The sequence below is a fragment of the Acipenser ruthenus genome, chromosome 6, assembly GCF_902713425.1.
Source record: "Acipenser ruthenus chromosome 6, fAciRut3.2 maternal haplotype, whole genome shotgun sequence".
In the NCBI taxonomy this organism is placed as follows: Eukaryota; Metazoa; Chordata; class Actinopteri; order Acipenseriformes; family Acipenseridae; genus Acipenser; species Acipenser ruthenus.
Genome location: NC_081194.1, coordinates 51,887,673 through 51,943,767, shown reverse-complemented (window position 1 = coordinate 51,943,767; position 56,095 = coordinate 51,887,673). Strand labels below are relative to the sequence as shown.

At 37.7% G+C, this 56,095-nt stretch overlaps 1 protein-coding gene across 2 annotated transcripts; it reads right to left on the bottom strand.

Annotated features, from left to right (window-relative positions):
• Positions 1–7,166: 7,166 nt before the first annotated feature.
• On the bottom strand, positions 7,167–53,719 carry LOC117411580 (B-cell lymphoma/leukemia 11A-like). Of its 2 annotated transcripts, none has more exons than XM_034019231.3 (3): positions 53,357–53,719; positions 48,469–48,798; positions 7,167–12,317 (listed from the first exon to the last, which is right to left on the bottom strand). In XM_034019231.3, exons 1-3 carry the CDS (start codon positions 53,409–53,411, stop codon positions 10,276–10,278), a joined length of 2,427 nt encoding a protein of 808 aa, XP_033875122.3. In that variant the 5' UTR covers positions 53,412–53,719; the 3' UTR covers positions 7,167–10,275. The 2 variants fall into 2 exon arrangements, with proteins under 2 accessions (XP_033875122.3, XP_058881469.1); XM_059025486.1 differs by lacking the exon at positions 53,357–53,719 and adding an exon at positions 52,980–53,276.
• Positions 53,720–56,095: the final 2,376 nt, after the last annotated feature.

Here is a 56,095-nt window from a genome sequence, read left to right as displayed (position 1 = left end):
GAGCTGTCAATAGGCCCCTCTAGGGAGTGACGTCCTCGGTCCTGCCTCCCGAGGGAACAAACAGTCACTCCACGGAGCTCACTTCCTCTTTTGCTTTTCACTCAGGTAGGTAAGTATACTAAAATCTCCAGTTGATGTGATTGAGTCATCTGTGTGAAGAGCTCTCAACTCAGCATCTGTAAACTGAGCTATAAACATTGCGTTGTTGTTTGTGTTTTTTCTCCAGCTATTGCAGAAAAAAAAAGAGAGACGCGTGATTTCCTCCACTGGGACCCAGCTCTGCCGTGCCCCGCTGTTGAGTCGACTCCGCCAGATTGTCTCGGCACACCCGCTTGGTGCGCTTGGCCAATAAATAAATAAATAAATAAATAAATAAATAAATAAATAATAAACATTTCACAGTTCTCCTGCCTGGTGAGGTAACTGTTCTACCCCACAGCTTGCTGTTGTGTGTGTTTTTTTCTTTACTGCTCTTCCAGTTAAAAGAAATTTTAAGTGGTACATTCTCTCTACTCTACCGCAGCTTCGGCGCCCTCAGTGCTTAGATGCTCCGTGCCTCGGTGCTTCGGTGCCCCTGGTGCCCTCAGTGCACATGCCCTTTGGTGTTTCAGTGCCCTTGGTGCATCACAGCCTTGGTGCTTCGGTGCCCTCGTGCTTAGACGCTCCGTGCCTCAGTGCTTCGCCTCCCCTGGTGCCCTTGGTGCTCACCGCCCTCGGTGCCTCAGAGCCTCTGTGCTTCGGTGCCCTCAGTGCTTAGATGCTCCGTGCCTCGGTGCTTTAACCACCTGCACTCGGTGTCCCAATACTTCGGTGCACCAGTGCTGTATTCTCAGGTTGCTCAGTGCTTTGGTGCCTTTCAGAGCCTCGGTGCACTTGGTGCCCTCGCTCCCTCTATGTTTTGGCTCCCTGGTGCCTTAGAGCCTACCTGCACTCAGTGTCCTCAGTGCTTCTGCACCCTTGGTGCCTGAGTGCTTCAATATTTGGTCAGCTTCAGTGCCCTCGCTGCTTAGGCGCCTGTATACCCCAGTGCTCCATTCGTTAATGCTCTCCGGTGTTACAGCGCCCTCTGGGCCATAGAGACATTAAGCATGGCTAAATTCCATGCTTGCATGTCCTGCAAAGTGAAGCTTCCTCTGTGTCCGGTGCCTGGGCATTCAGCAGGCCTCCTCTGCCCTTGGAGATGAGATGTTCTGCACTATTTGTGCAGTGTTCCAGCCGCGGGTTCTATGCTGGAGACTTAATAAGTTTTATTGGCGCAACACGGCTAGCACGGCTGAGCCGTCCGTGGCGCTGGGAGCCCCTCCCTGCCCCTCTCTCTCCCTCCTCAATCTGTTCCTGAGCTCTTCGCAGAGCATTCCCTGCATTCAGTCTCCTACATGGAGTGCTAAGCAGGCCAAGCACTCGAGACAGGCACAGGATATTACAGACTTGAAAAACCAAATGGCCCAAGTCCTTGAGTATTTGGCCAGGCAGCAGGCTCAAGCCTCTGCCCCAGCTCAGCTGATAACACCGGCCCTGGAGCTGACCCCGCCTGCACCAATGGTCACCCCGGATGTTCCAGAGCTGACGAGGACCAAGATGCGATTTTGATCGCGGCCTCATGGGAAAGTGGCTCCCTCCATCAGGAGGAGGAGGAGCTGACCTTTAAGATGAGCGCAAGCTCAGAGATAACCTCTGACGCTGGGGTTTCCCCTATCCCAAACTCGATACCTTAGAAGGTACCTTGAAAGGCAGTGCCTGAACAGCGGCGATTGGTTTTTAATATTCAGCCTCCTATCCCCCACCCCCAGCACTTTCCAGTGTTCCCGGACTTCTTAGAAGAAGTACGGTCCACTTGGAACCACCCAGCCTCGGCGCAGAGCGTGCTTAAACGGGTAGTCCCGCTTGCTTCCTCGGAAGGTGCGGGGGCACTGGGCTTGGCAGAATTTCAACGAGTGGACTCGACCATCGCAGCCTTGGTATGAGCCCCTCCTGTAGGGGGTCTACCTAAAGACCCTGCATGCCCTAATGGTCAATGCAGGGTAACGGAGACCCACTTAAAGAAAGCATATGCGGCAGAAATGCAAGTCACACGCCTGGCCAATACGGCAGGCCTCTTGATGGCGTCCCTACCTGAACCGGTGACTTCAGAGCTGCACCTGGTTTCGAGTACGCTGCTGCAGATCTCCGGCTTCCAAAGACACTCCCTGGGCCGCAGCCTGGCAAGCCTCATGGTAGCTTGCAGGCAGCTCTGGCTGTCCCAAGCGAGGGTCCCTGATGAGGACAAGTCAGCGTTGCTTGATACGCCAATATCCCCTGGCCATACTTTTGGACCAGCGGTAGAGGAATTGCTGCAGCGCTCCCACCGAGAACGCGAGATGTTTCGGCAGATAGCCTCAATGCTCCCCTCCCGTATTCTGGTACGGGAGAGAACGTATTCTGGTTCCGATCCCCACTGCCCCGCGTGATGACCCGAGGCACCGCCTTCAGGCTTCCACGGCAGCGATCTCGGAGGCAGTTCCAACGCCACCCCAGGCAGCCCCAACAATGGGCTCCACCTCAGCCTCAGCAGCCTCTGCAGAGCCCCTGAAGGCTTGTGGCCTCAGACCCAACCCTTCACACAACACCAGCTACGGTACTGACACACTTGCACCTCAGACAAGTGGGTGCTCGCCATCGTACACACCGGTTACGCGCTTCAGTTCTGTGCAGGTCCTCCTCTCTTTCAAGGTATCACCCTTACTTCAGTGAGCAACCCTCTCCAGGTCCCGGCCCTCAAACGAGACGTAGCTTCTTTACTTCTCAAACAAGCCATCCGCCTCTTAGAACCCACCTCCCAAGATGAGGGGTTCTACTCAAGGTATTTTTGGTGCCAAAGAAGGATGCCGGCTTTCGCTCCATTCTAGACCTGAGACACCTCAGGGGGTTCTTGAGGGAGAGGAGGTTCCAAATGGTCACACACTGTCACATTCTCGTGTCTGTCAGGCTGGGTGACTGGTTCACTACTGTGTACTTAATGGATGTGTATTTTCACGTCCTGCACACAGGAAATATCTTCACTTCTCTTTTCAGGGAAGCGTATTCGAGTTTTCCATGCTGCCATTCGGCCTCTCCTTAGCCCCCCGCAAGTGCATGGATGCCATCCTGGCCCCCTTGTGGCTGCAAGGGATCAGGGTGTTGAATTACCTGGACGACTCGTTGATCTGTTTCCAGTCACAGGAAGGAGCTGTGGCCCACACTCAACGATGACAAAAACCAATTAATTCCAGTGCAAAGTACGGTTTACCTGGGACTCCGGCTGGACTACCTCACAATGCGGGCCTGGCTGCCATTCAGAAGTGTCTATCCCTGTTTCAACAGGGATCGATAGTGCCTCTGGTGTTGTGTCAGAAGTTGCTGGGTCTGATGGTCGTGGCTTCATCAGCCCTACAGCTGGGGTTACTCCATATGCGCCCGCTTCAAGCGTGCAGTCTGGGCAGACAGAGGAGTCCGTACATACAAACCTCGCTTTCCTCCCAAAGTTGGTTACGGCTTTCCACTTAAATCAGTCAGTGGAACTAGAGGCTTTCCATCCCCCTCAGTTTTCTTCGGAGGAGGATCAGAAACTAAACTCCTTCTGCCCGATTCAGGCATTGAGATGTTATGTTAGCAGAACGAGAGCTCTGCGTCAGTCTGACCAGCTCTTCTTCTGTCATGGGGTAAGGACCCTGGGTCAAGCCCTCTCGAAGCAACAGCTGTCTCACTGGATTGGGGACACAGTTTTGACTGCATATACTAATGCCAGCCTACCCCCACCAGGGCAGGTGGCTGCGCACCCTACCCAAGAAGTGGCTACGTCATGGGCCCTCTTTAGAGGAGACTCATTGACTGATATATGTATGGCAGCTAGCTGGGCTACTAGTTGGGAAGTTATACTATGGAAAACTGAAATAAACAGACTAAAAAACAATAACATTTCAGCCGACTTTAAAATAATAGCTATTTGTATGCTTATTTATTGTTTTCTACGGCCAAAATTGCACCGTTTGGTCCAACACATCTAACTGTATCCTAACATTATTACATGAGAAAGGTTTTACGCTGTACAGTATGTATTTCATATTTGTTCAGTTCAGCAGTGTCTAGGTAAGTGAAGTTGATTTAAGCATTTCACTCTTTCCATTTAGAATAGTGCTTAAGTCATCATCCAGTAAAAGAGGATGACAGTTCTATTAAAATACGCACAAAGAATAGCTGTTACACAGTCTCATATACTTCATTTAGTTTTTTTTCACATCAGCCAAAGTGAGATTAAGACAATATAAACACGTCAGGTGTACAAGGCTTACATACTTCGATTAAAAATGGATGAATGGACAAACAAATCCTGAAGCACTTGCAGTCAGCACACCACTTTTATGTTGTGCACATGGCCACCTTTGAGCAACGTTAAGGGCAGATTATTAGGCTAACTATTGTTTTAGAAACGGATTGTAGATAGCATGCTTGCTACCCTCATCATTACATTTGCAGGGGAGGGAGGGGAGGAAGGGAAGGGGGGGCAAGTGTTGTTCATGCAGTAATGAGGTGTGTGTTAAAATGAAGGGAATTTAATGGGATTTAATGTAGCTGACAGTCAAGGTGGAGTAGCTTCATCAGTGGTATCCTCACACCATAAAACCTCCAATACGAGATGAGTGTGGATGCTTGCGGTTTGAAGAGGCTTTTTACATAACTATAAAAAGGTTGACCAGTGTCATATAAACACAGATGGGTAAGTGGCGTGAGCGATGACCATAAACTACATATATACACAGTCTGACTGAAATAGTTGTACTGCAAGTACGTACATTGTAAATGTCTATACAAAACATTTCAGAAATCACAGACACATACCCTATGATCGTTTTTCAAACCACCACACTTCACAAATTCAGCTTTTAAAACAGACAGAGGTTGGGAAACATTTTTTTTACTGGAATTGTTAGTAAGCATGGTAAATAATGTTAAAAATGTGAAATCGTTTCTTGAGGTGTTCTCTTTCATTTTATTTAGTTCACTCAAGAGCTGATTCCCCCATTTCAGTTTAAGCTGTGGCTGCAGTAGTCAAATTATAGACTACAAAGATAAACTACAGAATATGTAATTTTGTGAGAACAGATCGGACCGGCCTGGACAATCCAATTTGGGGGAGAAAAAATAAATACAATTTTTTTTTTTTTTTAAATGTCCTTCTCTGGAACACGTATCTTTTTGTTTTCTCGCAGGAACTCTTCTTAGAAAATATCTATTTTCATTGCTAATTAACAGAAATCCCAGTCTATATTAATAACACAAGTGTTCATTTGTAAACAAAATAGCATCTCTCAGTATATACTTGTATATAACTTTATTGCAGATGTAGTTATAGTTTTGTTGTAGCCGCACATTAAGGATATTATGAATAAAATGGCAATAAATATTGCCTGTGTAATACCTAAACTATATTACAAAAGTCACCTCTATTATCCAATAATGCCCTCAGACTTTTGTAACCCTCAGGCTCTAGTTCATGATCTGACAGTGAAAGCCGGGCACTGTTTGCATAATAGATACTGTATATGTATATATCAGCCTGTCCTATACAATGTATTGCTACTGTAATAGATATAATACAGAATTATAATATAATTTTCAAACTTGCATGTGCATGGTTCTTGCAGAGTAGTATAATTCACTTTTTCTCATTGTTAAATTAAAGACTTCTGTGTAGTTCAGATTTTCATATTTTTTTCTTCATTGCTAAGGGGACCTGAATAAAGAAAACCACAAAACCAGCTTACTTTCTTCGTGTTGCTAAATCATCAGAACAGGATCTGGTAAGCAGCACTTGACATTCGAGCCAAATAAGAAACCAGAGAGACAAGCCTTCCAATTTTAAAAGGCATTAGAGGCTTACTTTATTTTAGTTTACAACAGGATCTTAATAGCTGAGCAAGATTATATTACTTGAATATTGTTAAATAATAAAATTTAAAAAAATTATTGGGACAGTGGGTCATGCTTGTATAGATATATATATATTTTTTAATGTTATAGAACACAACGGTGGTTGACACATTATACTTTCTATATAAATCTGTTTCTGGTACTCGTAAACTTGTGAAGGCCTCAATGGTTCACAGTTTTATAACAATTAATTAATTTATCACAATGTTAGAAAAATTTCACTGACTTGTTTTATTATTTTCTTACATTGTTCAGGGTACAGCAGTTAACATTGTTAACAAGGAATTATGTACCAATGTGGTTATCCTAATAAAAGTTAATGTTTGAATATCCAATTGTGTTTCTAAATATTCACAAGTAATATGCATCATGCAAACTAAATAGATAAAACCAGATCATGCCAATACTGTGGGATATATATTTTTCTTTAAAATAAATTCATAAGGAATTTGCTTATCACAAACTGAGAAGTAAACAAACAGTTAATTCTGTATTTGTGACTGTAGCATTGGAACTAACAGCCTTAAATCAAAGCACTTTAAAAGTAGGACAAACAATGACTCTTTTGATCTTTTAACTAAAATATTTTGAATATGCCAGCCTGGCTCTGGAAATAAAATAAATAAAATGTATGTTTTAAATGCGATCTCTAATTTCATTTGTAATACTAATGAACCGACTGTTCATTCTGACTCAAATGAGTCCAGCAAATGCCTGTCCCATAGGTGCTGTACAACACAATAAAGTTTCTATAAAATGAAGGTTGCGACGATTTCATTGCTTCTGAAAGGTGCCAGACTGGAGGGGTTTTCAACAGAACAGGTATAAGCAGCTACAGCGTGACCTTCTCAATGCCAACAATGTGCCCCATCCCTGTCCTGGAGCCAAAACAACCCTCGGGCTGGACGAGAAGGGCGTTCAGTCTCCGTTGCTCTGTGTGGTTGACTGCCAACAAAAACATCAATTAGTGCCAACTGTAATTGTGATTTTGCAACAGGGACCCACTGAACAGAGAGAAAGACCACCAGGGTTTATTTTATTTGGATGGCCCAAAATTATTTTCCATGTGTAACAACTTTGACTTTAAAGCTAGTGACACAGTTTACCAAGCAGGATGGTATATAAGCAAGAAAAATAATGTAGCTATCAATGCACATGAAAGAACTTCATCTGCATGCCAAGGGAGTAGTGTTGAATAAGGACCCAGAGTCAGAGAGATGTATACTTTAATTTTTTTATTAATTTTTTCAATAAAGGGACAAAATGGGTGTGTGAACAGGATAATGCAGACAACTGCCAAAAAACACAGACAGTGGTTTCTCCAATAGAACTCAACATAGACCAGAAACAAATACAACAAAAAGAGCCAGGTTGTCATGACCTTTGGTCATCTTTAAAATAAAAAAAACAAAAACAAAAATAACCAAAAAAAAAAATCCATTTCAGTACGTCCGTTTTGAACAGAGCACATAAGTAATAATAAATAGCGACTCCCATAGTAAAAGATAAAGTTCAAGTTCAAGTTACAACAAACAGCTTTCATAACAGGAATAGAAAAGGCTGATAACAAAATATTCTGCATTGCCATTTACAAAAAAGTATTAACTCAACCGGTCTTTTCCTTTTTTTATTTTTGAAATATGCTTTGCATATGAAATTCTTTCCCAATCTAAATATAAAGCACCATTTAATTTTTGGCAATGAAAAAAAAACAACAACAACAACAAAAAAACCGCAAAAACTTTTTTTTTTTTTTTTTTTTTTTTTTTTTTACTGCATATGAATTTTGTTTTCTTTCATAAGATGCTGGAATGTAGTAGGGTGAGAGAAGTTAAGGGACAAAAAGCACACTACAGAACAAACCAACATTAGCTTGCAGTACTGCATACACTATGGCAGCAGGAGAGAAAAGAAATAAAGATATGTACAACCACCTGTTTCAGCTATTGGTGCGACATTCTGAGAGTACTCCTTTAAGAGACCATTAGATGGCTCCTTGTCTATACAATGCCACACTGGTTTTTATTTTTTGAAACATACAAATAATTTGCACTATATTATCCTGCCAAATTAAAAAAATATACCTGTGGCAGCCTGTGTTTTTCCACTACCAAAAAAGGTACATTGATACCTTTTATGAGAACAAGCAACAGTTAAAAATACAAGCCTCAATATAAATACTATAGTGCCTACACTAGGTGAACATTTAATTCAAATACCATTCTAGAAATAGAGAATAAAGTAGAGACCATAAATGTGTTTTAGCATAGGAATCAACATGAGTGTGCATTTTCCTATGTTTAAGTTTGTGTGTGTATGTGTGTGTATGTGTGTGTATATATATATATATATATATATATATATATATATATAAAATCCAATCCAAGTTTTATTTAACCTAAAGAGCCATAAATAGCCAAAGGCGAAGAATATCCACTGCCGTTGTTTTTTGTATTTTGTTGCTGTTTTTTTTTAATTGTGATCAAGTCTTGAACACCACCAAGACAATAAAGTAATTACATACAGTTCCCCTACAGATAATGAAGTGTTCTTTTAAAAAACTCTAATATTTATATTTAAAAAAAAAATCCTTGCACCATAAGTAGCAAGTACGATCATTAATTTACAGAAGGGTAGTTTTTTCCCCCCATTCACAGCACTGCTACATTGTGCCAAGTAGTTAGGCTTACTAGGCTAGGAAATGGCTGGCAACGTTGTCTCTCTCTCTCTCTGATGCTTAACAATGAGATCAGATTCATTTGTTAACATTATAGCAAGTTTTCCCTTAAGTGTATACCTGTAAACTGGGAAAATTGTACAGTGCACTTAATTGTCCTATATATGAGCAGTCTTATTTTATACTCAAGCCCTGTACCTCTGATTGAAGAAAAAGATACAGTCATCACAGGCAGAGTGTCAAGTGCTATTTGAATACCAACTGGGGTGGATGCTAGCTTAATAATAATAATAAGAAAAATGTCAACACAAATAGCACACAGTGTATGAAAAATGTAAAAAAAAAAAAAAAAATAGGGAGCACAGGCATATATATACTGCAGCTCTTGTGAATGAAATTATTTTTAGGATTTCAATGCGTATATAGGCAATTCATAGTTAATCATCACTACAAGGGCTGGCAAGTGAACTTTAAATGCTTCTTTCACAAAAAAAAGGTCTGGTGTCCCAACCTCCCCTTCAGTATCTGTAATTCAGTTTTGTTAAATTCTAATAAAAATTAAAATGCCCTGTTTAAGTAATACTGCTATATATATATATATATATATATATATATATATATATATATATATATATATATATATATATACACACACACACACACACACACACACAAGCTTAATTGGGAAATATCAATTGTGTAAATTACAGTACCAAATCCTATGGTACAAAAAGTACAAAAAAAAAAACCCACACCGTTTAGCATTTATAATGCTAGTAAACATATTCATAATAGAAATATGATAGGTAGCTAAATGATGATTAACTATAAATTTTTATTTACGTCATTAATTCATTCTCTTTTGTAGTCACAGTTGACCACAGCAGACAGGTGCTTGATGCAAGAACCTTAATTAGAATCGTAAAAGACCCACTTCCAGTATCTAGCTGAGACTCCACGCTTATAACAAATAGGAAGATTAACCAATGCAGTTTCAATAAATCCAAGGCACTCAGATTATTTTTTTAACCAAATGATAGTACAAATTTAATTTTAACTTTCTTTCATTTTTTTTTTATAAATTCAAGGCTGTCACTTTGCTTTTTTCCTTAAATAACCCAATTCATATTTTTAACCCCTTTTGGACAGAATATCTTTTACAAAGACATGTTAAGTGCGATTCCTAGCCTGTCCAGAGAGGGTTAAGCAAAAGGCTGTATTCCTCCATGTTACAAAACAAAACTGTACATGATATGTATTACAGAATGTATGCAGCATGGTATTTTTTTTTTATTTATTTTTTTTTTTTTAGTAAAAAATAACAAGGAAACAGCAACACATTTACTCAACAACTAACCAACCAGGGAAATGTTTTTTTTTTTAATTAGCCAAAACATACCATACATGCTGTCTAATAAAAAAAGAATACACAACATGTAAATTATTGCACAAGAGAAAGGCTTGAAGTTTGCGTAAATGCAATAGTATTGCCCTGATACAGATCATGCATTCAACGGTAAATTAAACGAGGTGTGCTGGTGACAAGCACGTTTTCTTACATCCTTAACTTCCATTGTTGCAATCACAAGGGACTACCAAAAAGGGAAATCTACAGGGAACACAATGGGGTGGTTGGGGTAATTGTTACATCTCTATTCAGTTTTTATATCATTATTCAAGGCGCGATCGCTGTGCCACTTTTTCATGTGTTTCTCCAGGGTACTGTACACACTAAAAGGCATATGACAGATTTCACATTTGTAAACGTCCTTTCCCACTTGGCCATGAGTTTTCATGTGCCGGGTAAGTTTGCTACTCTGGGCGCAGGCGTAATTACAGAGGTCACATTTGTACGGCCTCTCCCCTGTATGGCTCCTGCGGTGAACTGTAAGGTTACTGCAGTTTTTGAAAACTTTGCCACAGTACTCGCATGTGTCGCTGCGGCGGCCCTCCTTAGAGCTGGGCCTTCCGGGGCCACCGATGTGTGGCGTGCTTCCCCCACTCCCAGTACCACTTCGACCCGAGACCCCTCCGTCCATCTCGCCAGGAGGAGTAGAAAAGCGTAAACTGCCATTCTCGGAGGAGTGCTCCGAGGAAGAGGCAAAAGGCGATTGTCTGGGGTCTCCGAAGTTCAGAAAGGGGTCTTTCAGCTGCCTGGAGGCAGCGTAGCCAGCCAACCACTGGGAATAAACGTTCTCTGTGTTGGGGATGGCTGTGTTCGGCAGGTCAAAGTCCTTCTCCGTTTTAATGCGTTTAGAAAAAGGGCTCAGGGAGCTGGGGCTACCCAGCAGCAGCTTCTTGGACAGGCCCACTGAGGCCGACTCACTTGGAGAAGAGCCCCTGCCATTGATGGCAGAGCCATTGTCCATCCGGTCTGACTCCCCGACCACAGAGTCCTCATCACACATGTCTCTGTGGGCGTCGATCTCCGAAGACAGCAGCCTGCGCTTGTGTTGCTGGAAGGCATCGCTGTAGTGCTGCATGCTCGCTGCCATGCCCATGCCCTGCATGACCTCTGGCAGTGAGCGCGGGATCCCTTCCTCCCCCCTGCTGTTCTCGTGGTGGTGGGATGCTTCCATGCTGAGGCTGAAGTGGTAGTTGTTCCCTCCCCCCTCGTTCTCCATCAGCTCCTCCTCTTCTTCCTCTTCTTCCTCCTCCTCCTCCTCCTCCTCCTCCTCTTCCTCCTCCTCCTCCTCCCCGTTCTCAGGGATCATACAGCCGTGGTCATTCTCACTCTTGAACTTGGCAACCACCAACTTGAGGGCACTGCTGGCGTTGCCCACCAGATCGCTAGTACCTGGCTCAGGAGAACTGGCTGTGGACAGGCCATCGTCAGACTTGACCGTCATGGGCGAGGACTTGTGCATGTGGGTCTTCATGTGGCGCTTTAGCTTACTGGCCTGGGTGCAGGCGTGATCACACAAGTGGCACTTGTAAGGTTTTTCCCCTGTGTGACTCCGTCGGTGAACAATAAGATTGCTCTGGAACTTAAAAGTTTTGCCACAGAACTCACACGACTTGGCCTTTAAGGACATCTGCTGTTGTTGCTGGCCGGGAGTTGATGGGGTACCTGCTGGCGACTGCAAGGTTGGGAGTGGCGGAGTGGCCAAAAAGGGGGACTTTCCACCGGACTGGAATGGTGGTTGTAACAGCCTTTGCATAGGGCTGGGCCGGCTGGGCGACAGGGGCGGCGTGGACCCTGTGGTGTTTCCAGCCAGCTCCCGCAACCTCCGGGAAAAATCCATGGCTGGTGGATCAATTGCCATGGAGTTGAGCCTTAGCACCCTATCAAAGGCACTCGGGTGATGTGTCGCTATGTCCTCAGCACTCAGGTGCTGCTCCATGCGGTGAGGGTCCAGGTGGTGCCGGGGAGGGGGACTGAAGAGCGGGGGTGTGGGTGGGAAGCGGCCCTCCCGCATGTTAGGTGCTTCTCGTGAAGAAACAGAGCTGGGTATCCGCAGCAGATTAAAAGGACTGTTGTCGGCGAGGTGGATCCCGTGGAGAGGGGGCTGGGAGGTGCACTCGGCACCCAGTCCTGAAGGGATGCCCACGCGGGGGGTGAGGGGGCTGCCATGCTCACTCTCCAGGTAAATCCTGAACCCATGGGTGTTTTGTGCATGCTGGAGGAGGAACCACGCACTAGTGAATGGATGTTTACAGGTTGTGCAAGTATAACTGCTGGGCTCATCTTTGCCTGCAAAAGAGAAAGAAGAAAGACCAACATGAGTCTCCAGACCCAACTTGCTGCCTTTTTTTTCTTTGAATAACTCCAGTAGAGATATCAACTATTGCCATCTTTGATGGGTGTTTTATAGAACTTTCCAAGGTTGAAACTGCAGGACGATACATTGGCAGTAGATAAGTCTTTGCTGCAGGTTCCAGTTGCAATTTACAGCAATTAGCTGTAAATTGCATACAGTTTCGCTCCCTTTTTAACATATCTTTGTAATCCAGAAGGATCTATGTTTAATACTGTATATTATAATACCATATATGAAGAGTATTTGTCTAACACTGCCTAGAATTGGGTCTTTTGAGAAGTTATAGAAATACATACAGATAAACACATACCACATACACATTTTTAATCACTTACAGGTTTCAATATTTATCCTGTATGATGAATGCAACATGGGTACAGGAAATACTAATGTAGGCCTCACATATTGACTTCAACCATGCACTATATTCAGCGCTGCAAACAAAAATGTTATTTACCAACTGGATAATGTAAGTAAAGCACCAACTCACACACGACTGGAGCTGCAAACCAACACCAGGAAAGAAGCTATTACCAGGTGTCCTGCTGTATTTCAATCCAAACTTATGACCCAATTGAATAAGCTATCTAATGGATGAATAACTTGTCCTTTTTCTTATAGATGTTCAAGGCATGGCTTTTTAGTAAATTAGTGCCATTTCGGTCGAAAGTGTGTTTAATAATTTAACACAGTTCACCGTTTCTGTTTATTAAATCAATTATGCCTTTGTAAAAATAAAACAAAAACTAAAATGCTCTTGCTGAGTGCCAGCAAGAAAGAATGCATCGCAGTTAACTAGAATAAACAATGCTTACAATCGTGAAGGCAAAGGAACATTTAAAATGATAATTGAATGGTACTTCCAGGCTGACCTGTAATTTGGCTGACAATGCATTTGTAATCTCATTAAATGCACCCAACTCTTCCACAAACTCATTCACAAGATTAGCTAATAAACCTATCCAGAAATCAAGCTTTTAAACATTAAACAAATGAGAGGAAAATAAATAAAACTCTAAAAAAAAAAATACCACATTTTCAGATCTGAACAGAGATAAGCTTATTCACTTCATTCTCTCTAATGAGCACATCGTCAGATGTGTTGCTCCGCATACATAAGGGTGCAGAATACCACTACTGTGTCATGTGAACCCGGTTGTCTGTGAGTTTGAAAACTGCACGGCTATTCACATCTCTTCTTGCAATACATGCAGCACAATTACAATGCCAGTAAAATAAACTATACTTGCTAGCAAGTTGACTTCTTGAACGTGACATTTTTTTGACTTTTATTTTCAATATAGATGTTTACATAAACAGGCACTGTACAGAAAGCAGCAGATTTGTCTAACTTCCTTTACTTCCTTTAACTGAATAGCATATTGTATAAATTAAATTCCTTAAGAGAAAACTGATTAGACAGATACCTAACAAAATCTACTGGGTCAACCGGTTATGAAAAAGATGTTCAAATATTGGGCTTTTACAGACCCCCAGGAAACTTAACCCTACAATACAAAACTGGGATATAAACACAAAGTTATTTTACCTGTCACTTACAAAATGCTTTCAGTTTACAGTATATAGATATACAGTAATGTGCCAAAACACAGTTCTTGGTTTTTGTTACATTATGAATTGTGTGTCTAGGCAGTTTTACATTTGATGTTGCAGATCATTTGCATCTTGTAAGGCTCATGAGGATTTAAATTATTCATTATTATGTATTTGATAGGAATGCAACATAGCTTATACATAAATAAAATGTACTGCTAGATATCGGTAAGGAAATGATCAAAAAGCATGTTTTTTCTGTTTCTATAAAAAACTAAATCAGAAGAGACTCTACAGAACATGCTTTACCATGTTGAGGATACAACAGCCATAAAGTTCAGGCTCACAATTTATCATTCTTTAAAGCTGGAAGTAAGTAGTCACAATTTAGAAACTGTATTGTCCTTCTTTCACGAGGAATGTCAGGATTAAATTGACATGAAAATTTGAGTGGGAATATTCCAATAGTTCAATCTAGCCATGTAAACCAGCTTTCTGAACTTCAGCATGGTGGTGGTTCCCCCTCCCCCCACCGATGCAGAGTCTATTTGCATACCTCAACCTCCTTTCATCAATATCATGCCTAAACTTGAGGGATTTGTTTAAAAAAAAAAAAAAAAATACAAAAACACACACCAACTATGTGAATGGAAATGAACGGAAACTACAACATATGTCAGGCAGAGCCTGACAAATCAAGCATGTATAAAACTGTATGTCTTTGGAAAACTATTTATTTTGAATGCTGCTGTCAAAATAGTTAGAAGAAAAAGAACATAGCTTGTACTCGACCTATGTAACGTGTTATGTGATACACTGCCATTACGGATTCTGTTCTCGGTTGGTCCCTCTAAAACGGTTTGCGTCCAGCCTCCTCCGTTATACCTACAAGCCTACAAATCCATGGAATGGATATTTATTATTGAGCCGTGAGTATTTGCCTAAAACCTACAAGTTAGAATTATATTCTACAGCAATTTCAATTTGCGAATGCTATAAAACCAAGGGGATTGCTATCATATTAGAAACAGTCAGATTTACTGGAACACAATGGCATGCCAAGAGAATCGGATTTCATTTAGTGTATATGCAATGGATTTGAAGCTGCCCTTACATTAAATGTCTGTCCTACAGTATGCTGTAAACAATTTAGAAATAACCAGCGCCATATAAAACACTGAATTTCTCTCACCAGGCGCTACTTCTAGCTATACTTTGTACTTGAGGGGGTTCTGTCTAAAGTCTTCAATATACACCTAAACATTCAAGCAGACCATCCTGTACATTTAAAAATGGTTGCATCTTTCCATACTCCCCTTTTTAAATAGTATGGAATAAACATTAGAATCTCTGACTCATATCTATTTCCATTATTCTACAGTATTACACCATACATACACACACAATGTCAATCACAGGCAGACATGGAACCTAGCATGGCTAATTAAGTAAAATAATGTTGCATTCTTGTTTTTACAAACCCCCTCCCCTCCTCCTTTGTCATCCCAGATTTGTCATGACAATTTGGAGCAAAATCAAACAGCTGAAAAATATGTGCGGAATCAAAGCAGGAAAGAAAATCGAAAAAAAAAAGGAAAAAAAAGTAAATTATAGATCATTACAATCTGGAAAAATTACATTTAATTGGTGCCACCTGTACTGGACTTAACCTACTACATTTTTTCTATTATCATGCAAGAGGTATTTTTCTTTATTTTATAGACGTTCACAAAATGGGAGCTTGTATGGCAATAAATCAAAATGTATACAGCCCAAGCCACAGGATTCTTTGGTTTGAAAACTAAATAAATAATAAAAACAAATAACAACAACAACCTAGAGAGGATTTCCCCCCCTTCGTTAATAGTCAAATTAACTGCAGCTTTAAGTCTATCCTCCCTTTACAAAAAAAAAAAAAAATGCTTTTAAGCATACAGCAGTAGAAAGGTATTGACCATTTGTATTGGCTATTGATGAACACAGTTTTGAAGGACAGGTTAGTACAAAACCACATTTAAACTAGACCGAGTTCATTTGATTATACAGTGCCTGGCTTTCTGGAATATGTAATCATCTTTTTCAGATGACATTTTCAATATCCAACTAGACAAATAATTGCAGGAATAATTGATAGTCTAGTCAGGCTGAAGGATTATTGATTGGCACCGTACTCACCGAAACAAATGTTCATCTTTCAAACGTTACATGGGAAATACTTAAATCTAGCTTTTGCTGACAAACTGATAAAATTAGATTTAATGACAACACAAAGCAGGCATTCCGGTAAACTTGTTTTATTATTATTATACTGTGCATATTTTAGAAATATGCAATTTAATATTGTGGAACATATTAAGGTAGAACCTATTTGATAAGAGCATGTGGTGTTATTTTAATTTATTTTTTTGGCCCCTTTATTCAAAAGGCCAGATTTCTGAAAATGAACATTTCTTGATGCCTTGTTTGATTAACCTCTTTCCCTTTAATAAAAATCTTAGAAAATGTGGACCTATCTGACAGTGCCTTAGTAGTAAATAGTGATGTGGGTCTGTCCTTGTTAAAACACAGCCTTCTCATCTAGTCCTTAAAATAAATGTCCTAATGTACAAGATAATTTAAAATACCCAAAACTTACCACACTCTCACAGAACTGTTTAGTATTCATTAAAAAAAAAAAAAACTGAACCCCTACGAGCTGATTTAGTCTCATAGCGACAGTTAATTTCAGGAGTTTGTTAGATGTAATGATTATCTGCGGCTTGACACTAAGCATTTAAGGGAACTCGTCAAGCAGCTTCACTCCAATTTACAGATCCTCAGTTAATTAGAAGGCCCTCCAATTTTCTGCAAATGTGGGTCACTATCGACAGCTCAGGCATTTGATGCTTCCTGTGACAGTTGTTGGACCGACCTTCCCGAGTTGGCAAGGCTGCCCAGAATTTACAGTGCCGGGGAATTCAGTCATGGCTGCCAGCTTTCGCAGGAAGTCAGGAGCAAGGTTCTGTACTAAAACAAACACTGATGCCATCTGCATTAGCATACATCTAAAAATAACCACTTCTTTAACTATTATAAGTGGTTTTAAATATGAAGTATAAACAAGAACAAACATTTGAGTAAATGAATACGATGACACAAATATGTCACGCAGGCTTACAACACTTTTGAAGATATTTTTCAAACACATGGTAACTTACAATAGTTACAAAGCACATTTACAGTTTTCAAGTTTTCTCAAGGGATTAATTTGGCACTAAAATAAAGATAACTGTTAAGGTGCAAAGCTGTAAAGACACTTATAAATGTAAGCCTCCGCAGTCGAAAATGAGCAGCAGTTATTTATTTTTTTTTTCAAATGGAAAAGAAAACCCGCTGTTTCGGTTGCAATGCATCTGGTATAATAATGATGTTTGGTTCTATAATCCAATTAATGGCTTTAATGTACAGTAGGTTTTTGCTACCGGGATGTCACACTCTGTATAAGATTGGCAGCTTGTGCTTAAAAAATGACACTATAATAAGTAATAAAAGTGCTTTGGTTTGCTACATTTTAGAAATCCACAGACATATATATATATAATTAGTAGTGTGCACGGGGATAGGGGTCAAGGCTGGTAGGTGACGCAATCAAACATGAAGACACAAGCCCGATACCAGCTCCTGCAAGAGCCCAGCTGTTTTGTACATTGGTGTTATGCTTCAGAGCAGGAGGTCCCAGGTTTGCGTCCCACCTCCGCCTGTGAGAAACCACAATATTTATATATATATATATATATATATATATATATATATATATATATATATATATATATAGAGAGAGAGAGAGAGAGAGAGAGAGAGAGAGAGAGAGAGAGAGAGAGAGATAGCTATTCTATAAAGATAAATAGATAAAGTATGCACCACTGTAGGCGGAATATTTTATAAAAGGTACATAAAACAGATCAATAACTGAATGCAAGCAAGATATAAAGCATGTTAACTAGAGGCACACAGACAACAAGGATCATTTTCTGCTAATGTTGATTATTCTACTAAAGAACCAATGATCTATTACCAAACAAATTACTTATTTTTTCACACACAACAATGGACATCTAATGGTAGGTCTAAAGGCAGAATAATTCCAGAAAAAAAACAAAGACAGACAGGCAGACTAGTCTTTCTATGTGTAGACATCTGAATAGTTCTCAAAAGTTTTCACTGTCTCCTCCAATTGTGAAAAACAGCTCAATTCTTTTGTTTCGTCCTTGAAAATCAGGTTAAAATTCATCAGTTTTAGAGATAATAGTAATTGGGGTAATGGAACAATGCTATAACAAGATTACTGAATACAGGGGAAGAAAGGACATTGTCATGTAATATCATTTTGGAATTCTATCATTAGCTTATGCTTTTGGTGTTACATTTTTTTAAATATCACTTATACATTATATAGAGTTGTGAACTTTTCTTAAAAAAATGTATTTACATTTTAAAAAATTCAGAAAAATATAGTAAATTTGGATTTGTTGTCAATTTGAACCAGCACATTAGTGTTAAAATAAAATGTATCCAGGATGAGTCCACAAGGTATTAACCTTGTCTCTGTTTTTAAAAAATTCAGGCCATCCCAAAATCAGTATTCCATGCTGTAATATCACAGCTGCCCCTGTCCTCCAACGAAACAGTTTCTTCATTGTCCCGTACCAGACGCTTTGTTGTGTGCCGAGTGACTGACCACAAACAAAGGCTTGTTTGACCAACACTTGTTCCGAAACAAAACACGACGGAGGAAGTGCTGTAAAAAGAGGCTGAATTGATGTTCTGACAACTTCAAATCCAAACAGAGAAGCGTTCTCCTCAGAAACGCACATTAACGTCTAAACAATGGTGTCTAATGTCCCTATTAACTGCATACTTCACACGCCAAGCAAAACTATTCACTTGAAAGATATATTCTGATAACAAAGATGGCTGCTCTTAAGATAAGGGATGCCAGAAATTAACCTGCGCTTGCTGGCAAAAATGTTCTCTCACTTATTATTTTTCATTTCCCTGCACCCTGATAAGCAAAACGTGAAAAAGTAATATTATTATTATTATTATTATTATTATTATTATTATTATTATTATTATTATTAATAGAACAGAAGGTGCAAAAAAAAAAAAAAAAACAATTTAACTGGCAGCGTGTTTCATCCTTTTGGAGACTTCTGGTGTGAATTTCCAAGAAATAAAAGGGAGTACTTCAATTATGTACAGACAGCAATTTAAAAATTCTCACTATTTCGGTAGTACTTAGTTTCAGGTTGTGCGTGTTTCCATGTAGTTTTTTTAGCCCGACAAATTGTCGTTCCAAATGGAAATAACCTAATTAATATTAAAATACGGGAGGGTATATTTAAATGTTTGTGTTCCAATTTGTCCTTGCGCGACTGCTCATATCGTACAGCTTTCTTAAACTGCGTTTCCACAAAGTTTTTAGGTTGTGTTAAAACACTGAAAGTGCAACCTGCCTCATTTGGCGACCAACAAAATATTTTAAAAAAACCCAGACATATTACACAAATAATAATAAAAAACAACATGCCATAAGAAAGCGCTGTGTACTATCCTTGTACATGGATAGTAGCCTACACAGTTTTTTCTTATGGCATGTATTATTTGCTAAACCTTTTTGACTGCAATATTATATGTTAATATTATTATTAATTAGTCATTTAGCAGATGCTTTTATCCAAAGCGACAGTGACTAGAGGTGATCCATGCAACTGCTGCTGCAGTCACACGTTTCACCCGAAGGATATATACACGCGTACATATATACATGTACAAGTTTTCCTACAGAACCGTAACTTCAGCAAACCTTATATGATAGATGGTACTTAAGATGCCCCTTTCACAATGGCACTTCTACCCAGGTCCAGATCTGGGTTCCTGCGTAGTGTGAAACCACTTACCTGGGTTGTACCCGAGTTAACCCGGGACCCAGCAACCCACCTCAGGATGTGGGTTGACACTCTTTGACCCAGGTTGAGCAAGACAAAATGCATGACGACCGTTCGTAAGCCGACGAAATAACAAACAGCCATGCCTGCGTGAACCTTTCACTTCCGCAAGGAACGTTTTTGTTTATTCTGTTTAGCCACAGTTTTGTTGTTTGAGACACTATGAGCCCGATTGCAGCAGGGATGAAGAAACATTTGCTCTAATCAGAATTTGGGCCGACGGTTCAATCCAGAGAAGCTTGGATTGAAGCGTCTGTAACAAGCTGTTTCCAGGACATTGATACGCGTATTGTTTACTTGCATCTGTCACCCAGGTCAAGCCTTTATCAAAAGCAGTGTGAAATCACGTAAGCGACCCGCATGACATGGGGTCCGGGTAGTTTCCGACCCAGGTAGAGCATGCCAGTGTGAAAGGGGCTCTAGTGTACAATGGATTTCATCTCATTGCTAAGGGGGGACAGAACAATCTGGGCTAAAGCAATCAGCTATCCGATGACCAATAATGAAGACAACAAAAGTAAGTGTAATGAAGGGCTTCGTTAATTGTTTATGAATTTATTGCAAGGGGTTTTTCTTTTTGTTTGTAGTAGCTTCAGTATTTTATAACCTTGCTTATAAAACAACTTATGAGTTTATATGACTATAAATCACTTGAGTTTTTTTTTTTAAAACCACTGAATGAGGAGGTCTTTAAACGCCTCGTACTGTACGCTTTTTTTTCCCTATTTGGTCAAAGAAGCTTGCCAATAAAGGATTGCTTGGCGCAAGGTTACGTTACGTTTAGACGCACACCCATACCGTTTGGAATGTGCGTGCTAAATCACATAAATGGAGACAGAGTGACGACTTTCTAAGCTGTACAGAATCCCGGCCCTTGTCAAACCTGAGGTGGTAGAATAGTTTTAAAAAAAAGTCTTTGTATTCTCAATTGTCTCCCTGGTAAGCAGGGTCATTTGAAATCTGCGTACAATTCCGGTAAAATCTACTGAGGATGTGTGTCCTGTTGGGGTTTTTCTCACCATTGGGCATGTAATCCCCCCAATACACCTATCCTGACTGTATAGCAAATGCAATTAAGCACAAGGAGATTTAGACACACCGGACTCTCCATTATAATTACATTTGATCAAGGTGAACACTCATTTGGATTTAAGTTCTGGATTACATAAATCTACATTCCATTTCAACTCCTCTAGGCAGACAAGGTCTGTATTATTTTTTTATATAATATATACATGTTTTTAAAAGAATCAGCCCTGTTACTCGTTAAAAGAGTTTTATTTATTTTAGGAAGCATTTTCTAAAATGTTTAGTACAAAATATTTGGTATCTAATTACATAGCTTTGCTTGAAGTTCCCTGGTGTTTTGAGGTACCACAATCTAACATTGTTTTGAATTGTTAATACACTATACAGTACAACCAACCATTTGTTTAGTTGAATCTTTTACCTATTCTGCTACTATTGGTATCTAAATGAACAAGGTGACTCCAAGGTGACACACCATGAAAAACCTTTAACAGTTAAGTGGGAGGAGTGGGAGTTGGCTATAGGTATAAGAGCTGCTTCATAACGATCTACAATGAAGCTTAAGAAACCGATTAATTAGAATTATTGCAAAAATTTAATAAATAAGCAAATCTACAGTGCATATAAATGTATAGACAAGTCCATGTAATCACAAGTGGACTACAATAATAATAATAATAATAATAATAATAATAATAATAATAATAATAATAATAATAAATCAAAATGTCCAGCAAGCCAGAAGATTTAGTTGAACAAGACAAGTGCCCATGTATTTAAACATGAAGTCCCACTATTTCATGCTAATTTGATTTCCAATATTACACTGGCGTAAAGAAAATGAACCTTATGATTCAAAAACAGCAAGACGCCAATTGTTAGAATTAACATGTAGAAACTGAGACATTCTGTAGCAAGCTGCACCCTGTGTTTCAATACCTGCTGGCTGCAAGTCAACACACATCTGGTAAAATCATGACCATATAAAAAGTTACTAGTGGTGCCATGTCAATCGTATTCTGAACAACAGTCACAACTTTGCTGAAGGCTAAAGGATTGAATTTCAAAATACAAAATCCATAACTTAAAACCAAGTCAAGAAGACAAACGTTTCAGCTGGTACCTTAATCAGTGTACTGAACCATGCAATTCTAATTCCACTCTCAGTTGCAACCCTCTAGACTTTGTATATATACAAACAAGCAGACAGACTGACAGTACATGGCAAGATCATTTTAGTTACCACTCGGTCAGTGCAGTAAAAGGAAATCTTGTAGTCAGACAATATCATGGGGTGCCCATTTCCACAACACATCCTTACCAATTCTAGACATTCTCTGTCACACACCAACACACCATATCAAGGTCTCTGTCGAACAATATTTCTATGCATGGATTCAACTCTTAGTCTGTTCATTGAAAAAAAAGCAAAACATGTAGGCCTTATCTCGTAAACTTAATTCTAATAATACAGTAAGTGTCTACTGAACTGTATTTATGATTGTAATTCAATGCCTACACCTTTATATAATCAGTCATGCAGAATATTTTTTTTCTTTCTCCAGTGTAAGCTCTGTACATTTATTTATTGCAGTAGGCACAACTAACTACAATTAAATAGAGAACCACTTAAGACATAAGTTAATAGAGTTTAAATTGAGGGTTGTGTGTGGAGCCAACAAAATGGCACTTCAGAGGTGTTGTCATATTACACTTCTGTTCCTCAACAAAGAGATTTCAAAATAATAAAAAAAAAAAAACATTATTAATAAAAGGGAGGATTGGGAAGATTCAATGTAAGGTCCATCATCCTTGTGTAAAATAAAAAAAAACTGAGGTCTAGAATATCACTACAGAATAGCATAGTGAAGTTGGTTTCACAACTGATCTTTCACGATCCTGTGTAGGCTACAACCTACCTGCCCCCTGCCCCCTCCCACCCCCCCCACCCCCCCAAAAAAAACATAAATCTTCATTTTGTGAAACAATAAAACGGAATATATATACTTCAGATCATCTTACGAGATCTGTACAAGGTTTGTACATGAAAACAATGTATGTAAGACTGAAACAAGAAACATGCACATGCCAGACTTGTCCTCACATTCTAAGGGAACAATAACAGATTTATGGTGTGTTATACACAAATCTATTACAGCATCAGTAAAAACGAAAGCACCATAGTAAGAGCACAAGGCAAGGTTTTAGACACTGTCAAAACATTTTCCCATTTAAAGGACTGATATGAATTTTAAGGTTTCCTAACCGTTGTTTTTACAAAACAGCACTTAACTTTAGTTTTCTTTTCTGGTTTTTTTTTTTTTTGTATAATTTCATTTGAAGTAGGGCTAAACTCCTCTGCATTTTCCACATCTTAGGCAGTTTTCTAGGAGATTCTCATTCTATTCAATCCCACTCAGAATGCAACGCTGACAGAGTTCAGGGGTAACTATTCAACATATTAGCCCAGAGTCTCCATAAACTTGCAGTACTGCCTATACTTACTAAGAATATTTAAAGATAAACCCTGCATTTTTGGTTTAATGTGAATAAAACAACTTTAATATTTTTTTTCTTTTTTTAAATTCCTGAACCCCCCCCCCCCCAACCTTTTATATGTATTATAAAAACAAATCAGTGAGGTAAAGAATAGCTCAAGTGCTATAGGACAACCCAGAAACAACCTCTTCTCATACACATGCTGTAGGTCAGCAGTCACAGCCGCGAATACAGGAACCAGACTGTGCAAAAGGATTTGTAGGGACTTGCAACGAAGGCAGGAAAAGCAGCTGTGGGCTTAAATAATCATTCATCAGGTATAGTAACTGTGTGGGATTGGTTTCGGCTGGGCAAACATTTCGTCGGTCTGGATTCATGCAACACTCGAAGGCACTGTGTGGTTTTCAAACCATCCTCGCCTCTATCTTTCAACCAACAATACATACAGGCGTTTTTTTTCTCTACTTTTTTATACTTGACCCAGACTATATCTGGGAATTGTAAACCACTGACAAATAAAGCTGGCTTGCCTTTTTCAGTGCATGCACAAGGGGGTATGAACCAACTCACATTCTTGACATCAGTGCTCCAAGTAGAATGGAAACAGTAACTGGGACTACCAGACTCCCAATAACTCAATAAAAAAATGAAATCTGCAGTTGTGTGATCCACATGGGGGCAAAAATGCAATCTGCCGACAAAGATGTTCCTCAGACTCTTATGTAAGGACTATGGCTCTGGAGTTACGGTTATAGGAGCATAATTACTTTGCAGTAGCTACAGTAGTGATCAGGACCCCTCAACTGTTCACTAATATGGACATATCTAAAAAGGGTTCAAATCAGTGGCCATCTACGACAAAGCCGAAGTTTGCTAGAAGCCGCTTACAGTAACTATTAAAACAGAAGGTCCTACTGTAATCAATTAGTAAAGCAGTGTAAAAGATGTCTGAGTGCTTTAAAACATCCAAAACACGCAACTGAAAGCAGCAGTTTTATTTGATTCATTATGTGCAGTTACAGCAGAGATGACTATTGATTTCTAGGCGTTTTTGCAGCAAGACTGCCAGGGTCTCTTACTGTTTTGCGAATGTATGGTTACATTAATACTGATGAGCACCTGCAGCTTGTGAAGAACTGTCATTTTAATTCCTTCACTGTGGTAGGGCCTTTTATAAACAAGGTTATCAATGTAATTTTTTTTTATAAAAAGCTAAATTGATGATAGGCCAGATGGAGTTATCTATTATCGGTCTGCTAAAATAAACATTATGGAACATGTGTTCTTACTTGTGAATATTTTTCTAATGCTGTAAATCTTCTGAAATAACATCTCTACCCACAGCCTTCATCAAGCTTAATTATTTTCATTATGTCAGAGACACCACAAGCAGGAAAATAAAAAGCATTATTCTTTGAAGAAGTGATGTAGGGAAAAGGAGAAATGAAGTAGGGAAGAGGATTGGGCTTGGAGAAAAAAAGCACCTTAAAACACAAATTAATGGTTTGCTGTTTTCTTTATTAATTTATGTTATGTTATGTTTATCTGGCTTGGTTTACAAAACTGTAAAAGACAAACCTTTACAAGAAAAAAAGGCCTCTTTGAATTTGAGCTTTTCTTTGGTTGATTGGTCTGTCTTCAGCCCCCTCCCACCCAAAATATAGCCTTAAAATCAGCTAAACAGCAATATATCACGCGGAACCCGAATGCCTGAGGGGTGTCTATCGAAAAAGTTATATAAATAAAAAATAGGAGGAAACTCCTGCCCATCTACAGGGCCTTAGAATGCAGGGGAAAAGCTTGATCAACATGAGAAGAAAGGCTCCATTACACAGAACAGTGCCCCAGGCCAACTTCTCTACAGTGGTGAGACACGTAGGCCCAGCAGTGCAGTCAATAACTACATAGGATCTGACATTTACACAAACATGAAGGGCTACTGGTTGCTGTGAAACAAACATCCATAACACACATTTTTCAAAGAATGCAACTATGAGGTTATGTTATTTCAAGTGGGGAGTGATCTATAAAATAAATAAAATGATTTCGGCTTCTTTCTGAAAATGCACCAATTACAAAACCTTATCAAACAAATAAATAAAGCATTTAATTACATGAGTGGTTATTCCTTCAAATTAGCTCTTTAAGACTAACTAATGTTCCATTTGGCTAAAATCTTTTGTGTTGTTGTTTTTACCCTTAAAGTGGTGTGAGAAAACCAACTTCTAAACTTGATTATGTATTTATTTTATTTATTTTAAGTTCTAGAAATGTATTCCAACCCCCTTTTCCATTAGCTTTTCAAAACGGTAATGGCGATAATGTTGTTCTCCTCAGAATGCATTTAAGTGCTACACCACAAATTTATGAATTATCTTTTTATTGTGTGGTCACCAACTTCCAAGCCCTCCAGCTAATTGAGGACACCACCCTTTACTGCGTTTGAGGGTCAAATGGTCAAATTAAGAAATAACGGAGAGACAGGATCTTTAAACCACACGGCTCTGAATTGAGAAGAAAAAAAATCCACATTTAGAAGAAAACAATTCCTCAAAGGGTAGTTATTTTTCTAATCTAACGTCCCTTCTAAAATGCTACAAAGGGGATTAGCAGTAGGTCAATGCGGGATTACAGCAAATACCTGGAGTTACAAAGAGGAATATTTCTCATTATTTTAAGGCACAGCTAAAAATATGCCTGTTACTACAAAGCCAATGCACAGCAATATGTCAGAAAGGTTATCTAAATCCACACAAACCTCTTAACATGGAATCCTATGGTTTTAATCCTAACTATGGTCTTCAGTTCAGTTGTCCAACATGAGATCAATTTCTTATAGTGTTAGGGTTGGATCATACTTCTGTTGCAGATGAATGTGATACATCAGGCACATACAGCTATAAAAGCTGTGCAGCTTCACTCAGGCCATGCAGCAAATGTTGACATTTTTCAACATTATCCAACCCCATGCGATTTCAGATCACAGACGCATGAGAAAAGGCTGTACGACTTTCCAGAAAAGACGCATGTCGCAAGAGTGTGGATGACGTAATTCCGAGCTGTCCCACAGGGTCAGAGACCCTCAAGACCAGGAAATATGTCAGAGTCTTATAGGAACCAACCTTAAGTCACTAAAGAACAAGTTACACCACACCTTCAAAAAAAAAAAAAAAAACTATGTATTGCCCTGCCTCTGCCCTATAGACATATTTGCTGTGCAAAGAGAAAATATGTTTACTGACTGGTAATAGCAGATGACCATTAAGTTAATTTCAGTTTATGACACAGTCTGACAGTGTACATTAATGCTCAGAAGCACCGCAATATAGAAACTGGGACATATACAGTTGCCTGTACATTTACTGAAATTACTGAACATTATTACAATAAATGTGCCACAGTAAATTCAAATAAAATGAGTACAACATCCAGAGTCTCTGTATTACAAACATATTGAAAGTACAGTAATAGCAAAATACATTCATTTACCCACACACAAAACTGTGTCCATTCTTAACTAATGTTTTAAGCATTCAGGTAAGACTCACTAAACTTGTGATACTTAAACGTGTTGTTTTCCTACCTGTATGTAGTGCGGTGCACCTCTGAGCTGTGCCCACAACCTCAGTTGACAATCTATATTATTGTAGTTCTGGTGTACTATAGTTATAGAGAGAACCAGTCAAAATCTACTGCCAATAACCTAAATTTGTGCCAATTGAGAAATCTGTATTTAAATGTAATTTGCTGTAAATAGTTCAACTATCATGGCCTTATGAGAAATACATACAAAGTGCTGGTGGCCAAAAACTTTCAGCACCAGATAAAGTGATATTTTCGTTCAAGAAACATCACTGAAACACTGAAAAATGTTCTAAGACATATACTGAAAAAAAACTGTTTAAATACAATTATTATTTCAACCAATCTTCTAGTTCAACAAACATTTATCATGTTCATCAAATAAAATAAATATAAACTAGAAAACTGGTTTAACTGTAAACAATGCATGACTTTAAAACAACCCTCTAAAAATATACAGAAAAATCTCCCGGACTTAAGAAAACAAGGAATTTCGAAGTAAATAACTAAATATTTAATTTAGTATGAAATTATTCCCAGCCAAGCAGTTTTACATTTTTTGGCACGAAGTTCCTACCTGAGGCCAAGCATTTCCCCAACCTCTTTGTATATATATATATATAAAAAAAAGACTTGTGTTGCAAGTGTGCAGAAAACACTAGTAGCAGTAAATAGTTAAGCTATTTCACGTTTGCTATTAGGTGCATTTAAGTCTGAATACTGACTGATATTTATGTTATTTTACTCAGATACCTAACCTGGCAAAGTTTAGGTAGTCTCATAATGCTACAGATTAAATATAACCTTCCCTTGGCACACCAGACTCCAAGATAAATGCAACACAAACCAAGTCTTGACGGCTAGTTTTCCCCCTAATTTTTCATTTCCGATACTCCCCACACCAGTTTCCAGTTGAAAGCTAATTAAATACAAGTGTTTTAATCTATGCCACAGCATCATGGATTTTCATGGAATGTGTGCATTCAGAACACAGCAGTACCAAAGGTATTTTTATTTTTTAATGCATTTAATCCTTTCCTGCATGCAGCCTACAGTTATCTCTGTTTTTCAGTGTTGTTTATTTACTACTTATATAAAAGATCCACTCTTTATCTTGCAGCCTGTGAAGTAGCCAAGTTTTCTGTTGGTTTTCAACCACACTCACACTTCTTTATACAACTTTGCGCAACTCTAATATATATATATATATATATATATATATATATATATATATATATATATATATATATATTAGGTACAATACCTACAAAGTCTTTCATGCAGCTGAAGCTAATAAATCAGGTTTTAACAAGGTGGGAGTTGAAAATTAAAAACATGTTGGAACACTACCTTTACACCATGCCAAAAATGTATGCATACTCTATCTGTGCAAATGGGTGTGGACCTGTCTATAGAAAGAGCTCAGAGATCACACAGCAATGAGGGTTCCTTTTACTCCAGCAGGTTCCAGAGAAGACTTTAGAAAATAAGTGAAGTACTACCTTGGAGACGGCGTCATATAGAATTTATAACTAAACTGCACGGAGGACCTATATTCAACAAGCACTGTAACACTGGGACTAGAAATGAACATGACAAGAAACCCCCTCCTACAAATTAAATGAACTCCTTGATCTAATGCTTTAATTGTAGTCAAGTTTAGCCCTTACAAGTGTACCGACAGCCTGGCCATGTAGTCTGTGTCAGACTGAATGATTAAAGACTGATTTATTGATTGATTCTAGTCACTTGTTCATTCAGACAGGCAGTCAGTCAGTCAATCAAAAGGATTTGGTGGTAAGGCCCAATTAAAAAGAACATTCCTACAGTATGTCCCAGACACAAGGAAGTGGTCCAAAAGTTCCAAAGTAAACAACCTCTGATAATTACCTACATCTTGGACCTAACAGCAATGAATGATGACTGTTGTACTGTGAACTGAACACCCAGGATGCATGACCTATATTCACATTTTAGTTATAAAACCTAAACTTTGGACATTTTTTCAGTAGTACAAAATATATACCACTGAATTTACTTTTGCTGATAATGGAAACAATTAAATTCGGACACCTTGTAAAGTCACAATTTGATCAATCTGGGAAACCTACAGCTCTTATAAACTATAATAAATCATAACAAATGTTTTATTAAAAGCTACACACGTGTATAATTTACTGTTTATGGAAAAGGGTCAACCGTAACCAGCTAACAATGTATCTGCTGCTTATTATTCCAACCATAGAACTCACTCTTCTCCGATCTATAAATGTATAGCTGTCTTCAGGATCTTGAAAACATGTGCAATAAAAACAGGCGGACCTGCCCTTACAACATTGTCATGTGATGAGTTGTGGGATTACACCCCAAATTGTGGTGCATTGCTTGTTGAAACAGTATATAGTTATGTGACATAAGGCTCTCCATGAAAATTATTTCTATTCCATGTCAACTAGCATTCCTTTCTCTATAAAATAAAGGGGAATCCTGCTTTGTTACTACATGCTTTGCTTGCACTCAACTCTATTCATGTAAAAGCAAAAAGTTTCCACTTGTTATCCTGCAGCTGAGGAACAAAAAACCTTTAACAGTTTTGACAATCTCTCATCGGCTGGGTGGAGACATCGGGGTTGGATTTGAACAACAGCACAAAAACCACTGTCCCTACTGATAACAGGTTGTTAAAATGCTAATCTCAAAACTGTCACCTGTACATTACGGGTGCCCAAAACATTAAAAAAGGGGGTAGCGAGTCAGTCATGGCACCCTTTACTCGTCAGTGCCAGATTACATTTCCACAACAGCTGCTCCTTTTGTCTACTTTCAGTGAAGCCAAACCCGCCTAAAATTTAATTTAATCTGCTGTAAACCCAAGTGTCAGGCACTTAAATGGCAGCTAAAAGCGCCACTCTCAGATAACTGAGTGACACTTGCTAATAATAGCCTCTGCACAGAGAGCAGAAGCGGACATTTTGTGTAACCAAAGAGGAACCGGTTTATGGGAACTGATCAGCATGGCCAGTCTCAGCTTCTCAGCCAGTGGATACAGCAAACCAGGCAAGCCCACCCGGGCTCTTAAGTGATTAGCCACACTAATACCACCAGTGATCTTTCTTTCAAGCTAGGAGGCAACAATAGTTGTGGATTTTGTTTGGGGGAGGGGGGGTTGGGGCTAATGAAATGACACCTTCTAGTCCCCTCAACCATAACAATGCCTTCTCATCCCTTTCTGCCCTGTTTCGTGTTTACACTGGGCCCAATTTACAGCAGACAGGTTCCTTCAGAACACCGCAAATGGAGGCATACCGACCTGAGGTGAAAAGTCAGACAATTTGTAGGACTGTGGAATGTAACAGCACTTCCCCCTTTAAAAGAATATGTTACGCCATGTAAAGAGAGTACACTTAAAATGTCTGTGTCTATCATTACATTGAAGAAATACCTAACAACTGAAAAGGAAGAGGTCTTTCCACTCCAGTGCAGATCCACGTGATAGCACATGTAACAAAATGGGTTTGGGTTCTTTTTATGCAACACATGGCTGACTGTAAAAAATAATAATAAAAAACGACTACTTTTTTTTTTTTTTTTTTTTTTTTAATTCAGGAGATGTTAGTTGACCACTCTGAAATTGGTGGTGGTGGTGGGGGGGGGGGGGGGTTCTTTGTATAATATGTCTGATTGTAGAAAAATATGTTTTTTGTGTGAAACAGGGGAAACAGGCCTCTGACGTGATGGGAGGGGCTCTCAGTCTAAGGAGGTGCAGCTGGCTTAGAGAGATTTCTAGTCAAGCATGGGGATGCAGTTGATACACCAATGAGAAGAAGGCCCAGTCTATAACTGTATCTGGATATATCTGTTGTATTTTTACTTAAACACTTTCAAAGCCTAGTTTACATTATAAAATTTTCAGGGGGGGGGGGCTGTTTTTTTTGTTTTGTTGGCCCCCAATTAAACTAATGAATGAAAGTATTTTTTGTATTGAATGTTAGTGTTGTTTTAAGGGACTGAGGACTTTTTGTGATAAGAAGAGAAGTTGATGTCTTTATGATTGCTATTCTAGAAGATGTTCTATAGCAAAACTTCAGGTTTCTATTTTGTTGCAGGTCTCATTAGGTATTAGGCGATTGATCTTTGTCCAGGTTTGTTGTGGGTTATTTGTTATTGCATATTCTGGTTTTCTTAAAAAATCTAAATAGAAAAAAATGATTTCCCTCAATCCAACCAGATAGTTGAATAACACATGAAGTGGCTTCTGTTATTTGATTGACAAGTTTATTGCCAAGATTAGTTGGTCTGTTTAGACACTTTGTTACTGGTTTTCTTGTCAGTGTCTGCTTTTGCAGAGCTTTTAGTTGATGTGCAGTGACTCAAAGTCCCATGAGTGACAGCTGTTGAGACTGATCAAAGTTGGCATATGAGTGCAGCAAACAAGTGTCAAAAAATAAATAAATAAATAAATAAATAAATAAATAAATAATAAAACACAGTATAGTACATTTTTAGGCCTATATGCAGTATGTTTACATGTGTCTTATTTGAGAATCATTTTCATCAAGAAGGGGGGGGGTGGGGGCACTTTGATTATCATGGTGCCAGTAATCACACTGTTCACACAATGGGACATGCATTCACTTTGAACAATAAAACTATGCATATGTAAATGTGTTGCAGACAACCAGCTCTGATGTCTGGGCCCCCGGTCTTTGAAAATAACTGCTGTCTGAAATTAAAATAAGACACAGCCTGGAATGTACCAAAAAACATTTTTATTTTCTGCTTACTGTAAAATACACACACCTACATCATACAAAATCTTAAATTAAAAAAAAAAAGCACCTTTAAAATTTCCCTTTGAGTCCTGCCTCCAAAGCTAGCTTTAACCCTAATTAATTCTGCTTTGCATTGTACTCTGGTGTCAACATCTGAATAAGCTTGTTATTATTAATTCACAACATACTGCGCCCCCCCCCTTACGAAAGCTAGGAGGGCACGGAAGTAAACAATGCCTTTTATAAGGAGCGTGCATTACTGATTCATTTGCAGTGTTTTGGATGTACAGCTTGCTGTATGTGTCAGTTATGCTCCAAATGGGTTTTCAGTGGTCAGGGTTCTGTAATCAGCTACAGCAAATACTATTTTTATCAGCATAAGGTCACTCTGCCTTTATAGACAGTGAGGTCTACGATAAAACATATTGATCAGTCTCTGCAACTACCACTCCGTAGAGACTTGTGGACTGAAAAGCAAAAATTGCAGAGCAGTTTTCACTACGATAAAAGCTTGCTGAGTGTAGTATCTTTAGGATATGAAAATAAATAACAAAAAAAGCAATGTATAGGATTACTCAGTCCTTTAGACCGGGGGCAAAGAAGGTCACAAGAGAATTGCTTTCAACTCCTCATGCTGCTTGGTCAAGTATAAAGGTGTATATTACAACAGGGGGATTTGCTGAAACAAAAAGGCTAGAAATGAATAAGAAAAAAAAGAATACAGCTAAAAAAAAAAAAAGAGCTGGTCATCAAAATAGCTGACATGACTGTAGAGATGATTACTGTCTATATTTGTCACTGCTTTAGAAGACATGAAGTTCCCCGTATACTGTACAAATACAGAGCTGTAGGGTTTACCCAAAGAAAACATGTCTAAATGGTGTGTGGATGTGTGTGTTAGCATTTTCAATATACTCTCTATATATTAAGTTCCTCCACACATTACACACACTGTACAAGCTTGTGCTAAAAGAACAAACTGCTCAATCACAGTACATGATTTAATAAAATGACAGGTTTAGACTATACAGTGAATACTAAAAGAGAAATGTTAAGCTGCACATAGTGTACAGAGGGAATGTGATGCTTCTGAATGTGTTTTTTTCCCCAGAATTTAATAAGGGAGAATTCCATGACACCAGTAATCGCTTTCACCAATAGGTTCCTTGAGTGTCACTCTGGCCCTTTTATATTCAAAAGGAGACATATTTAAAAGGATGTATTTTTAGAGCCACATGACGAGAAACCCTTTTTGCCTCTGGGGCTTTTTGCGTATGATGAAAATAAAGCCCTAGACTTGGATTTCTAAATATCCCAAGCTGAAAATAAGGTTAATATTTTCATTATCAAAACAAAGTTTTTAAAAACAGGACCCTTAAATTGATTATTTAGGCAAAATAAGAGCCTGGGGCCTAAATTCTGTTGCAAGAGGACACACCAGGTCTTCAACTTTCAGCATAAATGGAGAAATTTGTGAGCCAATTATATACCCATAAATATCTCCCTATTACAGAAAGCACTTTATTGCTTTAGAGACTGGCGACCACAGGAACTAGTGTGAAACTGGAGGGCATCTTAATTTATCATCAGCACCAATCTCATGGCTCAGCTCGCAAACAAAATATGCCATAGTAAACATAATCTATACATCACGTTTTGACACCACTGACCCCATTAGTGAGCCATGGCTGGCCTAGCGGGAGCATCCTACCGTACATTAACAATACAAACGCTGAAGCATTTAGACAATACGCTGAAAATAGAATGTTGTGCCCAGAACGCTGGGTTCCTCTCTGGAGTACATAACGCATTTGCTCACTTCATACAAGATATCAATGTTGAGGGATACGCTGTGTTGACCGTTATAATGGAGAATTGCTTGCACTTGCCTTTTGCCCTTTTCACAAGAATTGTACAGAACTGCAAGCTTAGTTTTTCTGCTATTTCCATGTCCACTACAAGAAAAAAAAAAAAGAATAAAATAATTTATATTAAAAAAAATTATTAAAAACAAATACCAATATTGTGAGCAGTTCTGCTTGTGATTTTACAACACTATAGAAAATGTTCAGGTTTTCAGTTTTAAAATTCACCTGCTTGAACACTAAGAGTTGGCGCTAAAATCGTTGCCACACATAATGATCAATATGTCAATAAACACATTTTAAAGTTAACTAAACGTCCATCCAGAAAGTGCTAGAATCCCTTGCTGTGCTGTCTTTTGAAAAATATATCTCTCACTTGCATGCACTGGTGCTGATACACTGCTGTTCACATGCTACCTCTCCATATACATATGCAAATATAGTATAGGACTGAAACTAGCATCCCCCCATGAGTGCTGGGGCATATACTTAACTGCTTCCTTGTAGAAGAAAAATAGCCTATAGAATGTATTTAAATAACTGTCTGGCAGTGACATTGTATGCAGCTGCAGTCAGAGTGTACTTGCTTTGCAGATGTAATTGCGTTCTAGCAAAGAGACAAAAATGCAAAATTTTCCAGCAATAAGCATTTGGTCCATCAATAAGTGCTTGAAATGATGTCTGCAAATCACTCTGAATACTAAAGCAAGACTTCGGGGAAGGAGACTGGCCTTTATATATAAGTGTTAATATAAATATTTCATTGCACAAGCTTCAAAACAAGCACCTGATAGTTTTCCCACCTAATATTGCTTGAACTTTAAATGCTGCTATTTTGTAATGTCTGAAAACCTTGTGGATTTTAAACTGAGTGTTAGAGGGTGCATTCAGTTAGTATTCACGACAGTTATAAGCTGGTGTTCATGCATTGCGTTACATGGTCGACTTGCTGTAGGCTGGAAATAGGTGCAACAACATGTTATCTCAACTTACCATAGTGTTGCTGTTTAAGGTTGCACTGTGTTCCCAGATACCACAAGTTTATTGTACAGAAATCATGACCTTGCATGGCCAGTGTCAAAATGCTATGTGTTTTGTCTTCTGAATACATTGCAGCTTTTTTCACAAAATCGACTAAATAAATGCACTTTAAATGCTATTTAGCTCTGTTCTCTTTAGAAATGCAATGACCAGTCACCCAGAGACATACAGTGAAAGCACAACCACCTCAAGCCATATTTACAGGCTTTCAAAGGCATACATTAGCACAATTGGGTTGTCAACAGTTGTCTTTATACGTCCAAAACAAGACTGTAGTTGAGAAATGGTTAAATGTGTATTTGCAATAGTCTTTTTTTTTTTTTTTTTAAAGGAAATGTATTAATAAACTCAGCAGTTATCCAGGCTATTACAAACGAGAAAGCATTCCTTTTAAGACAGACCGGACGACAGCAGTGAAAAGTTCAGAATGCCTCAGCAAAAAAAGAGAAAAGTTATGCACACACAATACTGTATACCATGCAGTAGTCAGCTGTATATTCTATGCATTATGCAATATGGTCCAAGAGAAAGCTGGGTTTATTCATATTTGAATACAGAAGTACATCCGAGGAGCAGGGACACCATTTCTTTGATGCTAATGTCGGTGTGCCATGAGAGTGCTAAGAGTTGCAGGGAAACATTTGACAACATGAAAGTAGCCATAAATTGCATGACAACTCTCTAAAAGTCTTGATGATGTGAATAAAGAGCTGACCTGCAATGCAACTGAGGCATTGTGGCAGTCACCATGGCTGTGAATCGGCAAGAAATGTGATGAAGTGGTACACTAGTTAGCACACCATGTTAGTCAATCATTTTATTCTGCCACTGCCTCACTTCGAGCCGAGGCCTGCCAGCAGCATCTCAAGCATGATGTTGTGCCATTTCTTCAAGCATGTCAGCATTACACTCCAACAGGCACATCCTCTATATACGCATGTATACTGGAGCCAGGTATGAGCCACGGTCCCAACCCTGTACTGACCACTGCTACTACTGACCTCATTTCATAATGGCTCCCTGCTCACTGTGTGAACACATCTGAGGGAGGGAGACTTAATAATTAACAGCTGCACTACCCACATTGTGAAAAGTAATTGGGGGACCTTTTCTGTTTAATAAGTTTAATAAGACTAAAATGAATTTTTTCAGAAGCGCTAGCTGTACCTACGGTATAAGCAACCACATTTTACTACTGCATCAATTAAAAATAAATAAATAAATAAATAAAATCACATTTGTATTTTGCTTACTTTTCCTGTAAGTAATCCCATCATCGATAACGATGATGGTGTTTTAATGTGTGTCAGCTTTAAAGTCCTCATTATATAACCTGAATAGGTGAATGGGTTGAGGCATGCAGTGAAAACAGGTACAGTACTTACTCTTCAATTTCTTAAAAAACACGTTTGGTCTTCCACATGGGTCACGCAGCTAAAACATTTAAGACAGGAGAGATTTCCAAAATGCAACAAATATTGATTGTGCATCGCAAAAATTGAGTATGTCTTATTTAAAATGAAGGGAATGTCCAAAAATATATAGTTAGTTAAGAGATTGTTACCACTGACAGCTCAAACAGGTCATAATTCCACAGGCACTTTTCCAAAGTAGGACAGCCTGCAGTACGCATTTGAAAACCCCAGAAGATAGCCATTGGGGTCAGGTTTCAATTTTAAATCCGATCTCTACTGGGCTACATTTATTTATCTATTATTTTGCTTATTAATTTCACACTGTATGCAGGGTCAGCCTGTTAAGTATAAAAAGGAATGAAAAAGTGAAACATTTAACAAACTGCAAAGAAGAAATGATAAACTGAAAATCCCAGTACCCCCATATCAGCCTTCAATAACCATCCTTCAGTGTGAGATCGTGAAAATTATTCTGTCATTACCCATTGCAGGTTATAAGTTCATATATCAGACAAATTTGGCCCCGTCTGACAGCTTCGGACTAAAACAGCGAGCTGTTTAAAAAGAGTTTCTGCCCACAGGCTGTGAGTGCAGGTGAATAGTAACAAGGACACTTGACGTGTCCACTAAACAATGTATTTTTTGTTGCTTTACACAACCCTAATCAGTTCCTGCTGTCCTACCATGTTTCTGCTATACCATATGTAGATTACTTGCTGTCTATTTATAAGGAAACGTCCACAATTTATGAAAAGCCTCTCCCAGTACAATTTGCCTTACAGAACACCAAACCCACTTTTTTTGTTCCTTGTCCGGGGCCCTCGGGTTACTGGCACTATCACAACTCTTTTTTTTTTTTCTTTCTTTCAAAAGCCAAGCCAGAAGATATGATAGAGCCTGCCTGCGAGGGCAACAGACCAGTCTGAACTGGTTTGGAGATAAAAATTGAGCCGTGTCGTTTTTAGCCTTTAGTCAAAAAGACCTGGGAGCATTTGATGTACTGTACAGTCAGCAGGTGAAAAAAAAATTGAAAAGGCTTCACTGTGCTCAAGCTATGACACTCTCTAATCAAAAGTCTGGACCTCAGCCAAGTTTATCTGTTAATGGACAGCCACCATCAGGCCCCACCCCTCCTCCAACAGCCCCAACTCCCCCCTCGTCACCCCTGTCACCCCCCACCTCCCCTTCCCCTTCCCCTTGTCTGCTCTGTTCTTCCACATCTCTCAAGCTTCTAAAAACTAGAAATAGATTATTCCTGTGCCTTTCCCTTTCTATTCAAGATAAACAAAGTGCTTCAAGTTCAGGGCACACCCTGGGACCCTTGACAAAGCAATCTATCATTCTGTCTGCTAAACCAGTCTGGCCGCACTGAGGCTAAAGACACTAATGGTTCCAATGTACAATTTTCTCTTTGTGCTGTTGCCTTAGCGCTGCTAACCCCTTTCTTTGCCACCTTCTCAGAAGCAGATGTGCTTGACCGCTCTGCCTAAGCCCCTCCTGGTCGAGACAAGCTCTTGGAATGGCAAGCTCAGAAAGCTAAAGCAGAGGCCCTGTGGGTTCTACAAACACTTACGTGTTGAAACACATTTCGCTGGATTCTTTCAGGGAGAATGAAATGCGTCTGACTTTAAACACAGAAAACACTGGATCCACCCTTCAGGGTTACTTATGTTTTAGATTTTAAAAACTATATATATATATATATATATATATATATATATATATATAAAAATCACACAGACTATTGCGCATTTTACACACTATTTAAAATAGAAAAGAAACCATTCAGTACATGTAGGCCAACTGTATGTTTGTATTTCGCGCAATAATAATAAACTAAATCACACAGTATCCTTATGAAAGAAAATAACATGGATATTGTTGATGTTTATTGCAGCAATTGGAATAAAATCCCCCTTCACTGGCATGAAAAAAACAGTTACTAACTGCAAGCGTTTCAGTCTCTCTCATCTTCTGAAAGGAATACAAAGATAAAAAGCATTTCTTAAATAGCTCAACCATTTATTTTTCGAAAACAAAACCCTTAAACTCAGTTTACATAAATGCCAAGCACACAATACTTTAAGTCAGCTCTGACAGCACTAAGCATGCCAGTTTTATTTATTTTTTATTTTCTTTGGCTATTGTGCCAGTATTTACCTCACAGCATCATGCATTTTAGACTGCGCTTTTATTCAATGCTTTAACTTAGAGAAACTATTTCCTGTGTTTTGAACTTAAATCAATCTTGTTCTAAAACTAAAGTTGCTGAACCTACTCAACACCATCCAATAACCCAGCCTCTCAAAGAGATTTATTTATAGAAACACTGTATACATACTAAAAATGTCCCATTTGTATCACACTTTTCTAAAACAAAACAGACATAAATCAGAATGCAGGCTTTAATTTCATTTACATAGTGTTGTCAAGAATGCAATTTAAGTTGTTGTTACAAAAAAAATAGCAGCAACAACTTAGGGACTACATGTATTCTTGGCTACTAAAAAAACATTTTCTTATGCACTTTTATACAGCTCAGTTTCTTTCCTTTATTAAAAGACTAGTACTGTATGAAATTGCTCATAAGTATGACTTCCAACAAATCAGGCCACAGTTATACTGTACCACAAAAAACCTGCGGTGCATACAGATATAATCGGACAGCTCTTTGCAGTGTTTCTACCTCTAATTCCTTTACATTGATTCAGAAGTCTTTTGCTTCCGAGGGGAGCAGGTTGTGAGGTTCAACGAATCACGAGAGCCAGCTAATCAAGTGCTAACAAAGAACATCTCTCAAACTCCAAGCAGAGTGCTCCACTGGCACACAGTATGGAATAATATAGCTATCATTCTGAGTTTTCACTAACCGTTCATTATAAAAACACAAATCGAGAATCAACGGGCATTTACTGTTTCTTTATCCATTTTCAAACGATAAATTATCAATTAGATTTCAACATATCTTCCTAAAGCAATTACATCAAGAAAATGATAGCGCGTGTGGAATCAATTATGCATGCACTTGGCCAGAAACCAAAGGCCATGAAGTCAGAGAGGGCAGGATCGTTCGACACATACAAATAAAAAGACCCTGGATCTCACAGATGGACCCCACCAGTTCACCTTACTGCCTAAAAAGTTCATAGACTTAATAATTTATTTGTGCTCTAGATACTGTTTCCCAGCTGAATATTAACAACTTTGAAGTGTGCCTAAACCCTGGGTATGACTTTGAGACAAGTGGCAAGTGGGTCCCTTGGAGGTGGGCTTTCACTCTCACTCTCTGTCTCCTAACATTTCTAATACAGAGCATTTTTCAACACAACTTCTTTTTCAGTCATTAAGAATTCCTTTTCATCAAAATGTGGGTTTCAGCATTCCCTTCAAGCACTTTGCAGATGCTGGTGTACATGAAAACACACACATACACACAGCACTGGAAATTACCCTTGTGGAAACTACAGCATGCATTCCATTGGAAACCTACATTGTTAATTTTCTGAATTTTTACAGTTTTGTAACATAAATATTGCCCACCAGCAGAACTTAGTGGACAGTACAGTGGGGGTGTATTTTCTATGACGGTTTAAAAACATAGTATTAAAAAGTATATAACAAGGAAACAGTTTGTTTCCACAATGCCATCAAACATCAGTTCTATACCAACACAAAATGAAACATTTATTGATTAAATTGTTTTTGGAAGTGAGGGTAAAGAACAGCACAGGCAAAACTGGATTCTTAACATTCGGACATGCCTTTTCATTTATACATATTCAAGAAGCAAACGTTTAAGCATTTATTAATATGAGTCAAAACTCCTCCAAGGCTAATGCAACAAACATTTAGGATATTTTAAATAATATTTTAGCAAAAATGTCAGGGGCTTTATGCCTGCTGTGTTGTACAGTATTTAATCAAAAATGTATTTAATCTTTGGAATTCAATTTTCTGATTTCTCAAGTTGCTCAAAGGTACTTGGAAGCAAATTCATCCGTTTGCTTATCTTTTAACTTGTCTTGTCTTTTGACTACTGTATCCTTGGGAGCACAGTCACCAAGGCAGCTACAGAGCTAATGCAGAAAGCATGATCAAAAGTGATTAACAACAGCTTCATATGCAAATTGCATTAATGAAGGAGTGCAAAGTCATCATGTAAATTAAATATGTCAAATCTCTTGGTGAACTTTCAATCTTGAGACGTAAAAATGCTGCTTTAATTTACATCATCAATTTTCCGAGCTCTGAAATACAGAAATCTAAGCGATACAAACAATTTTCACCTCCCCCCCTCCCCCTCCCCTTTCAGCAGCCTGATAGGCTGGCCTGATGTGTGCCGAAAGCACATGTTAATAGGCCAATCAAAAATGCAAAACAATTGGCAATTACTGCGAGGACCTAATGGTCATTAGAATTTACAACTAGGTAATGAACTAAAGTCTGCCCACACCATGCATATTCATAAAGCAATTTAGTCTTTGAAGATTAAAGAAGTGCTTAAAATTCAAATGAGCTTCAGCAAATTATCAGTAAGATTCAGTCAGGAAGTGCTGGCTTTTTTTGTGAGATTTCTTTAAGTTTGTTAATGCGAAAATGTTAGAGCTCTCCATCTCCCTTCATGATAAACACAAGGCCTGGGGTTTTACTAAGGGGGCCGTAAGAACAGAAGGCAGAGACGGAATTATTGGTACAATAATTAATGCTTTACACAGCTGAGCCATTTCAAGCCTGTTTATTACAGCAAATGCAGGGTTCTTTGTCAGGTTGTTTTCAGTATATAAACAGTGTTGCAAATACACAGCTTTTGACATTGAAAACTAACAAAACTGGAAATATGTACACTTTTTACAAGAATGTTAATATTGTAGAACATCAATGGCTGCAGAAGCAGAATTATTTGTGTTTTAAACAAGGGATAATTAATAGTTTCAAAAGTGCATTCCCAGTAGTTCAGTTTACAGAGGAGGAAAAGGTACAAGGGAAAGGTGCTTACACCTAAATCTATAGCAGAGTTATCTATTGTCTTAAGAAATATATACATTTTAAAACAGACATTATGCCAGAGAAAGAAGGTATACATTACATTTGGGTGTGAAACACAGTAGTGTAATATAATCCAATTTAATGTTAAATAAGCCACTCATTTTCTTGTCTAAGAGGCTAATCTTATGTTTTATTACTCATAACCTGAATCTATTTTAGCTGCAGCTGTATAAGAACATTTTATTCCACAAGCTCCTAAAAATAAAGCAATTAACTTATTGCCAGGCTGCAGCAAGCAGCTGTGATAGACTACAGAGTGTAGAAGTCTTGATCCCTCGACCTCCGGCCAACACAAAAGAGGAAGCTCTGGCACATTGTGTGCTGACAGTGGTTGAATTATTATTTTTTTATATACAAGGATTTTTTTTATCGCTAAAAACAAGTGTGCATCTACACTGACTTGTTAAGCAAGTCAGTTGTGTGGAGATTTTTTTTTTTTTATGTTTTTAAAACCCCTAGTCATAAAGCTCCAAGATCAGACAGGAACGACAGACTCAAATGTTTTAATACAAAAGAGAGAAGTCGTCTGCAATTTTCTAAAGATTTAAGTATACTTCTATTGGATTGCAGTGTTTTTAGACTAACCATTTTATTAAAAAAGAAAAAACATGTTTTTTGTTATATTTTTTTTATAAAAAATATAAATCTTAATTACTTTCTTGAAATCATTTAAATAGGTTGTTAAATAGATTATTATGCAAATTCAATAAATCAGATTATGTAACGTAAGCCACATAACAAACCGTTTCTTTCTGACAAAAGTTTGTTTCATTTTGAGACCTATTATCTAGAATATCTATGCAAACATGTTTGTATTTATTTGCTAAACATCCTATTGTCTGAGAATAATAGCATTTTGCATACTGAACATTTCACGGTCATCAATCTTTTCCTTAACATTCCGTTTAATTTTCACCCTGATGCCAAGTTCATTCTGTCCCACAACATGCAACTAGATTTACTCTCGGTGACAGCAAGTATGTTCACAAGCAGCTTAGGCTTAGGCTATTTATCCCAAATAGGTTATCATTTGCAGGTTGTTTGAACATAGAACCAGCTACAGCAAAGATCTGGTTGCTTGGTAACATTTTGCACACCCTGTTACATATTTTAAATAATATTTAAAATACTAAATTTAACATACTTAAAGAACCTTCCATTCTTGAACACAAAGCTGGTTTCTGTATATTGCAAAACCACAACCGATGTTTAAATAGAAACAACATGTGATATAATCTATGTTCACTTAAAATGTTAATGTCAACTGTCACTTAAAAAAACAGGTCTAAACAACTATACAAATAGATCCAGTATTCCAATTCCATTTCAAATGACAAAAATATAAATACATGAAAATTACAATCCTATAATGCCATATCATCTTTGCATTGCATTTTACCAGCTTATTTCAGCAATTTAAATTAATAATAATAACTTTGAATATTATGTGCATCCCCTTTCCCCATTGTGAATCATTCACTAAAGCTGGCTTCTTTGAGAAGACTCGAGTTGGCAGATGTCTTGTTTTGAAGGATGTATTATTTTGTTTCTTAAATGCTCTCTGACCTGCTTTGTTAAACTAACTGCTTAAAACTAATTGCTACTTCCACACACCATTGCTACAGTAATGCAGAATGGCAATACAAAGTATAATATGCTAAAAACACATAATAGCCTAATACTTTATATATTGGGTGTTCTAAAATTGTAATATAAAACCAGGTTTCCTCACTGCAATATAAAACCAATGAGCAAATCAAATAAAAATAAATAAATAAAAAATAAAAAAATGAAACAGTGGAAACTTAATGAGATTTCAGTTTCAAAATAGAACATTTGTGAGGAAGAGAGATGTTCATTAGACAGCGGATATTTTTACACATTTGCCAATTAAAAAATATTGCAACTTTGAGCACTAAGTGAGCTCCCGTATTTATGTGACCTGCTGGAAGAAATTAACATAGTGTGCCAGCCTCCAATCAACACATATATTTTCCCCCCCGTTTAGAAAATAAAAAAGAGGCTTTAGAAGTTGCAGTGGTGCTTGGGATTGTGCTGCACATGTGTGAAATGAGTATCATATGCTCCTGACAAAAATCATTCATACGGCTGAATGTCAAGTTCCTGTGTACAGCTTTATTATAGTGCAGTGGGAAGAAAACATGAATATTCCCAACATTATGTTTGACAGGACATTTACATGCACCCATCTGAGCTCACACCTGAGGGCCAGTCCGAGGAGCAGTAGCAAATGAAGACACAAAATCCATGCTAGCTGGGCCGATCACATCCCGCCCCTCGCCTCAGACCTTCTCTGTGCCAAGGTATCTTTGGCACCAGAGATTGAGGGATGTCCTGAGGCAATGATGCCAAGTTCCAAAACCCTTTCATGTTTACTAGCTTCTGAGCAAGCCACTGGAAAATACAAAGCTCGTATTTACTCCTCGTATTTGTCCTGTTTAGAAAATACCAAGCTGTAATCTTCAGGGATTTATGAATAAGCTTTGTAGCAGATAAACATTTTTCTAGACATGTTTTATAAAACAGCTGACATTATTTGAAAGCTGCTCTGTGACAGGCCAGCGTTTGACCAGTACATAAATCGTCATGTTCAAATATGTGAATACACTAAAAAAAAAAAAAAAAAGTGATTCTCATAATGCTAAATGCTATCAAATATCTTGTCTAAATAGAGGTACATATTGGTTCCCTTTAGTGATACCACATGTTTGATCGCATTACACAAAGGCAGGATTATTTTATCAAAATATGCTTTATTAATTTTAAAGTGGTTATCGAGACCCGGAATCAAAACTAATTAACAATAGGGAATATCACTCTGATTTGTAATAAAAGCTTAAAGGGAATGCACATAATTAAAGAGTGGGGTTCCTTAAAATTGCAATAAAAGTATCAGCTTTCTAGGATGAAAACAGTTTTAAAAAATGTATAACCTATTGAATAACCGGTTATTTCTACAGGTTTACGTATCAAAATAAAAATAAGAGAGACAAAGAAATAATCTGGCAGTTATTTTGATTAAAAAAAAAAAACCTTTATCCAAGGTTGTGTGGTGATAATCATGAAGAGTATGGATGGTCAGGACTCCTTGTTTTAATAAAAGAGTATTGTGAGAGGCTAAACGGAAGCCACCCAACGGTCCAGGCTTCTGGTAAGGAGGTGGCACGGTGCCAGGCAATGGCCGGCTAAGTGCTAAATGCTTTTGTTTCAGAAAGAAAGATTCCACTGAATGCAGGTGTCTAATACAATCTTTTTTTCAAATGCACTTTTAATGGATAGACTAATTGTCCCAAAATTACTGTAGGGACAAAAAGCACCACACGTTTAGAAATAGTCGCTCTTATGCAAAACATACCTTTCCATTAGAGTTTTCTAAAAAAAAAAATATTCCTAAAAAACACTACTTTAAAAAACAAAGAAAAAAAAAGAATAATCCTGAAGCAATACTGTAGGTAGAGATGGTCAATTTCTGTCAACATAGAACCCAAGACATGCTTTTATTTGCAAACAGAATTGTGTGAAATCCTTTGGCACGTGCTTTTCTGTATTGCTCACATAAAAGACTACAACGGTTTATTAGTGTTGTTGTGGGAAAAAAAAATGTAAAAAGAGAAAGAAAAAAAAGCTACCGATCAGCATACAGTATATGCTACAGTAAAAAAGTACAATTTATTTAATGTTTAAAACAATCCAGATCTTTTCCTCCCCTCTCCTAGATGGACCGAATACTCAAAACACAAAATTGAAATGAAAATGATCCTACAAGCAAATAGGAATAAATTTGCATTTTAAAAAAGCTCCCAACATTCTCACCCTAGCTTACCGTTATGACTGCTGCTGTCTGACAACAAAGGCAAGGAGAATATTGAAATAACTTAAATGTACTGGTCATGCAGCAAACCTTCTAAAAACAACATCTCCATGGAGGACATGGCCAAACACTAATTATTTATCTGGGTGTGTCTCCCCAGATCTGGAATAATCAAGCTGAAATACAAGCAACACAATTGAGAGTTGGGGGTAAACATGTGGCTTTATAAGTGAGTAAATGTCCTGTGAAAGACTGCCTTGACAAATCTGCAATGTTATGAACCTCTTCCTCTTCCCCTCCCCGCCACCATTATAATACAATATCACACACAACCATTCTGCTGTAATGAGGCTCAAACAGTCAGCGTGAATGATAAAATAGGCTCTGGTGCCGACCATACCTGATGCATATTGAAAAAAGCTTGCTTTGTCCAACTCAGGCAAGATATACTATTAATTTGTGGTCAAATGTCTGGCGTTTCTGCAATAGCTTTGGCTTAACATCATACATGATTTCACTTAAACTAAAAATCTTAAAAGAAAAAAAGAAAAGAAAAAAAAACACATTAACACATAAACCAGAATGAAACCATGTTTCTCCATACGGAAATACTTTGAAGAGGTTTAATTCTGCACTTTTATTGCATACCCCAAGTGTGAAAAATGCTAGATGACTCAGAGGCATTACTTTGCCAAGAGTGCCACAGTACTTTACTTTCTTTACAGTGGAGCTATACTGTACACCTTGCATATTTCACTGACATACTGAATAGTAAAAATATAAAATTATTGCACGATTAAGGAAGCATTATTTTGTAACCATTTTCACTAAAATAAAAAAAAAATTATAATAAAAAACAAATTTAAATATATATATATATATATATATATATATATATATATATATATATATATATATATATATATTAGATATAGTGCTGTATGCCTGGGTCGATCACTGGGCACATTGAAAGCTAATACAAGTCTTTTTTTCTTTTGAATACATGCAGCTGCTATTTAATCTAATTTTGGAATAAACACATTATGTCCAACCACAGAATTTGCAGCCATCAACATTAAAATGTATTCAAAGGATCTATATAACAGTTATAGGGATACAATACAGTACCTACAATGGGCTATAGACTGGCACGTCTTGTAGCAGGACAGAGTCTGTGTTACCGCTGTATGTCCTATTTGGGAACATTGCAAAATGTGTGCTTTTCATTCTTGCTTGACAGGTACTGTGTTGTGTCTTTTAAACAGAGCTGCTCAATATGTAAATAGGATGTTACATCACCCAAGTGGTACTCCATATTTGGCGATTTAGCATAGCTTTGTATCTCTGAAGGCTGCAAGGCCCATCCACCAAGCTTCCAACAGAACATGGAAATGGTCACTGTATTATCATACCAGTAAAATACAAAGTTACTAGCTGCAGAACTGTAAATTTAAGATTACTACAGCATCTCTGAATCGCAATGCTGTTATAAAATACTACACAGGGGAAAACGTTTAAAAAGCTTTTTTTTTTTTTTTTTTTAAATAAACACTACCTGGCTTGTATCACATGTAATAAACTCTACACATTTTAACTAAACAGTTGCAAGTTTATTTTGAAATAAATGGGCCATACAATGTCTTTCAAACAGTATTCCATCACAATATTAGCCAGTTACATATTTAAAATATCGATGAATTAACAGATTAAACTACTGCTGTCTCATTATAAAAACAAGCAGCTACGCCCCTATCATGGTTTTTATTCAGACCGCAAGAAAGGGTTAACAAACCACTCAATCCGAAACTGCACCCACACCTGGTAAAATACAAGCTAACTGAATTAAAACAGGGCATCCGGGCAATTTTTTTCACTAAATTTGTGTGAGGGAAGCTGGATTACAGCTTACTTTATAAGCGGTTACATTTTCTACACAATGCACTCTTCTCATATCAGCCATGTGCTTTCCTTAAGTGTGTTCAGATGTCTTTAAAAAAAGTTGTATAAAAAAAGGCTAACTTTTCAAGAAACTTAATATGGTAGCAAAATCTTTAAATAAAAAGAAAGCATACATAGAATGCAGATACTTGGTTGGGATGTCTGTATTTGCATGTTTGCAGGAAACATGCCTTTTTATCCATGCATCACATACAATAGTGCCAATGAGAAAATTAGTAATTAAATGTTTTAGTCAGTGTCTTTGGGTTATAAATATATTTATTTGAAGTATTAAGTATGTTTCATTAAAATGTTGCAACACTGGTTAATACAATGTGCACACACAAATCTAAATGCGTGCATGGTTAAAAAAAAAAAAAAAAATAGTACAGAGAATTTTAGATTCATCACTTATGCAAAACCGATAACCGTAAACATACACGTGCACTTTAGGCAGCCCTACAAAAAATTTAAAAAAATAAAAGTTTCCTCTCTTGTTTCAAGTTTGAGGCCCAAAGCCTGCTTTAGCTGCTGGCTATAACCACTGTAGCAAACAAACAAAAAACACTGTAATAACTAATAATTGGTGTTGCTACAACATCTGTTAAATAAATGCATTTTTGACTACTCTTAAAAACAGTATGTATTTTTTATAGGAAAGTGAAAATCTGTGGTGGACATTTATAGGGATGAGACGCAGTTCTGTAAACCACAAAGAAATCAAGATACATCTGTTAAAACCACATCAGAGAGTACAGAGAGGCATTTATCATTTGGCTGAGGAGGCTGGCTCAAGTGAATGGCCTTTCCTGTCAAACCAACGTTTTGAAATTTCCAACATGCCCTTAAACTTTTTTGGATAAGCATGACTTTGCGCTTCAGCAAAACTGCTCTCTCTACTCTGGCCTGGTCAGTCGAAAATGGCAACTTAAAGTCAAGGTCAGCCATGTCACTTTGCCATGGGGCTGTGTTTAATTACAGTGCAAACGCTGTCATACAATATGGATCCAAGGCTATCTGTAGCACACTTAACTGTTTCAATTCATCTGAAGGGGAAGAGTGGTTTCAATAATTTGGAAGTACAAACAAAAAATTGAAAACATGCGACAAGCATGACGGCAAAATAAAAACGTATATTATATATATATATATATATATATATATATATATATATATATATATATATATATATATTCATTCATAAATCACAATACCAAGCACAGGAGTCCCACTTCAGAAGTGTTACAAACAGCCACCCCTTTTCTTTTCATGGTATACAATAAAAAGTCTGTTTCCATTTATAATAAGCACTGAACAAACATTACAAAAAAATATTGTTGCACAGCCCATTCTGCTGCACATCTTTTGCACCACACTAAGCCATTTGTAACACTTCCAAGAGCCAGGAACCTCCCCATAAGTTACAGAAACATAAACAAAACAAAAAGATAAAATACAGCATGCAGACATGAACTCTGCTTCATGCGTACGCAGCACTCATGTTTCGGTTTCTTTTTTATTTACCTGCTATGTTTTCCTGTTTTGGGCAAATTCCTCTTAAGGATGTTGACAAGCAATCATCATCCTCTGGCGTGACCTGGATGCCAACCTCTACAGGATTGGATGCTTTTTTCAGCTCACTTTGTGAGGGTGAAGGTGGCTTATCCACAGCTTTGTCCATGCAGAGACTGCCATTGCATTGCTTCCTTTTGTGCTCAATAAAAATAAGAATATCCCCCAAAGGGAAGTTCATCTGACACTGGCCACAAGTTAGAAGGTCGTGGTCCCCTTCTGGAGCTCTCAGTCTCCCCTGTTCTGGCTCATCATCTGTAAGAATGGCTTGCAGAGGTTCGGCTATAGCAGGACGAAGAGAAAAAAAAGAGAGAGAAAAAAGGAACATTAAAGCAAGAACGATGCAGTGCCAAGAGTTTCTGTTTTCTCCCTCAATGTATGATGCTGTTTAAGTTAAAAATAGATCTGGCGTCTGACATTTTCTATCTTTCAAATCAGTGTTAAGATAAATGTTTACTTTTTGTGTTTAATGTATTTGAAAAGCCCAACAATTGCTATTAATGTGCAACAAGATTTACAGTAACCTACACAGGACTCATGATGCACAACATTTTGCTGTAAGGAGAGTTTAAATAGGCCAGGACTGTTTTGCTTTGATAAAGAAAATATTCTTTTACAGGCAGAAATCAATTTTAAGCTACAGCAAAAGCATCCAATACATCTGTGCTCGGTAGGCTGTTATTAAAAATAGAAGTTAGTATAATTTAATGTAACTATAATAAGCTTCCTCGGTTATGCATCAGCAGGCAACATGCATTTTACATAGACTTGATTCAAATAAAGAGAACGGACCTATATATATAATTTATACAGCAAAGAAAGAAGTGAACTTTTGCCTCAAACAGCACGCCCTAAAAAGCATTATTTTCCAAATCATAGGCAGACAATCATTGTACAAGACATATGAATTGTAGCAGGAAACAGATTTGCAGGGATAAAACCGTATACATCAGATGTGTACTGAAATAAATTGCTTTCAACTTTCTTCTTTAAAATCGTTCTTTTTTTAAGTCCACTCTTTGTAGTCTTAAAAGGCAAACAATCAAATGTGCCCACCACATGTTTGTGCTGGAGACCACTATCTTATACAAAAAATAAGTGGTGTGTATTCACTTTTAGCACAATTTCATGTTTTGCAGTTTAATTTTGCCTTGATGAATGCCTTTAAAATCTATTTCTGAATGGACTGTTATTATTATTATTATTATTATTATTATTATTATTATTATTATTACTATTATTCTCTCTTAAAAAATAAAATATCTTGGATTTGTGTTTAACCCTTCACATTTCTTATTTTAACCATAGATTAAACTAGTTTCACTGCTAATAAATGCTGTAAGGGTAAGGTAGCTTTTTAGAGGATGCAGAGGTGAAAATATTACTAGAGCTTTTAAATGGTTAAGCAGCATGACCTTCTTTACTAAGCTGCCAATTTCACATTTTAATGAACCTAAAGCCACTGAGAATCAAAAAATAGATTTTAATTTGACTTCAGAAGATTGGAACAGATTTTGTTAAAGTGCTGGGATCTTGTGAACTCAGGTTAAACTTATTTCATCCCTACCTAGACCACATATTGAGGGGCAGATTTGGAGTAGCTCCCAGTTGTGCTGTGAGAAATATCATTTGAAAGAGCAATACCAAGCTACATCTGCGCTGCAACTAGGACAACTGAGATAACGTGATAATTTCTTGCCTCTGGTACTACCCTTAATTTTATGTCAGGTCGCCAACTGGAACATGAGAGTTATACAACACTCTATACAACACTCCAGTGCATTTCCATGAAACAACAATACTGCCTAAATTCACATAAAGGGGCTCTGGCTGGGCTGCCTATTTATATATATATATATATATATATATATATATATATATATATATATATATATATATATATATATATAATATATATATTATATATATATATATATATATATTATATATATATATTATATATATATATATATATATTATATATATATATATATATATATATATATATATATATATATATATATATATTAAAATAAATCAAATAAAAGTACCCCTAATTCGTTGACTAAAGGAAGCTGCCTTAAGTCTAAGTTCTCCTGTAAGGAATGGAATGGCCTTTAGTTGATGGGGGGAACTTCAAAACGTACTGTATTTTTAAAAGAAAAATGAAGTCATCCATAGATCACTTAGTGCTCACTCTAATCTCCTAGAATAAATTATTTGTTTTAAATTGCAGAGGATATTTACAGGTAACACCAAATGAAAATAGAAACAGAAACTACCATGTGAAGGCTTTATTTCCCCGTGATCTTACTGAAATCTTCCATTTAATACTAATTGTATTCTCACATTCCACCGTGTTTCTTACAATTTATTTTTCGTTTCTGTAGAAACCCCTATTTGAAAAAAAAGCATTACAGTTCCTTTCCTTACAATAGTTGCTACTATCTCACATGTACGTCAAGTGAATCGAATGATACAGTGTAAGGTTATTAATTAGAAAACTAAAATGTATCTATGACTGTTGTACATTTATTAACTTTAAAATATATTAGTGTAATCGATTTAAGAAATGCATTCCATTAGTTAGAATAGGGTCTGTGTTAAAAAAAATAATAATAATAATAATAAAGGTCTCGAAGCTGTTAAGTACTTGCTTGAGTCGTTTTGCAGAAAAATGAACACACATTTTTTGGACTTTAGGAAGATCTAGATTGAGCACACTGGACACGTGGATCAAAAGGAAACTACGCCAGATAAGGAAAAAATGCCTTTTTACAGTTTATGCACTCGAAAATTCAATTGTTTTAGAACAGTACTCGTTCCACCGATTACCTCTGAATTGTTAAACTAAGATTCTTCATTTTAAGCATCTTATGCACAACCAAAAAACTTTTCAACTAATCAAATTATTAAACAACGTGACAGAAAAAGATGTTTCAATTTTGTTTTTTGTTTTTTTAAGAAAGTGAAAGTCAAGAAATACAAACCAATAAACACCATGCAAATTATAATAAAAGGCAAACCATCTGTTGCATAAAAGGTGTTATTAAAATTATATATATATATATATATATATATACAAACCGGAGAGAAGAAATTGTTTATTCAGTGAGTCGCCGTCTATCTTGACAATTGGTGTCAATTATTTTTACTTAAATACTGGGGGGGGGGGGGGGGGGGGGGGGAAGACACTGCAAAAAAAGACTTAAAACCCCGTATTATGAGTTTCCTTTTACTCCAAACATATCGTCAAGATATGTAGATTGAGGTGGTGTTGAAATTGGTCAGGTTCAAGTTGATGTCCAGTTTCTGATCTTCTTCTGCCTCCTAGCGACGAAACCATCAGAGAAACAAATAGAACTTGAAATGTTTGTTGCTCCTTCAGAAAGTATTGTATCTCGAGCTGGGTAACGCCGTACGGACAGTTTTAAAGAATTAATGTATCGAAGTATAAAAAAGAGAATAGATTCGTTTTAAAAACGTATATATTTTACATGGATTTTATTAAATTCCACAGTGTAGTTTTAATGGACCCACAAAAAACGATTCATGTTGTGATAAAATTAGCAACAACCAACCTTATGCGCATTATTATTTATCCTGGTCCTTGTCAAAAAAAAAAAAAAAAAAAAGTAGGTATAGCCTACATTTTCAAGTCATCGTATTTCATTTTTATTTCCTAAGAAAATCAAAAACTCGAAACTAATAATGCTGTCATTTAAAATCAGCAACAAAGCCACCGATTTAAGTCATTTTCTGACTCAACCTACTGACGCAGAACATAACACAATCGAAAACCGTCAGTTATTTTTAATTTTAAAAATGTTATCTATCAATTGCACAAATCCAATTAGAAACAGCAGCGTTCCTCTCTAGCACTCAGCAAACCAACCCCCCACACACATTTGTCAACATGTCCTTACCTTCAGGATATTCTGTTTGTTTAAAATATATTAAGCTTATATATATATATATATATATATATATATATATATATATATATATATATATATATATATATATATATATATAATCATTGAAATGAAGAGCAAACTCGGTTCCTGTTTTTGTTTTCGAAAGCACGTCCTCTAAAACTACAAAACACTACAAGAGCAATCTTCCTCTAGTTTCCTAAATAAAGCTTTTCATGTACAAATGTATCCGTTTTACTGCGATCTACGCAGGTATTCGGAAGAGATGTAGGTGACAATTATTCTTTTTTCCCCGTTTCGACGTTGTTGGCAGCAGGTTCCGCACACGCGGTGCTTGTAAACATTCAGACACGAGATTTTTCCCAATCAAAATCCAGTTCCACTTTTTTGAAATTCTTCCAAAAAATAGTATGAGAGGAGGGAAATCCTCTCCAGTCAGTAAACAGTCAGTTTTTACAAGGGCTTACACTAGAAATTAAGAAAGTAGTACAATAAAGCATGCATACCTAAGCACGATCACCTACCTACCATATGCCCTTTAGTGGCTAAAGCGCACTGGGGGCATGCAAAAGACACCGCTTATTCTCGTTAGGTTTATCTGACTGTAAAGTATTCCGGTTTCAAAAAGCTGAATGCAAAAAATGAAAACTTTTTTTCTGCTCAAGTTTTATGGTCATCACATCGTAAAAGGTTATTTTTGACTGCAAAAGAAATCTCGCAAGGCATTTTCTTAAGTCCACATGACCACGATCCTCGCTGTCCAATGACCAGTACTATCACCTTCACCAAGTTTTTTTGCTCCTGGTCGCCGTTTACTTATTTACAGTAAAAATGTTAAGACCGTGGCTGGAAAAAGTGAAGAAAATGTGTAAATTGTATTTATATTTTATTTTTTTTTTACTTACGCGAAAAATCCCGTTTGCTTAAGTGCTGGGGTTTGCCTTGCTTGCGGCGAGACATGGTGGTTGGTGGTGGCTTTGAGCTCGGTTCACATCGGGAGAGCCGGGTTAGAAAGGAGACTCCAGAGAAAATATCTTCATCAATGCCTTTGACATCCAAAATAAATTAGAAATAATACAAAGATGGCGCAGGGAAGATGGATTGTGGGATAGCCGTCATGGCTTTTTTGAAAAGAGAGAGAGAGAGATGAAAAAATGGCAAAAGCCCCCCTGAGCTGCAAGTTCAAGTGCGGACGTGACGTCCCTACGAACTTGAACGTCAGGAGATGGATGGACACAGACATACAAAACATGGGCAGGGCAAAGACAGAGAGGAGGCGGAGGGAATGGAAATAACAAAACCAATGGACACTCATTAGGGGCTGGACATGAAAAATAGACCCGAAGAAGCCAATGGACAGAGGGATCAGGGGGGCTGGGCAAGAGGCACAAGGAGGGGGGGGGGGGGGGGGGGGGGACTGTGTAATGAAAGCCATGGGCATTGATCGGGGGCTGGACGTGAAAAAATAGACCAAGAGAAGCCAATGGACAAAGCATTAGGGGGCTGGACATGTGGTACAGAAGAAAAAAATAAGCAGTAGCAGTGGACATTGAGCAGGGACCTGGGCATGGAACATACTGAAAACAAGCTCGTGGTCAGAAAACAACACTCACTAAATTAAAGCAAAAACTGGTGCAATCAAACAAAACGTAGCAATGTGCAAAATAAAGAAGTGAGGCGATTGCATGCGCAGGGCAGAAAGGTCCCGCAGCAGGACAAGTGAGAAGGCAAAATAAAAATACATGTAGTGAAGTATGCATTTAAATAATGCAATAAGAAGGGACCGGGTAATGGCAAGAGAAAACTAAACGAGTAACACCGGGTCAAAGAAGTGCAGGGGTAATGTAAGAACAGGCTGGAAGAAAGTAGCAAGCTGGGCAAGGGCTAGAGAGGCAGCGACAGGTCGACAAATGAGTTTAAAGATGTATTGCGATTGTGAAACCAAAAAGGACAGCTGAGGATTTAAGAGACACCAGCAAAAAAAAAAAAAAAACCCTACAAAAATAAAACCACTAAAATAATGACACCTTCTAGTAAAACAGACAAATATGCAAACCCGGTAATATGAACTGAGTGGGGGTTGGAGAAATAACCATGCAAAGTAGTAAAAAGTAATAAGACTAGTGGCTACATAAGTGAATCACAAGAGCGAAATGTAATGAAAACGTGAGCCAGACGCGGTATCTGGGAAGGGAATACAAGGGGAGAAAATCAATAGGAATATAGAGAAAGGATCTGGAGGAAGGTGAGCACCGAGGATAAATCTGAGCAGTGAGTGGAAATGTTTTCCAAGCAGACCAGGTTAGTTTACGAAAGGGAAGCATCGATACGTGATTATAAAGGGGAAGTAAACGTGTGTGAATAATGAACATATTTAAATATACCGACTATCGCTAAATAGAGTGGTAAAATAGTAATATGTGCATATCAAAAACCTAGAAATTACAATACAATACTGTAGATCAAAATCTGTATAGCCGGTTGGTTTGGGGGAAATGTTTTGCAGTCGATACACCTCGTATTTGGATTAGTGCGACTTTAAAGTCTAATGCGAAAGCAAGGCTGAAACATATTTGTGATAATAATGTATTTCAAATAAGCGACGGTCCCTCTACTCAGAAAGAAGCTGTCTGTAATAAATAAACAGGGGTATCTTCACTTTTTTTCATGGTCGCTCAGAAAATCTGCTGCTTGAATTCGAAATCAGATCTGCTCAGAAAGGGTATCTGTGTTCCATGTTACCATGCATGTAATGTCTTGCAGCTGGTTCGACCGTATTAGAATCCAGAATCCAACGATTCTATCTTAAATACAACATTTGATATGGACTTTTGATGGACCAGGATATATCGTAATTATTGTCTGATTTGTAAATAATCGAAAAAGTGGGTCTCCATGTCTTTAAAACTTACTTCTGTGTTACATTTTAACTTTCAGGTGCGAGAAAGCTCAGACTCATATACTGGGAAAAAATACGCTTTTACAGGATCGTCCGATATAATTTGTTGTATGTAGACTACTCCTATAGCTGACAGATATTTTTAAGTCAGATGACCTGTCTACAATATTGGTTGGGTTTCATGGAATAGAAGTTTGCGTTATGACTGCGAGAAACGGTTTTTATTACAAGTATAGGACCGAAAATTGTAAATGTCCAGAATTATATTTTTTGTAAAGTGCAAAAATGTTTATTTACGCGTCCCACCTGCGCTGTTTGGGCTGACTTCTTGCAAAGTCCACGGTGTAAAAATCATGAAAAACCAAAAAGAAAGTAAAATTGATGTTCCCTAATTAGCATGCCAGCAAAGTTGACTTATGCCCTTCAACGTGAGAACTGTTCATCTAAACTATTAATTGTTTAACACAAATACTAATATATAATGAACAAGAAACTATGGGAAAAAGGTTTGTAAACATGAAAAACTGCAACAGTTACCTAAAGCATTGTATTATATTATATTCATATACTAAGGACCAAGGAAGAGGCTTATACAGAAGTGGTCTTTAAAAAATATAGAAATGTACCCTTTGGGTGTTGATGATAACATATATAGATACAATACTATTTTTCAACTGACTTTATTAGGCTCAGGGTTACATTTTATAAAACATTTATAGACAATGGTAAGTTGATGACATACATA

What these genes read in the sequence shown, in the direction of transcription:
- LOC117411580 (XM_034019231.3), bottom strand. Translation starts at nt 53,411, where the DNA reads ATGTCTCGCCGCAAGCAAGGCAAACCCCAGCACTTAAGCAAACGGGAT. An exon ending in AAGCAAACGGGATTTTTCGC is followed by an intron (nt 48,799 to 53,356) that starts GTAAGTAAAAAA and finishes GTCCTGCTATAG; the next exon opens with CCGAACCTCTGCAAGCCATT. An exon ending in AAAACAGGAAAACATAGCAG is followed by an intron (nt 12,318 to 48,468) that starts GTAAATAAAAAA and finishes TCTCTTTTGCAG; the next exon opens with GCAAAGATGAGCCCAGCAGT.